This window comes from Castor canadensis, chromosome 11, assembly GCF_047511655.1.
Source record: "Castor canadensis chromosome 11, mCasCan1.hap1v2, whole genome shotgun sequence".
NCBI lineage: Eukaryota > Metazoa > Chordata > Mammalia > Rodentia > Castoridae > Castor > Castor canadensis.
In genome coordinates this window covers 97,716,262-97,788,350 of record NC_133396.1, presented here as the reverse complement: position 1 = coordinate 97,788,350, position 72,089 = coordinate 97,716,262, and positions in this window count along the sequence as shown.

The following is a 72,089-nucleotide window of genomic DNA, read 5'->3' as shown; positions in this document are numbered from 1 at the left end:
ACAAATGGTTTTGTAGTACAAACACAGCTGGAGACGTTTTATTTAAATTAACTGAAAGGGCAGCTTTTAAAAGCAAAGCCCATCTTGAGATTCATAAAACTGCACCCATTGCAAAAGCCTTGGCCAGCAAGCACAGTAAAACATTCAGGACAGCTGGGGTCAAAGAGTCTTTCACAAATATATTAAGGAAGAAAGGAATACTAGAGAGAGAACAGTCTGCTAATAAATCAGAAAAGGGATGAAAATCATGATGGCTCAAAAATGACGGACTTACTGAACTGACATATGGTCAGAAAAATAGATGTTAGCAACAAAGCTAAGGGAAAATAGTCTGGGTTATTAGAAAGCAATGGACATTTTGTACATATAAAGTAGCTATTGATGGAAAGCACTGTTAAAGAATATTTGAAAAATCTGAGGCATAAATCAGCAGTCTGGGAGGCAATGTCTCTCAGTTCAAGCCAAAGATGATCTGGTCCTTTACCATGCCAATGGAACTAACTGCAATTCTTACTAAAACAAAGAGGGAATATCTGTACCTGTCATCAAAAGAGCTAGGGACCTCCAGACATAAAGCAATCACGAAGAAAAGAGAGAAGGAGTCAGGACATGAAAAACAATTTTTGGATGAAACTATAAAAGATTGAGATAGTGGAAATAAGGTATATCTAACATGTTTTAGAAAGAACTTCCAAGTTAATTAGACTCTCAATAGAGGGAAAAAAAGCTAATAATTTTATACTATGCACTTCTCCATCAGTTCCTTTTTGCTTGAAGTTAAGTACCTTGGAAATGCATTTACTATTTACAAATCATATACCAGGTTTATGAACAATCTTGACCAAAATCCTTATTGAAGCCAGAGATACAAACCAGCCTTCATAAGCAAATTACATACGAATGCATTTGATAGAAAGTAACAGAAATCCTGACTCAAACTGGGCTCAAACTTATATAAATAAAATTACCCCAAAGAGGACTAGCTAAAAGATCTTGATATAGAGTTCCTGTATTGGGCCAAGACCCATTTATCTCTTTGATGAACATTACCTGTTGTGTGCTACATTCTAAGCTTCACTTCATCAAGGATCCAAAAGAGTTTTAAAAGCTCAAACAAATGGTTATTTCTTCATTTACATCAGAAGAAGAGAGAAAATCCTTTTGTCTATCATTCCAGAAAAAGTCTTGAAGCTCACCTGATTGGACAAGCTTAGGTCACATAACCAGTACAGAAAGTATCACTCTGGCTAGGTCATGAGAGAAGGATGGTGCAGTGTACCTATGGCATAGCCTAGATCATGCATTTACATAGCCAGAGGCCAAGTCAGCCTCCCCAGAACCATATAGAACTGGATCTTAAAATCAAATAGAAACTTTTTGGATGAGATGAGGGTCATAACCTGGAGACAACTTCCATATAGCCAAAAATTTGCTGAAAGGTAAAATGGACAAATTTGTATCAAGAAACCAAGAAGCTAAGACACAAAAAGTCAAGGATAGCTTGACTCCTTTTGATCCCAACCCTTAATGCCCAACTGCCAGTCTTTGTCTATCCAAATGTTCTCTTTATAAGCAGAGTAGATATGGGCCAGCCTAGTTGTTCAATTTTAGTTGAGTCCATTTTCCATTGAAGTAGATCCAAATTACAGGATTTATACCAGATGCAACTGGATGGGGAAATAAATATGGTAAAGAACTTGGGAGTCATGGCAAAGATCATTGGTAGTGAACAGGATTTCAAATATGGAGAGATGTAGTCTCAACAAAAAATTTCTTGGTAGCTGAAGCAGAGTAGAAGTGAAAAATGGAGTCTAATATCCTGAGAAGAGTAGTTACAGTCCACCTAAACAATGCATTCACTATGAGCTTATTGAACCTCACAGATAAACTACAAAAATTTGTAATGTTCAGAACAACTTCTCTGGAACCTTCTTTAGATATTTCCAATATGTTTTCACATTAGTCCTGTCTTCATTGAACAAAAAGCCAACCTCCAATGGTTCTATAAGTTATCTCAGCATTTGGCTTTTGGTTTGTCCTATGTTTTAAAGGCAAAAATCACCTGATAGCCACAGGGCTGTGGGTGATGTAAGAGTGTATCAGTGGTTGTAGTTATGGAGATGTCTGATTGACATTAATGTATGGCCAGAAAGAGTGCTAGACCACTTTTCAGTATTGATTCTTGATCCATGTATCAAGAGAAGACAATCCAGCAAGTGTTTTCCCCAGAAAGCCTACTTCTATTAAATGTGAGGGGATCATTGGTATGACCAAAAGCCTAAGCAAAGTAAATAGTATGCTCAGTGATAATTTTATTGATTACTTATATTCCCTACTGCCCATTGTTTCAGTTTGCCTTTTACTTGTGGGAGTAAAGAGAAAAACATCGTAAGAATGATTGCAATGCAACACTCCCATTACTGGCATTTTTAATTCTCAGTTTATGTCCCTTGCATCTTATTGTTCAGTTATACATTTTCTTGTGGAGAATTTTCCTTATGAGGTTATGTTAAAGTTTCACTGTATGCAAATATGTAGATACATATGGTATATTTATTATTTTAAATTCCACTGGGAGTCTGCTGATTGTCTGCTTGTCCCCTCTCCTTTTTTCACCTTTCTCTTCATCTGTTGCATGCTTTTTTCTTCCTCCCTCCAGTATGTTTATGCATTCAGAGAAGACTCTTCTGGGAAAATAATGGAAGGGAAAAGCTTGTGATTTATCATTACACTATAATGGGTGCCCTGCTTCCGCCAAAGGAGGTCAACCTCTCTTAGAGATACCACAGACCCTCCTTATTAACGTTCTGTTCCCACTAATGGCTTGGGGTAGGGCAGCCAGGTCTTACAAGGAAGGCATTTAAGGAGAGCACTTTGTTTAATGGAAGCTGGGGGTTTTTTCGGGGACACACATAGCACCAAGCTCTCAGGAGAGTGACACGTTCACAGATAAAGAACTCCTTCTCCCCACCCCTGAAAAAAGAATAGGCTTTTAAAAAATACCAGTGTGCCCTTTTCCCTCAATCTTCTATTCAGTTTCTCTCATGTCTTTCTGATTCTTATTCTGAAATACCTCGACAATTACTGCTCCTTTCCATTTTCACTGGCCCTCCTTACTTCAGGCCTGTCATCATCACTCTTTTACTTCCTTAATAGAATTCTTTCTTGGGTCTACCCTATTGCCAGTTCTCTCCTTGAGTCACTGGTTTCACCACATTGCTGCTGTGTTTAATCTCTTTGCACTTACAAAATAAAGTTCAAATTCATTAGCAGGGGTCTTTTCCAGTCTTGTTTTAGTCCCCTCATCCCTAAGCCACAGCTGCACTAAACCGCCTGCTGCTTCTTGAACTTGGAGCCCTGAGATCAGAACATAACTGGAAAATGTGAAGCAGGAAATTCTGGAAGACTTCAGATTTAATTGTGCACAAAAGCAAAGGGAATAGCAGCTTGCCCCTTTTCAATGATGTTTTTTAGTGATGTGGAGACATTTGCTACCTTAGTGCATATTTGTCTTTATATTTTTACCTTTGTCACAGTACTCCACCTGTGGTGAGTTTTTATTTTTATCCATGAAGTGAATATGAAATGAATGAAATTCAGAGAAAATACGAGGTAAAGTTTAAAAAAGAATTAGGTTATGGAGTTATAATTTCAAAGCATGGGGATAAGAAATAAGTAGCGATTTTTAAATTTCATCTCCTATGTAATGATGAGCCACAGAGAAGAATGTTGTTGCCATTATCCACTTAACACATGTAAGTTCTTCCCAATTACTCTCTTAAAAATATGTGATGCTGAAAACTTTACACATAGGCATGCTTGTGATGTGCTATGATTTATTATCACTTTCTAAAAGAGGGTAAAGAGTTAGAGGCTTACCAAGGCCACAAGCTAACTGTGACAATGTTTATAGACAGGAGATAGAGTCACTATTTTTCAAACATTCCCCCCATATTAACCTAAAATGTCAATTGAGTAAGCTATGTTGCTGGCTTCATTGATTGCTAAGCAGACGAACAGCATTCATGCTTTTGCTTTCAAACTTGTGTTTATTATCACAAGTCTATTTATTATCACTGGTCTATTACTTAATGAAATAGATGTGGACCAGCTGAATAGCTTTTCAAATAGTTCTAAAGTAGGTCTGTATAATGGAAGACTGAATGTCCTGTAAGCACCCATCATGTGCAGATTAGCTAAATAAATAATGCTACTAATGTACAACAGAATATAATGCAACTATTAAAAAGAATGAAGCAATAAGTAGATCTATATATCCTCACATAGAACTATATCCAAGCTACATTTTAGATCTAAAAAATCAAGCTGCAGAATAATACTTACTGATGACTTTTTTTTTTTTTTTGAGGCAGAGTGTTGTTGTATAGTCCAGGCTGGCCTTGAAGTCACAGTCCTCCTGCCTCTACCTCCTGAGTGCTGAGAGGTCTGTGCATCTACACTTGGCCTCTTATGACAACTTTTATGTAAACTTTTGTAATTTCTTTTATAATCTCCCTTACCCCCTAAAAAATCTAGAAAGCTAGATAAACTGTGTTAATGTCTTTATATACGGCAAATAGGTCTGGGTAGAAATGCATTGCTACTTTGAGAAGATCATTTTATATGTGTTTTTTAACAAGAAAACATTTATTTTTAGTAAATATATCAATTTAAAAAATCAGGAGTCCAACAACGAAATTGATTTTAATCTTACAAGATGTGAAAAAATATTTGCATGTGGTTAGCAAACAGTATATGGTTAGTCTTGACTGTTAACTTGGTGGGATTGAGACGTGTCTAGGAGATTAGTAAGGCACATGACTGGGTGTGTTTGTGTGGTGTTTCCAGAGACAACTAACTAAGCAAGGAAGACCTGTCCTGAATGTGAGTAACACCAACCTATAGGCCAGAGAACCTGGATGAAAAACAGAGGGAAAAGGAGAAAGCTGGAGGGCAGGCATTTTCTTTACCTTTGCTTCCTGATTACCATGAGTTGAGAAACTTTCCTCCATCATTCCCTTCTGCTCTGATGCCCCACCTCATTGCAGGCCCAGATACACAGAGCCAAGTGACCAAAGGTTGAAAGCTCTAAAACTATGAGCCAAAATAAATCTTTCAAACCCTTAATGTGTTTTCTCAGGTGTTTTGTCACAGCAATGAAAAAACTAACACAAACAGTGACAGTGTACATAACTAGAGAGGGTATTTTGTCATAATTTCAGTCAAAGACTCTAAGGAAAGGTTGGAGTTGTAACTCAAGTGGTAAAGCAACTGCCTAGCAAGTGCCAAGCCCTGAGTTCAAACCCTAGTACCACCACAAAAAAAAAAAAAAGAATATAAGGAAGAGTGATTGATCCATCCATTCAGCCATTCATCCATCCATTATGTTATCCATTTGCTTATCTGTCTATCTATCTATCATCTACCTATCATCTATCTTAGTCAACTTGAGATGCTATAATAAAAATACCATAGACTAGATTAAATAAACAACCAAACAAACCCACTTAGCTCTGAAGGCTGAGGTTGAGACTTGGTCTGGTGAGAGCTCTTTTCCAGGTTTTCAGATGGTCACCTTGTTATATCCTTATATGGTTAAGAAAGAAAGTGAGCCCTCGATGCTAGTCCCATTATGTGGATCCACCCTCATGACCTCACCTAAACCTAATTGCCAGCCAATTAGATTCACACTATTACATTGGGAATGAAGATTTTGAATTACGAATGTGTGGAAGGCACAACTTTCAGTCCATAATTCTATAATCTACCTTGTTCTCTCTCTCCTCTCTGCTACCCCCGCCCTTCCATTTATGTGCTTACACTTAAGAATTAGCTTTTGCAGTGCGATTTGAACGTGGCAGCAACACAGGATTTTTATTATTCATTTTTCTGTATTCCATTTCTAATCCTACCTGCTTCTTTTCCACACTTTTCTACCTTCTCTAGGACATCTCCATTGGTCTTTTTTTCTACCCTCTCCTCTAAGACATCTCCATCAGTGGCTATATGGAAACTGGACTTGCTGCTTCTGAGAGGAGAAGATTCTGCGGCAATTCTTGCTGCTGTAGGAGTACATGACACACTACTTCTGTGCAGAGCTCCTCCCCTGACAGGGATGCACAGAAACCAGAGTCCCACTTCAGTGTTTTTCATGGCCAGGAGGAAATGTAATCCTGTTTTTTGGAAAATGATGCAACTGGGTGAATTATAAGGCCTAGTTCAACTCTAGTGTTTCTGATTCTAAGTAATGCTGTGGTTAAAGGTGAAATGTTAGTGAAGGAAAGATGCATGTTTCTCCTAATATGGAGAGAATTTGACCATGAAAATACCTTTTTGTTACTGAAAATGTTGAAAGAAATTGAGTTGCAGCCTGTCCTGCTTAGTCAATACTGATGAGTATGAGTCTTAATACTTAACAAAACTTTCCTAGACTCACACAGGGCTTCATGTGACTTTATCATTTTTTTTCTTTCTTTTTTAATTGTTTTTTTGAAACAGGACTTCATTTTATAGTTTAGAATGGTCCCAAATTCCCAGTTCTTCTGCTTCCAAGTGTTGGAGTTACAAGCATGTACCTCCATGCCCTGCTGCCCCTATCTAATTTTTTTCTGTCCCCTATATGACAGGGAAATATCTTTGCCTAACTGCTCAGTAAGGAGTTCAACATTTTTGCTAGAAAAATATGTTTCAAGGCACAAAGTTGTATTCTAACATACTTTTGATAATACAAAAAGAAATTAATTTTAACAGAATCTATTGATGTGAAATGATAAATACATAATGTATTTCCTTTCTTGACTTAATATGGATTTGAATTCCATGTAGTATGGCTCACAGAGTGTGAAGATTGGATTCATCTATTACTTTTCAATCAGTTATCTTATCATTGAGTAGAACACAATTAATTGTATGCTATTAAGTAATATATTCAATCATTGTAGTTGCCAGAAAACAGTAAACTATTCAATTCTTCTTTGCATGTAATTAATAATTGTACACAGCAGAAAATAATTTGACATTATTAAGCAATTATCATTTAATTATTTCAGTTAGCAAAATCCATTAAATGACATTCAATTTTCCTATAATTACATTATTCAGTAAATTATATTTAATCCACTCTTAAAACCAAGATAATTTTTTAAATAACATTTTTCACATAATTTTAAGAAAATTTTGTAGTACAATAAGTCAAAGATAATTTTTTAAAGATGAGAACTTCAAAAAAAGGAAAAATTCTAGCTGGGCATGATGGTACATGTCTATAATCCCAGCACTTGGGAGTTTCAAGTGGGAGGATTGGATTTGAGGTCAGCCTCTGCTACATAGTGAAAAATTGTCTCAAACAAGTGCAGGGCAAACTTGAGTATATTATAAAACTGATAGGTCATGTCAGTTTTCATTTTGGGATCTCAAAAATTCTTTGAAAAAATAACTGTATTTTCTTTAAGATAGCAGTTTTTGTACTTTTAAAAGTTTTTAATTTCACCCAATTTCAATTAAGATTTTTTAATTTTGATTTCTTCCTTTTATGCCACCACAGAACTTGTCTTGTATAATAGATCTTAGCACTGAATAGTACTCAAGGTAGTAGTATATTATATTATGTACTTCTGCTCTATGGTTTTTCATGTCCCTTCTCCCATCAAAATGCTAACTTCCTCAAGAGCAGAGAACAATGTGTGTGGGATATCCGTGTGTGTGTTGTTTGTGTGTGTTGTGTGTGTTGTGTCGTGTGTTGTACTGTATGTGTTTTGTGTGTTATGCTGTGCTGTGTGTGTTGTGTTGTGTGTTGCGTGCGTTGTTTCATTGTGTGCATGTTGTGTGTGTGTATTGTTTGTGTGTGTTGTGTTGTGTGGTGCATTGTGTGTGTGTTGTGTTATGTGTGTGCTGTGTTGTGTGTTGTGTGTGTTGTATGTGTGTGTATTGTTTGTGTGTGTTGTGTGTGTGCATATTTGTTTTTGTTCTCCATCTATTTGACAGATTGAAACTGACTTTCAAGGAAACAAATAAACTGGTTGATGGCTAGCATGGAGTGTTAACCAAAGCTTATGAAGGTCTTTCTGAAAAGATTATGAAATTCAAACAATTTTAATATTCCAATGATAAGGTTTCTAAAATCAACCGAAATATCCTATTTTCTGGATTCGTTGTACAGTCAGATCCCCGTATCTGAAATCTGTTTTAGGTACTAACACCAAAGTAATTGGAAATTCAAAGTAGTCAATACTGTTCTTTTAGCCCATTGAGAAGCCTGCTGTTATCCAGAACAGGAACATAGCAAAGACTTGGTATTTGTTGGGTGGATATAAATCACATTTCAAACAAAAGCAGAAAGAGGTTGAGACATAGCAAATGCAGGGAAGTTACTACACCCAGGTGTGGTATGATGCAGTCTCATCTCAGCCACTTATTGGCTACTGTCCCACTCAGAACATACTTGATGGTAATGGGAGTTGGGGTGGAGATGGGATTTGGAAAAGCAGAGTAGGCTATCCAAAATCTATCCACCTCTTACATTACATTTCCTGGGGCCTGCTCTCCTAAAACTCAGTTTGTCACAACTAATACACTCAGCTCTGTTCCTGGCTTGGAAACACTGGCCCATCACCTCAGATTTCACAACTTTTCTAGCTTTTCCCAACTCTCTGCCCACCTCATTTTGATGATGTCAGGTACAGAACTTTCCCACAGCTGTGCAGATGTGAAGAGTGCCAGGGGTCCTGCCTGTTGCAATCTGAAAAGTTTTTTTCTTTTCCAATACATGTGTTGACTTGTCAACATTGGTGGGGTGGGTTTGCTTCCTACTTTTCATTCAGTGGTGAGGAGCCAAAAAGTGAGTTGTTAGCTGGAGACTGGTTTCTCTTGCCATTTCTGACTGCTGGATGATATTATGGTTGCAAGTACAGTCAAAACTTAGTGATTCCTTTTTAAAAAAAGAAGCAAAGCTCTCTATTCCACTTAATTTTCCTTTCAAGCTTGAAAGGAAAGAAGGCTTCAACCATTTACATTTTAAATTCAAAATTTGTATTTAAAGCACTTAACAGGGTCCTTTGCATGTTGACAGCTTCCTTTTTAACTTCTCCCAGACTGGGGTCTGTAATGTGTTGTGTCTTAATTTGCAGAATATGTGCACTGGCATAATGTTTAATTAGGCTTCAATGTCAACTTTAAATCTAACACCATCAGCACCTAATGAAATAGCAGAAGCACTTGGCTTGTGCACAGCAGATCTCTTGTAAGAAATCTACTTCCTCTGAGTGAATCACTTAAAAATAAATAAATAATAAATAAAGACAATGAGAAGAATGTGAACTTAATTTCAGAGATGAGGTGTTCCTATAGGCATAGGTGTGAGACAGAAGAAAATAGAGTGGAAGTGATTATTAAGGGAAATCAGATGACTCTGACCCTATATAAGTAGCAGAATTTGAACAGATGGGTGTAAATTAAATTTATGCATGAAATATTATTTTCTCATTGACTAGCATTATGGTTTCGGGTAGCCTTCATTTTTACTTTTACTTTTATTTGAATTCACGGACTGTGATGAGAACAAATGGGCACACAAGAGGTGAAAATACAATCTTTGTCTTCGAGAAGGCTGCAACCTTGCAGATGTGGTAAGACAGGAAGAAAGCAATAAAACCAGGCAAGTTATTATCAGGTGACCTTGGGAAAGTTACTTAGCATTATTAACCTCATTTTTCTTTACAGTAAAGTGATAACACCAGTATCAACTCTAAGGTGTCAGGCAGATAAAATAAATAGCATATACAAAATATTGTATTTAATTCAGTACCTAGCACATAACAAATATATATTATGTTTTTGATATTAGCCTGATTTGCCTACTTCTAATTGTTTAGGAGAGTAAAAATTGATGAAACCAGTGTTTATTATTTCCCTATCTCTGCTGAATAAATTGCCACAGACTTAGTGACTTAAAGCAATACAAAGTTATCTCATCATTCTGGAGGTCAGAAGTCCAAAATGAGTTTTACTGGTCTAAAGCCAAATGTTGGCATTTGAGGGGGGGTTCCATTTTCTTCTTGAGTTTCCAGACTATGGAAGTTGTCTGTAGTCTTTGCCTCCTCTCATTCCAATTTCTTGCATCTGTTGTCATTAAATCTGCTACTCCTATATAAAGACACTTTGGCTTTATTATTGAGGGTCTTCTGGATGATCTAGATTAATCTACCTATCTTCAGATCCTTAGAGTACTCAAACCTGAAAGTCCCTTTACCTCATAAGGTGACATTTACAGGCTCTAAGGATTAGTCTCTGAATAATTTTGGAGGCCATAACTCATTTATTATATAGTTTTTGAGGAAGATTAATCTAGATGTACATAATTCTTTCAATTCCTCTTCACTTATGGAACCTGAAACCTACCTATCATATAATATCTTATGTAAACTACTAAATGCCTTGGTCTATTTAGAGTCTTAGTTGCTTAAAGATAAAGTTCATTTACATTTAGAGATACTACTGGAGTAAGTGGAGGCTCATAGGCACCATTGTGAAGTGGTGAGCAGGAATGCATTTGACACAAAATGGTTCTGGTTTTACATGATCCAAATGATATCAGTATCCCTTAGAAAGATCCAATAGAACTCCACAGGACTCTTGCAGTTGCTCCGGCAACTCAGTGTGTGTTCAATGAATATGAAGTTCCCTAGTCTTCCTTATTTTTGGTCTTTGTCCAAAGTGACTGATATTCCTTTTCCTTGAAAGTTGTCCCTTTTTAGAGGAATTATACGTTTTTTTCTGATAGTGGTACTAGACACTGAACTCAGGGCCTAATCCTGACAAGATAGACAAGTACTCTATCACTTGACCTATGCTCACAGTCTTTTTGCTTTTAGTTTGTTTCTCAAGTAGGGTCTTGTGCTTTTCCAAGGTGGCCTTGGTCTATGATCCTCACATCTCCATCTCCTGAGTAACTGAGACCAAAGGCATGAAGCAGCATACCCAGCTCGTTTTTGAGATAGGGTCTTAGTAACTTTTGCTAGGGCTGGCCTCAAACTGCATTCCTTGTGTCTCTGCCTCTCAAGTAGCTGGGATTACAGGTGTGTACCACCACACCTGGCAGGAAATTATACATTCTTATGCAAGAGTGACTTTTTTTGATAGAATTAGCTTTTCCCACCTGTTTCATAAGATACTCTCCTTATATCACCAGAGAAGGATCATTGTTGAACTTCACATCTCAAATACAATTTATTGATCTGTATTTTATGAATAGACTGCTGAACTATAAATTTCCTCAAACTTTTGGGTGAGAGAGGGACTCTCACCTTAGCTGATGCTTGCAACAACCTAATATTAAGATCCCACTTTAGGTGGGTGTCATGGCTCATGCTTGTACTCTTCACTAGTTGGGAGTCTGAAACCAGGAAGACTATGATTTAAGGCCAACCTGGGCAAATAGTTCTTGAGATCCCAGTTACAGAATAACTAGAGCAAAATGAACTAAAGTCATGCCTCAATCGAGCTCTTGCATTCAAGAGTGAAGCCTTGAGTTCAAACACCAGTACCACTCAAAAACAAAACAAAACAAAAAAAAGATCCCACTTTAAAGGAAAAGAAGTTCAGAGAAGTTAAGTGATTATGCTGCACACATAGAATGAGAACTTGATTCCAGGATGTTTTCTTTCTTGCCTATACTTTATATACTTGACTTATTTAGGAACTCAAAAGCCATTTTGTCATGCAGGCAGTGAAGATTTAACTATTTTTTTCCCAGGAGACAAAGAATCATGATATTTCAATGTGTACCATTTAAATATGCTGGCAGGAAACTAAAAAATCAATTTAAAATTGGGGAAAGTGTTGAGTACTGACTAATGGGCTTCCATCAGTCAGTGTGCAGCTGGGATATCACTAAAAAATTAAAGGTATAAGTATTCAGCTGATAAAATTACAATTTCTTTCCCTTAGGAATCTCTGCAACAAAAGTCAAGACTGAGCCACCTTCTCCTGGCTATTTTTGTGAATCTTGTTCTTGGTGATTGTTCACACACACACACACACACACACACACACACACAACTTCTATTCAGTTTCTGCCAGGTTCTTAGCTCCTTTATTCACTGTGCTACAGTGCTCACCCTAGATGTTCAGCCCATCTGCTCAGGGAATGATGCCTTCACCACAGTTATCTAATCATATTACAGCAGACATCAAATATAGCATGAATGACAAGGGTGAGGCTGCTCAAAGTAAAGGGAAACAGGAGGATTCAACACGAAGTCTAGTGCCAAATATGTGTTCTAAGTGTAAAAGATACATTTCTGTCTCTGGGAAGCAATGGAATGATTATTTTAAAAAATGAAATGAGCTGCTCTTTCATACTGGTTTGACTGAGAAAACCCTTGGTTGTGAACGAACTGTCCAGGCTGATCAAGGGTTTGGGGGATCCCTATGCATTTGCAATAGCCTCCTGGATGCAGCACAGTGTGGTTGAGAGCCAGTGACTCACTTGTCTATCTCATCCATGCAGTCTAGCATTTATAAATTTAATTTGACTATCTTTAGAAAAGACATGCCCCTTTCTGCTTACCTATTACAAACCAGCCCCTCCCCACAGTTAGGTTGCCTTCCTGAAACCCAATATGCATGTTTGCAACTGTGCACTCCATCTATACTGTATCTTCTGTCGCCCTGTTATTTTACAGCCTTTAAGCTTTACTTGCTTCTGTAATCATTGTGTTTTCTCACAGTGGAGACCAGGGTTAAAGTCACTCTCCACTTTCTCAGCTTCAAGATGTTTGTGCAGGATCCAGCATATAAGTTGAAGGACTCATACAAAATGAAAGCACCAAGCTTCTAATTAAAAATTGTTAAGAAATTCAAGATGACAGAAATAGAGCATCAAACAAAGTTCTAGGTCCTTCTGAGGATGACATCTGTCCAGGCTAGAAACCCATGAATATGACCCTGATGCTATGTTCTAGATTCTCCAGAATAACAAGGCTTCTCCACTGCATAGTCATTCTGGCTGAAATGGAGTTATCTATAGAGTGGGAGAAAATTGGAGATCTTATTTTTATATTCTATATACCCAGAGGCTGGCCCACTTTGGTAAGATAAGATCTTCTTAGCAGGAAAAGTAAAGAGCATCAGTCATTTTTATCTCAATGATTTCTGTCAAACCTCTGGCTCTTCAAAATCAAAATCCAAACTATAGCATCACTATCTTTAGGACAAAGGCCATTATTTTTTTATTGTCACTTTACTATGAGGCAACATAAAACATCCTAACTTCCATGAATCTTATATTTTACAATTTTATAATAATTGGGAGTTTTAAAAAGCCAGAAAGCAATGTTATAAAAGGGCAGTCAGCATAGCAAAAGAGCTCAATAGCGTCTCATGTGAAAATTCCTAGAGTAACCAGAAGTCCTTTTCCTGGAAAAGAGAGGAAGGGATTGCCAGTTAAAGCTAGAAAATGGATAACAAATTTTTATCTCTGCTCCCTTTTGAAACTTCACTACAATTATGTATGGTAATTTTTAAATAAGATATAAACCCATAAACTGAAAAGAAGAGAGAACATAGATTAAGGATATAGGAAAAATTTTGGAAAAGAGTAAGCAGATGGACTACTTGTAACCCACTTAGCAGAGCAAAAATATCCAAACCCAAACCTTCAGTACAGGGGAAAATAAAGAGCCACTTAGTTCTAACTGAGAACCTTTGAAAGGGTTGGAAATCAGAGGCACTCTCCACCCCAATGGTGGAGATCTGAAGGAATTGACATGCAAAAGTTGTTTGAAGATGTACTTGAAGTCCAGTCAGTCCCTGTATCCTCCTCCATACTTCTCCTACTGGAGATCAGTTCCTCCTCATCCTGGTAGGGTATAAGCAGCTTTACTCTGAAGAAAATGAAACAGAGAGGCTCTAGGCAAGGAAATGGAAGGAATATTAGAGAAAGGAGTTTGGGGTCTACCTTGAAAAGAGACTGCAGGCCACCACTCTCAGGAAACAGACAAAAACTGGTTTTGGGTGATCTTGCAATGAAATTTGTGGTCCCTGCCTAATCACCATACAGTGAATTCCAACAGGCAACAGCCCTCCCTAGGCACATAGAGCTTCTAACTGGCTTTCTGATAACTCTGTTGTAAGTGAACTGCTAAAGATCAACTAACGCTTTCTCAAAAAAAAAAATCTAACATTAAAGGCATAATCCCAATCAACAAATATGAGAAAAGGTTCATAAGAAACAGATAACCACAGGAGAAAAAATCTTTAACAGCCCAATTGTCATCAATATTCTCAGAGAGATAAGATTTTGCATGAATAAACTTTGAACAGGATGACATTTTAAAAAAAGATGTAAAACAAGAGAGAGCTCAAAAAATTAAAAATATAATAGCAAAAATAGAAAATCCAATGGAAAACTTGGAAGATTAAATTGAGAAAATTTTTAGTGAGCTCTAATTCCAAATCTCTTACATGCCAATTTCTTACAGAAGTCTAGATTTGAGTTTTTTCATCCTGTTTTCTTCCAGTAACAGTTGAGAATTTTTGCTTGGGATTTCAGCATTTGTCTACATGTCTCTTTATCACTTTCCAGTTTTTCCTTAGTTTCCTTTAATAAATATCAGGACCTCAGTCTTCACCTCATTTCTCTTTAAAATGCGTGGAACACAGGGGAAGGGGGAGCAGGTCCACATGTAAGAGCTACTGTGTCTTCAGTCTCTCTCAACTGGCATTGGTTCTTATTGTCTTTCACATCTGCTATGTCCCTCACTCAGCTTATCAGTCCTACTTAAAAAAAAAAAACCTCAAAACAAAACAAACAAACAAACAAAAAAGAACACCTCCCTACCTGGACACACTGTATGTCTCTTATCAATGTAAATAGCATAATAAACCAACTGGCTCTGAATCCAAATATAGTCTTAGTCATATTCAATGAATGTTAAAGTCCTGCAAGAACAAAGATATTTGTCTTGTGCACATTTATCTAGAAAGTGTGTGATTCATTGCATATACATGAAATGAATGTATGAATGCTATATTGAAAAACATTCTAGTTAGAAGAAAAAATCATTTTCCAAATGCAGGTATTGGTCCCTTACTCATTGGGCACCTACCATTATTTCCATAGTAAATAGCATGACATGTCACCAGTGGCAAAGTAGACACGATCACTAACATGGACACTGAAACCATATTAGCAGTAGTCAGCTACAGAGTGACAGCCACACGATTTAGCATAAGGGTTGACCATATTTATCATCCAAACAAGCACACTTTTGTGGGTATAAGGGAGTGATAAAAATAATTGTCAGGTATTGACTGATCTAAAATAAGCATAAACCATGAATGTGCCAGGCAACCGGGACATATGGTCACCTTAGTTAGGTTACTTTATCATGATTATTTTTAGATCAACATCAAATTATACATTTTGGTACCAGGATGCACTTAAATTATAATCTAGGTTATTGTAAAGGCTTTTGGCAGCATTTAAAAAAGGAAAATTAGATAAGAAGTCTTCTCTAAGGATTAATTACCCTGTGATAAGAAAATATAAAAAATTGTAAGCTCAGGAGGAATATACTTAACCAGGATATGGTTGTAACAATAACATTTTCCTTAAAGAGTCTCATGCTTTGTATAAATAAATCCATGTCTGTGTCTAGGTGTCGGCCTCAGGTCAGGACCTGGTCTCTTCCCCCGGCCTTGATTCTCCATTATATATTTTTTCTTTTCTCATGACCTTTTATCTTCTTTTAAAGGAGCAGTGTGTTGTCCCCCATTAAGCCCACTTCCTTCTTAAAGTGGAGACCAAGAGACCGCAGGAGGCCAGCACCTTCTAAGAGGCTGGGTGAGGGGCTGCCAGGTGATGAATGGATGCATGTGGAGGAAGGTAATAAACCAGCACCCCAGTCATGTAATCTTCCATTAAAATGAAATGCATACCAGGCAGGCGGCGTTTCTGCAGCTTGTACCCTCTCCCATGGAAGATCATGAATAAAAGAGAGAAGTGTACTGCTGACAGATGCCAGCATGCATAAAGGACACTTCCTATAAAGGCAAAGCTCCGGCTAACAGATGGACTAAAGATGTGAGATGCAGAAAGATTTACCAATCTAAATAATTCAAGGGAATGTCGTATGGCAAGCTAGCGCTTTTCGGAGGGAGCCAGCAGAAGGTGCAGATGGAAAGGCAGGCCAACCCTTTCCCATAAACCCATTAAGAACAGTACTTGTCTGAGCGACAGTATGTCGCAGAAGGCCCAGGGAGAGGCCAGCAAATGAGAAATTTGCTCCTAGACTTTGTCCCACAAGGTCAAGAGCGTATTTAATAGTGAAGGTTGCAGCATTTAATGAGAATGAAAAAAGGGTGTTATATGTTTCATTGCTAATCTTCCTGCCCTCTTCAAAAGTCTCCCATTCCCTAGCTTTTTGTCTTGTGAGAATTAAAATCATGGAAAGTGAAGCCATCCAAAGACCTTGAGAGAAATCTAACAAGGTTCAATCTTTTTAAGTCTTAGTTGCACATAAATTCAAGGCCCAAAAGTCAAATTACATATGGCAACACTGCTTTCTGTAAGTGTTTCTTAGAAACACGTAACTATATCCTCACCCCCAAGCCCTATGGACACTTGTCTGTGTCTGCTCATGGAATATTCAGTCCTAAATTGTAGCACATTGCTAGGTTTATCTTCATGTACTTAACCTGTCTTCTAGAACACGTTATTTATAAAAACTGGAGGGAAAAAAAAGTCCCTCCTTCACCCACTGCGGCTTGCTCTGTGTAAATATTTCTTGCTAAGAAAACTCAAGTTAAAAGGCTCCTACCTTAGGTGCCTCACCCCTGCAAAGCAATGCAGAAATGTTAGCAACTGAGGCTGGAGGACCTATGTCAGGCCACATGGCAGAGTGCATGCTGATGCTGCAGATTGCAACAGAATTGCTGGCCCAGCCCATCTCTGGGCTATTCCAGGCAAATCAAAGCCATCATTCCTTCACTGTAAAACAAACCATTTAGCAAAGTAATCTCCAAGCTCTCTTTCAGCTCCAGTACTTAGCTATATTGGGATAAAGTAGAAGGCTTCCAGGTAAATATTTCAGACATTCAGACAATGTCTGCATGATAGCTCACAAACTTTTCTCTAATTTCCATTGCTGTATCATCCAAGCATGTTCACTAGCATGTTCCAAGGTCAGAAACCTAAAGACCATGCAGTAAAAAAGATATACATATGTATGTATGCATATAATTTATTTTAAGTTAATTTAAAGCATAAGACTTATTTGACTATGCTTTTGGTTTGGATTTTATTGCATCTCTCCTTACATGAAATGAAAGAGCAAGTATATACTTGTTATCCCAGCACTTGAAAGGGTAACGCAGGAGGATTGTGAGTTCAAGGTCAGCCTGGGTTACATAAGCAAGACCCAGTCTCAAAACAAACCAAAAAAGACGTGGAAATGAAAGCAATATTAAAATAGAAGATTTTGTTTTGTTTAAATTCTTTATTGTGAATTAAAAGTTGGTAATCCTATGTATGCTCCATCTACCTAGCAACATAAAAATATTTTCTTTTTTGTTGTTGTTTAAACTTTCTTATTCTTGAAATGCTAAAAAGTTATATTGTAAGCCCAGAAAAAAGAAAAGGCTTCCCTTCTTTCCAGCAAAGCAGCAGTGATGCTCCCAGTTGCAAACCTTCAAGAAAATAAAAACAAAGCAAAACAAAACAGCCTTTGGTTTTATGAGTTTGTGTGTCTATAGCTTGCCAATTACCGAAAATCATGTTCTTGGAATGCCACACAAAAACCAAATTATTTTAAGTAAGGTCCCAGTTTTCTAGTTCCCTAAATTATTAATTCAAAAGCTTTATTTTTTTTCTAATTGATTTTCACCTGGCAAGAGCTGCACATATTCCTCTCCCCTCAACTCCAACTCTTTTATATTTGATTCAGCTAATAACAACAGTAATGATAATAAAGGCTCAAGGAAAACATATCAGAAATGAAGTTCTGAAATATATTCTTCTGTAGATATTGAGTCAATTTTAAATCGGTTTTCGTCTAATTTATTAGTAAGTCATCAACTCTTTTAGATCATATCAAAATCAGTTGTTAGCTTACTTCTTAACTTCTATACCAAAGTTTATTCCTTGAGTTCTTTCTCTGTTAATATAAAAGTGTGTGTGCAAATGTATGCATTTGCAGCAATGATCTGTAAAGATTTTTTCCCCTTTTTTTCATGTTTTTTAAAAAATATTTTCTGAACTTGACCAGTGTAAAGTATACCATGGGGAGAAAAGATGCAAATTTCAGAGATTTTGAGGTAAGAGCTATAAGCAGTGTCTCTGTTTCATTGGCATTGGGGATGGCACAAATAAGTTCGTCCATCTCTGGAGTGATGTTTCACCTGATTGGTGACCAGCAATGCAGTGTTTCACAATGCTGGTATCAGTTCATATACACTTGCTTAACACGTTCCACAAAAGAAGTTCTTGCTTGTAACAATGTTCTCTGGTCAATTTTTTAAGCATTCTGACAGTTTAGTATTGCAGAAGGCTTTTATTCCAACATTATCAAATCCTTTACCAGCTCTCATTACCTAGTGTCTTAGTAATGCAGGAATGGCACATATCAATCTCAGTTCAGTTGTTAGAGGTGAGAACTGAGTACACTGTTCATTTTTTTTCTATCAAAGTACTCCCTGTTTGAGGTCATGAGGGCAGCTCCATTTAATAAATTACTGGAATTAGAACTCTGAGTGGTCTTGACTTCCAGGCTCTGCATGTACTAAGGACAATGCAGGGTTTTTGTTATTTGGCTTTTCTACTGGCAGCAACACCCAGCATTAGGAAAGGTACTAGGAAAGAGATGCTGTGTGCAATTAAAATAGTTACATGAGTTAAAGCTTGACCCTGATCCACAGAGGTCCCCTACATTTCAGTTATTTTAAGAATCTCACCAGGATTGCATTAGACCTCATGAATCAAATGAGAAAACCATGAAGAGCAAAAGCGCCAGCTATCTCTTATAGGAATGCAGCTGGTACTGCCTTAACAGCAACACTTTTTTTCTTAAGGTTCTTTTGTGAAGGTTTTGACAAATTATAAATTTCCTCTCCCAGTTTTCCATGTGAAGTGTTTCCAATCATGATTTGAAAACTATACTTGCAAAGATTGGTTACTTTAAAATATGCTTATAAAATTAAACAACAGTAATAAAATATTTATGGATGCCAATATTGTTTTATTTTCAAGGACACTGTTAAAAAGAAATATAAATTCTTCTCAGGAAACTAAGGCAAAATAGAGACATTTTAAGTGTGGGAGACAGATATGGGTGTGCCATGGTCTGAGACTGGAGGGGGCAAAAAGCATGAAACCCTGCAAAATAGAACTGGAGGCATGGTTCAAGTGTAGGGGGAATCTTTAGCAAACTGAAGGCCCTAATTCAAACCACAGTACTACCAAAAAAAAAAAAAAAAAAGACATTTTGAGATGATCTCTCCTTTTTAATGTTATCCAAAAGTTCCTCACCCAATAACCTGTTTGGCAGGGCTACTAATGGATCAGGGCAATCCACATACAACCAGATTTTTAGTGATTACACTTAAGTACAAATGGATAACCCAGAGTCATTAAACATGAGAAGCTCTTGACCTGAAGGGTAGAGATGAATAATTACTAACAGGAAGAAATACAAAGAAAATAACAACTTGGTGGAAAACAGAAATCAGAGAATTGAAGAAAAATTCTCTAATATCCAAATACATATTGATTGAATGAATGGAACAAGGACAGAATCCTATGTATCAGAACTTTCAAAGAGTAAGCAGTCACCCCCCAAAAAATAACAAAAAGAAGAAAAATGATAAAGGAATGAAAATCCAAAATAAATATTAGAAGTTGATAATCAATGCAAAAGGTCAAAGAAAACCAGAAAATAGAGAAGGTATTATTCAGCAAAATACTAACATATGTCTCCAAAGCCAAGGAGCTGAGTCTTTAAGTTAAAGACTGCAGTGTGGGAAACAGAGCTCCACCAAAGTTCACCAACGTTAGGCTGAGAACACTAGGAAAGATCTAGACATCTTAGAGAGAAAAAGTAGGTCTTTCACAAATCACTGGGAGTCAGGGTAGCATTTTCCCTAATGGAAATATTAAGAATCAGAAGCTAATGTAAGAGCCAGGCGATAAAACAGAAATGCCTTTCTATTTTCACCTAGAATTCTTACTCAGTTGAACTAATCATACAGGAAGAGAAAGACACTTGGAAACAGCAAGTTCTAAACCTTTTTTTTCTGTGAGCACTTTCTTGGGATTGGGGATACTCTACTCTCCCTCAAGAAGGAAAACATGAAAGAAGTGGGAACCCAAGAAAATGGGGATCAAAAGCGAGGTAGGAGCAATCGTGTCAGAGTGATGCCAACAGGACAGGTCTGAAGAGCCACCCGTGGGAGCCCAGGGGGCATGGTCAGATAGGAACAGCTCTAAACCAACAGCCAAACGAGGTAGAACAAATGAAAACAGATAGGTTACCTCTGTGTTTGATCGTTTTGAGGGTAGTTTAAGAAATCGGTCAGAAAGTTTCACTGCATTTGTTATAATGTGAAAACTGAAAAAATAGAACAATGATTATTAATTTGGGGGAAACAAAATATTGTAGAAGGAAGACTTGCAATCATAATGTAATCTGTTGGTAATAGTCACTACATAATCATCACCACAAACATGACCTAGAGAATTCACTAAAACTTTGTGAAATGTTGATGTTGAGAAGGTGAAGAACAGCAGATATGAATGGGAATGTGTATGTAGAGGAGAAAGAACTCATTTTCACTTTACATACTAGAAAGTCAAAAAATCCTGTCTAAAAATGAAAAGCTAAGAAATATCAGTGTAAGCACATTATAATACAGCATGGAAATTAGTTACAAAAGGAATTGCTGAAAAGATTAAAAATCACTGCTTCTTGACAGTGGGCATTAGAGAAGAATGGGGACAGTTGGGCAGGATACTGTTTTCTTACAGGAGGTTTCATAGGTATGTTTGTCCATTTAAATTATGAATATATGTTTTATGCATGAGTATTTCAGCACAAATACAGTAGTAAAATCCACTGTGATATAAAGTGCAAATAAATAAATTTGTAGCAAACAAAAAACTAAGAAATAAGAAAATCTTACTTTTCCAGTCTGTTGGAATAGAAACAGAGTGATTCACTTTGTAATTTTCAGTAAAAGGCCATGGTGAATAATGAATGCATGACCATAAAAACTTAAGTGTGTCAATATGTTTTACTACACACAAATATTACACACACACACACAAACAAATGCACCTAAATATGAATAAAGGAAGTGGGGAACTAAAAATGGCAAGTGCCTCAGATATATATCTGAGAAAATATATACATATATTCATATATTCATTCACACATCAAGCGTATACTTTGTTCTTGACACTGTGGTACATGCTAGAGATTCTGAGGAAAAAATACTTCCCACAACATCTTGATAGAAAGAAAAAATAAAAAAGGAAAGGAAGGTATTTGGTGTATAAATTCATTATCAAGGCTAGCTGAGGAGCTGTGGTCTTCAGTCTACTTTTCTAGAGCATACATTTCAAAGGAATGTTGTCTCTGGAAACAAATCATAGTGTCTCTGCCTTGGTGGTCAGGGAAGAGGATTGGGAAAGCCTAAATCAATGTTTACTAGAACTAATTTTTTTTTAATGATTTGATGGAACTTTTTTCCCCCTCGCAATTTGCTGATGTAGGAGGAACCCAGCTTGGGAGCTGTTAATAGGAGAAGTTGAGCTGCTTATGTAACTAACATAATCAGCACTGTCTCTTTAAGTTCAGATTGCGTGTCCTCCCAAATTCTATTTAAACAATTCTCCCATCTTTCCTAAGTCCAATGTCTAAAAGTTTGTCCTGACAGAGAGCAAGCAAGTATCTGAAAGCCTTTCCCTTGGAGATCTCAGTTGTTAGGCAACCTTAGTCTGAATGAGCCCTTCGTCAAATGTGGGTTGACCTTCCTAGGCTCCAAGTAACCTCAGTCTGTGTTCCATAATTCTAATGTATGTGTTAAAGACACTGGATTCCTTTGCTGTCATGACAGTGGATGGCGCATATTCAAGATCTGCTTCCCAAAATAAGATTCTGCTCAATTACAGTAAGTCTACATCAGATTTTGTGCAAATAAATTTTTGCTGTATTAAATTTTGACTTTTAATGAGAATTATTAAAATTTACTGCACCTGGATGTGGTTGGAACATGATGGGAGGCTACGGACTATAATGTATAATAAAGATTTCTCTATACTCAATGTGCCATGAGCAAAAATCATTTCTGTACCTCCCAAAAATCGATATTCTCCTCTAGAAATTTATTTTGTGAGGGTAGGGTGGGGAGAAAGGTAAAGAGGCAGGAAACAAAGCAAAACAGTGTTATAGGCACTATTGTGTACTTGTAAGTCAATGTCAATTACTCAGTGCAATTCTACAGCTGTGCATGTGAAGATATTTCCATTAACAAAGCTTTGATGAAATTACCAAGTTCTGTGAAATTCTGCTATGCCTCCATTCCCACCTATTCTCAGATTAACCCACCATGATCACGTAGTAGAGAGCAAGACACTGGTATGAAGGGCTGTAGTATACCACAGTAAGTTCTGATGAAGAAGGCAGAGATGGATACAGCCATGCCCAGTCTAAGAACTTCACTCAGGGAAGTTCCTGGGTAATATATGAATACTTTATAAGAATGAGGGTCATGGTGGGTAGTTGACAGCAAAGAAGATAGAAATTGTGTCTTGCTTTAAGCTTTCTTCTGTCAAGGTTCTCTTGAATAAAGAGCACAAATCCACAGCAGCAGGAACAAAATGGCAAACCATACCTTCTCCTCACAACCACTTTGTCACTGTGCAAACCTCAATATCATGTAGAATATTTAAATACAACATTATTAAGTACTGGCAGTTCCTTTGCTCCAGTCATACTTTCCCTTAAAACAAAAACCACTAGGGAAATTATCTGCAAAAAGCTATGTTAATAAAGCACTCAGGTACAAATTTATACTAAAACAAAAAAAACAAAAAAAACTCAAGAGATGCAAAGCCTGACTCCTGATCATGAACAAGCAACCACATTTCTCATATTCTATATAGAGCTCTTTTAACAGCTTAATGAGTAATCTAAAAACTTATGTATAGGGTAAGTGAATTGATGTTACTGGAAAAATGTTAAGCTTTGATATTTCCGAAGATTTTCAGGCTTCCATCAATTAGCTAAATGTGACAGCTCAGCTTTTTGGGACCATGTGTATTACAGCAATCACTGATCTACAGGCTTTTAGATGGTATTTTCTCATCAAAGGTAAATGTCCTTCCTTCTCTTTTCCCAGCTTATTTTTGAGATAGATTCTCACAAGTATTTATACATGCTAGGTTCTCCCTGTAAGAGACCACCGGGCTAGCTTTTCATTGTGTGGGTTGGAAGGACACATAGAGTTGCTTGATATGAGTTCATAATAAGTCAGTTCCTTCAATAGCCTGTGACTGTTGGATCAGTGTCTAAAAAGGCAGCTTTGGGTTTGGAGCCATTTGTTTCAAGGGGCTAATAACATTTACAAAGGCCATTCTACAGAGAAGACAGCACATGAAGATCTTTCATGTTATTGAGGATCAAGTCATTCAAAAACTTTTACAATTGTTACCACATGCATGGAAACTTACCTCTTTGTATGGTGGAAAAAATATGGAATATTAGCAGTAAAGGGACTACCTTAAAAATCCAAGTTGAGTCATGTGTTCATGTTGGTTCATTCTAATTTTAATTTTAACAACTGTTTTTAATATCACTGGATTTATAATGTAATTTTAGTGAAATCAAATATAAATAGCCCAATATTTATATGTATAATTAATGACATTCAATTGCAATCACAATTACTAATTCATCTCTGGCTGCTAAGAGGACACCTACTGGTGGGCAGTCACATTGCAATTTGGGCAGGAGTAGGTCTTTCAATCTTGCTAATTTGTTTGGAAAAAATGGTTTGTCTTGCTTGTTTTTGTTTTGTTTTTATTTTTCTCAGAACTTGAAAATCTTACTCAAGTAATACCTCCAAGAAAGTAAGCTGACTCTATTCTCATATGGACCACCATATTGGACATGATGGAGTAAAACTGAAAACTCCAACAAAAGGTTAATAGGGAGATACTCCTTAGGTACTAGAGAGGGAGGACAGGGAAGAGTGGTCTCTACCAATTGATGTGTGTGGTGAAAAGATTTTGGAGGTCTAGAAGACATTGTTAATTTAGAGCTTTGTCCTAGATGATTTTCTTAATTATCTTTTCTGATATTTGGCCAATTTTGGTAGTAGCATTTCCTTTCTCTAAGAGTAATCCCAAATTTTCCAAAGCTATAAGTGCTGGGCCACAGACTGACATGCATTTACAAATGCAAAAGGAGCCATGAGTTTAGGAGCTGAGGCGATTACTCATGGCAATGGTTCTCAAGGTATGATTTCCCAGACCATCAGTTTCAGAAGCACCTGGGAACAGATTAGAAATGGATACTCTTAGATCCCATCCTAGACATCTTGGGACGAGAAACAGCAACCTGCCTTTTTACAATTTCTCTGGTAATTCTGATGTATACTCATGTTAAAACCTACTGACTTAGAGTAACACAGCTAGGACGTACGAAGCCTGAATAACATAAGAATATTGGACCCCAGAATTCTTGCTCTAGGTAATCAATACTCCAGGAGTAGTAAGTATATCATTTTTCAAAGGAAAATTACAAATAACACACTTTCCTAACATCCAAATGATTAAAGGGGAAACATAAAGTTAAACAGTAGATTAAAACATTATTCTAAAGTTAAACAGTAGATTAACAAGATATAGCAAATACAGAGAAAATAGTCTCCCTCCAGACTACTTCCATAAAGAGGGAATTACTCAAAGCCTTCAGAACATGAGACATCTGGACATACAAACCTTGTTCCTACTTCTTTGGTTTTACATAAAATTTTGTATGTGTGGCTTTCTAGAGTTTCATTCATATTTTTCACCTCAGTCATCTGAAGGTTACTTTCATTGCTCTTGTACATAGTGGTGTGATGAGAAAAGCTTCAATTTCATTGAATGTTTTTAAATGTTGCCTCCTGTATCTTCAGTGACCCATGTTTCCTATCCCTCTCTTCAGGTAGCAGAGCTGGTATATAAATAAGACAAAAGGTGAGTGGTGGCCAAAAAGGAAAAGAGAAAGAGAGAATCAATGTCAATAAAGATGAGCTGAGGAGAAAAGAAAAGAATTGTGAAAGTGAGAAAATGAGAGAGGGAAATTAGAAGAGAAAAGGGAGAGAGCAAATTCAATAGAGAGAAGCAAGGAGTGAGGGGCCCTAGGACAGTCTAGGGAGGGCAGAAGGGACAGGAACACCCAGCAGCTGTTTGGAATAGATTGCATGCACCATCCATTCCGCGTGGACTTTTTCCTGTGTTCGTCAGAGTCTGCTGTGTGGTGATTAATCATTCATGTCAGAATCCTTAATCCTATTCAATGGAAAACAAATGCCATGGCACCCAGCCCTTTGCTTCTCCCATGCACTTCACATGCTTGCTTGGGCGAGGCCGTCTGGGACCAAGATGGTTTTCTGGGGACCCCCCCATGCAAATTCTGGGCAGCTCCACATGTTGGAGATGCCCTGTGATCTCAAGGGCCTTGCCTTTTACGGAAAAGGAAAAGAAAAAAATCACTACCAATAAAGGTCAAGTTGTGCTAGTTAAGCAAACAATCAACATTCATTTAATTCTCTTTTAAAGAGAAATGTAGCCTGGGTTATTTATAAAGCTCCTTTCTCCACAGACCACATTGTAGCTTACTCTACTTATTCCAGCAGCTCTCCTAACATCCCTTGATGGCAGGGATTAGCTCTGCTGTCTTATTTTGCAAATTCTTTCTAAGGTTGTGCAATCTTTTCTCCTATTCCGTTCACTCTTCTAGTTTCATTTTCCTTGTCACTTTTTCTCTTCATCTCTGTGTGGTTGACAATGGAAGAAACAGTTTAAAATATAATTTGCCCTAAACTGCATTAAGAAAGATTGCCTTGAAAATTGTCATTTGCCCTAGGAAAACACTGAGATTGTCTAGCAGGGAGTGGGAGGTAGCATTTATGCTCCAGAGTCAGAAAGGCTAATCTTCAACCCCCAGTTCTCTACCTGGGGAATGGTATAAACTGTTTTGCTTCTATGCAAAGGCAGGAATGCTGGGGGTTCTAAATGAAACGATGCATGAAAGCAGCATGACATGTAGTAGATGCTCTGAAGATGTTGGCTTTTTATCTAGCAAGTCAAAGATCTAAGACTTTTTACTATTGCTTTTTTCACCCTTTTGAGGGAGAACCTGCACAGGTAGAGTTGTTCTCTAGGTAAGAGCATTGCTTTTTAGCATTCACTGCAAAGCAAAGTTTCTATTTGCTTTGTAAATAGAACCATTTGCAGATGTAAGAACTAGAAGATGTTGCTATTTCCCAACCCACCCAATCTCTGATTGAACAGGAAATAAGGGTAAAGCATGCCATCAAAATTTTACTTTTTCTCACAATACTACTATGTTTTGAACATAGATACATTGTTTTGACAAAAGTTCTCCCTTTTTGGTTTTGGTGTGCTCCTCTGCTGGTGTGTTAGGTATGTGTGCAGACTGTGTGTTGGTGTGTTGTACAGCATTGTGTGCTCATGGCAAAAAGCCACAACTTGGCTCTAGTTTGTTCAGAGGGCTGGAGGTATTAAAGTGGGAGAGCACCTGCTTAGTAAGCATGAGGCCCTGAGTTCAAGCCTCAAAAAGAGCTACTGTAAAACACATTTATTTATTGAAGACCTATGACAAGTTGGGTTGTGTATGGGCTTTACATTACTAGAGTTATTTGGCATTCTCTTTAACAGCATCCTTATGTGTTAAGTATGAACATCATTATTTTTTCAGAGAAGAAAGAAAGACTTGGGAAGTTACATGGCTTTCTCAAGATTACACAGCTAGCAAGGCACACAGTGAAATTAATAAACCATATTACTCCTAGTCTCCATTGAAAAAAATAGGGAAAAGTTGATGATCCCTCAGTATCTGTGGGAAACTGGTTCCAAGACCCTCCATAGTTAACAACACTCATGGATGCTCAAGTCCCTTACATTAAGTAGAGTAGTATTTGCATAAAACCTACAAGCATCCTCTTGTATACTTTAAATCATCTCTAGATTACTTGTAATATGAAATACAAGGTAAATGCTGTGTAAATAGGTGTTATACTAAATCATAAGAGAATAATAATAAGGAAAATGGTCTGTACATGTTTAGGATAGGCCCTTTTTTTCCTGAATATTTTCCATCCAGAGTTTGTCTAATCAGAAGATTCAACAAACAGAGAAAGCTGAGTGTATATAGGAAGGTTTAGAAGAACCAGTTATAATAATGAAGAGAATAAAATAAGAAAGAGAAACAGGAAAAAAGCTAAAAATCTGAGCCATTTTAGCACTCATTCTTTAAAGTACTTTATTATATCTCAGTTTCATAAGATTACAGGGGTGTTTAGTGATAAATTGAGAAAGAAAGAGAAAATGAGGGCTGGTACTTATGTCAGTGCCTGGGGTATAGTAGGTACTCAATAAATATTCAGTAGATGGATGTATAGATGCAAAACAGCTGAGCATCCTGTGGTCCTTAAGAGGATGATTCTCTTCTGGGAATAAAGAGGATCCATAACATCTAGGTTTGGGATTGTATCTGAGAAGTCAAGAATGGGATTATAAAGGACTGAATGAGTATTTGCCAGGGGGGTGGTAAAATTTCAACTTTTTTTTAAATTAGGAAGATATTTATTTTCTCACTTCCCTCCTCATCTGCCAGGACAAATGTGAAACCACAGATAAACACTGGCTTTAATTAATGCTCAGATAAAATATGTTCTATTAAAAAATCAATAAATATTTAATGATGAAGAATGCAAAATCCAGATAATTTGTAAAGTTAAATGATATAAATCCCTTTGTGCATAAGACTCAGGATTTGGGGAACCTATATTTTTGGGAAACTAGAATAGAACAACTCTAAATATTAGATCAAAATAAGATGAAGAAAAAGAGCAAATATAAACACTAGCAATAAATCCACAACCAACCAACTGGTAGTGATAAATTATACTCAACCTTCTAGGGAAGGGAGTTCATAATCTTAATTTTAATGTTATTCTTTCTCTAAAATGAAGTACTGCAAGAAGAGTCACTCCATGAAACATAAAGACATCAAATGGAAACTAAAAGGTTTTCCTTTAGAGAATGTCAATAAATATGTTCCAAGAGGGGAGAGGACTTAGCCTAAAGGTGGTCCAGAGTTGGAATTCAAGAAACGTGAGTTGAGGGATGAGAGTGCTGGAGAGATGTGTCAAAGGAAAAAATTCAGCTGTACAGGAAGAATAATTTCAGGAGTTCCACTGTTCAACCTGGTAACTACAGTTATTAACAATACATTGATTTCTTGAAAATTGCTAAGAGTAAGTTTAAAGAGTTCTTATTGCTTAAAAAAGATAAATATGTGTTATAAAGCATTTGTTAATTAGTTTTGTCATTACACAATATATACACATTTCAAATCAACATATATAATAAAATAATTTTTTTTCACAGAAGAGAAATGTGAGTTGAGTTAGTAAGAAAAAGAGGCAACTGAGGTATGTCAGAGAGAGCTCTAGAAGGTGGCAGGGAACAGTCATGCTTTTACATATTTCCACAGGCCCTCTGAGGATGCCAATAAGGACAATTACAGTGTTTTCCCATCGGATAGCTTTTGGTTCCCTAGTTCAGAGATAATTCTGAGATGGATAGGATATGGATCACAAAGTGGGGATGAAAATATTCTGAGTCCTGTGAAAACCCTATAGAAGTAGACTTTTATCAGCAAGACTTCTACTGGCACAGGACTGCCAGCTAGGTTAATCAGCAGAAAAATAGGTTCTATGTGACTGTTCCCAGGTATGCCTCTTACTGTTGGTCATCAAGAATTCTGAGCGAGGTTAGCCAGGCTCATAAGATAAAAAATCACATGTTCTCCCACATATGTGGACTTTAGATCTAGGGCAAATGCAGCAATGTGGTTGGACTTGGATCACATGACAAAGGGAGAGCACATATGGGAGATAAAGGAATAGGTAGAAAAACCCCAAACATGAAAGTATTTGATATCCCCACTCCAGAGGAACTAATACAGAAACCTTAAAGCAACAGAGATTAACATGAGAAGGGGATCAGGAACCAGTGTAAAGATCAGTTAGAGATGAATCAACATGGGTTGTAACACATGTGTACACGAGAGCAGTGCTAGGAATCTTTCTGTATAGCTATCTTTAACTAGCAAAAATGCTTTGTCTTTCTTATTATGCTTATGTCTCCTCTTCAACAAAATTAGAGATAAGGGCAGAACAGATTCTGCCTGGAAATGAAGGGGGTAGGGGAAGAGAGGATGGGGGAGGGGGGCAGGGGGAGAAATGACCAAACAATGTATGCACATGTGAATAAATGAATAATTTTTTTAAAATTTCCTTATCAATCCAGAGGACACTCAGGACAGCCCTATGTGCTGGTGTAGCAAAGGTGAGTCAAACATCAGGTGCTCCTTGGATTAAATGATTCCCACAGCCCCATCCACTCTTACTTCTAATAGTGCTTGCTATTCACTAGGCTAGAAGATAATTCACAGAGAATTCTGTGGTATGATTGTTAATTCTTCACTTTTGTTTAACATTAGAAGTTAAGATATTTAAGCAAAGTCTTTAGTATGGTTTTCAGGGGTTATTTGTAGCTCAACAGGAATAACAAAATGGCATGCTTGTTTGTTTGCCAGTGCAAGGTGAATTTTACTCCTCTCCTCCGTCCCACCCTCAGCAGCCTACCAGGAGTCTAGACAGTGAATTTATTCCTCTCAGGACTGCAGTTTATCATTACTTGGTGCTCTCTAAATCCATTTTTAATTCACTCCTGTGTCTTGGAGGGCGTGGTTACATGCCTCAAATGTCCTCCCACAGAAGAATGAACAAAAACAACATGCACAGCTCTGATGGTGCAGGGATGCTTGGTAGTGATCATCAGGCATCTTTGGGGGGGCAAAAAATTTGGAAACTAAAAGGTAAGAAAATATAAACCATTTAGATTTCTCTCTTGTATTCCTGAAAGAGTTTAATCTCAAAACACAGAAGCAGCAGATTTTCATCTCAATTTTCTCACAGGAGATCGACTCTTATCTGGATATCTAAATTCTAGGAACACTTAAGAATGGCAAATTAAGGCTTAGGAAATGTGTGGACTAGCAAAGTAGAAAAGAGGTTATCATTCAATTTTGGCATTTACTTCAGCCCATCATCCCCCTTGTGTTTTTGTTTTTAGGCAGGACTGATGAAAATTACAGTGTCCTGTTTTTTACTGGTTTCTGTGTGGACACCAGAATGAAAAATGGATACATATTCTCTGAAACTATTTTTTTGCTCAGTGTTCACCTTGTGAGAAACAAATATTTGTTATTCACTGTGTCTGTCTCCAGGTTATTTATAATTTAATAACAGCATTTATTTCATAGTGACTCCAAAGTCATTTGTTGAGCATCTACTATGTTCTAGGAATTTTGCTGTGGATAAAATGGCAAATATGTAGTCCTTGTATTTATAAAACTAACAGACTAATGAGAATTAGAGATAAGTAAAGAGTATTATAAATGTCCTTATCAGGGTGAATCACAAGGGAGAAAACATTTGGCCTAAGCCTACAAGATCACTGGAGACAAAACAGATCACTGTTACAAAAGTGTCATCTAACCTAAAAAGCAGGGAAGAAGAATGGAAAAAGAAGGAGCCAGCAGTAATTTAGGGGAGGAAAGTGGAAAGGGAGGACAATGGAGTGTTGTACACATAGGGATACTATGAAAGAACTCCTTGAAGATACAGATAACATTTAGATTGGTCAGATCACAGAGTGTGAGGGGAGAATGGCAAGATGTGAAACTGGGTAAGTACTGAAGTCAGAAATCATGGAGCAACTCTTTGTGTCATATTAAGAAGTGTGTGCTTCAAATGACAAATTTTGGCTAGGGTGGGGAGAAAGGAACCCTCATACACTGCTGGTGGAAATGTAAATTAGTACACAGACTGTGGGAAACAGTATGAAGACTCCACAAAAAACTAAAAACAGAACTACACATGATCCAGCAATTCCACTCCTAGGGATACACAAAGGATTGTAAGTTGAGTTATAATAAAGGAATCTGCACACCCATGTTTATTGTAGTATTCACAATAGCAAAGTTATGGAAACAGCCAAGATGCCCCACTATGGATGAATAGATTAAGAAAATGTGGTATTTATCTACAATGGAATTTTATTCAACCATAAAGAAGAATAAAATTTTGTCGCTTGCAGGTAAGTGGATGGAACTGGAGAATATCATTTTAAGTGAAGTTAGCCAAGTTCAGAAGGCCAAAACCTGCATGTTTTCTCTCATATGTGGAATATAGAGCTAATACAAATATAGCAATATTATGAAAAACAGATCACAATAAGGGGAGGTCACATACAAGAGAGGGAGGGTAAAAGAAGGAAGTTAAGATGAATATGGTTGATGTACTTCTTATACAAGAATGAATATAGACTTTTTAAACCTGTTGAAATCACCATTTGAAGGGGACTAAGGCAGAAAGAAGAAAAATAGAGATGAACCAATTTGGGTTCACCATAGCTATACAGGAAACTCCCTATATAGCTATCTTAAACAGAAAAAAAATGTCATTTTTTTTCTTCTTCAAAATTAGAGAATAGGAGGACAAAACAGTTCCTTGTCTGGGAGGGTTGGTACCAGTGGAAGGTGGAAGGATGTGGATAAAGGGTGTAGGATGGTAAATATAGTGAGTGCAAATACTGTGTACATATGTATATAAATGGAAAATGATACCTGTTGAAACTATTCCAGGAATCAGGGAGCATAAAGAAGAATGATGGGGTGAATTCAAGTAACAATATATTGATATAAGAACTTTTGTACATGTCACAGTATACCTGCAGCACAAGAAGAACAACAATCAAAGAGTGTACTTCATCCCAGTAGCTTCTTGGATCTACAGAGGTTTAAGCAGGCAAGTGATAATGACTTTATTTGCATTTCAGAGGAGATTATCTCCCTACAACATTAATATGGGATTGAAGGACTATAAAATGGAAGAGTTAGGAAGCTCTTGAAACAATCTGGATGAAACACCAGGGCTAGGAGGTGATAATGGTGAAGGAGAAAAGTGACCATATCCTAAAACTTACTTAAGAGATAGAATTGAAAAACATGGATGGTTGATAGAGCTAGTCACTGAGATGGGGACATGAGGAAGCAGATTTGCAGTGAGAAGAAGGAGAAGATGATGGAATAGGAAACACAAAAGAAACATATAGTGCAATGTAGATGTGATAAACATTGAAAATAACCCCCCTCTGAGAAAAATCCAGGAGGATAGAAAGGTGAAATATTTACATCAAGTCTGGGCAAATTATGAGTGAATTTGTGAAGAAGGGGGCATCAGAACTAAGCTTTGATGGATAACTAGAAGCTGAAAAGAATATCTTAAGGTACTGAAATAAGACAAACTGGTGATGTTATTGTGTTTCTGCTGTTATCTTAAAATAATGGACAAATTGTGGCTAGAATTTTCAGGATTGTTCATACCTCCCACCTATCTATTCTGAATATAGATGCCATTTATAATTTCTTACAAATTAAACTGTTTCATGTCACTACTCTACTCAGTACCCTCCAAAGTTTCCCATTCCCTGAAGAATACAGTGTAAATTCTTAGCCTGCCTTACTTTACCTGCCATTTCTTACCTGTCTTTTGGCATCGTGGTCTCTTCTTGCTTTTCCTGCTCTGTTTGGCTTCCTACAGGAGTCCAGGTGTGATCTCAGCTCATGGCCTTAGTACATGTTCTCCATCTCTTTAGAATGCTCCCTACACTTATGACTTACTCTCTAACTTTAAGACTATGCTCAACTCTCACTGAGCTGTTATTCCTATACAAATGCCTGTCATTTAGAGTCTCATCTCTCTGAAAGCCTCTGAAACCCTTTCCTGATTTATTTTTCTCCATGTTCTTTATGGCTTTTTAATATGCTGCATAATTTATGTATTTTATTTATTGTTCACCTCCACAAATTAGGATGTAAACTTTCTGAAAGCAGGATGTTTTTATTTTTTAAGATTTGTTTACTGTGCTTATATAATGTCTGACATATAGCAAGTCTCCAATAAGTACTTGTTGAATAAAAATATGTGTAAACATGCAACATGTTTTATATATGCAACAACATCAATCACTCTGTATTTTCATTTAAAAATATTTTCTTCTTCTCTGGGGAAGAAATACTGAAAACATGCGGCTAATAATTGTAAGGCAATGACCTATACTTTAGCTACACAATGGAATTACCTGAGGAGCTGTTTAAAAAAATACAGATATTTGGATCCCACTGCCTGAGATTCCAACTAGGCTGGAATCTAACCTAGACATGAGGTTTTTTTCCAAGCATTTTTCTGCCCTCCCAGCATTGGTACTGTTGAAAGGCACTGCTGGGGGAAGGGGAGAGCAGAATAGGAAACTAGGCGGAAAGGCAGGGTCTGAAATTAGAGGTCTTTACAATCAGGTTAAACAGCTTGATGATAATTGCACAACAAATCTGTTTAAAAGTCAGTGCAACATTTTTCTCTTCTAATCATCCCTTCCTTCTCTTACACAGAGATAGACACTTTTTATATGTTCAATTTTCAACATATTAAGCCAGTGGTAAAATTCACACATTCAGAATCTCTGAATGATCTTTTGTCCCTTCTCACTCAGTATCCAAACAGCTACCTGGGCCTACTAGTTCCCTCTCCACTATGGGCTCATTAATCATTATTTTGTATTTTCCCAATTTTACCATCCCAATCCTCTTGCCTGAATTATTTCAAAAGCCTTTTAGTGAGTATCCCCCTCTAAGGTCTACTCACTCCCTCACTCCACCACTACCCATTCCCACTTCTATGTTCCTCTCTAAAACATCACTTCCATCATGTCAATTTCCTGATCAGAATTTTTCCCTTAGCAGGATATTCATATCTTCTCTAATCTACCTATAATCGACCCTTCCAGGTATTATTCCACTAATTACTCTTTAAAACAGTCACCTTCAGTTAAACTGGGTGTACTCATTACTCATTTATGGCATGCTCATTCTTCCTCTGCACTTTTGACATGTTTCTCATGTCTAAGATTGTCTCCACTCTCTTCTCTTGTTAAATCCCAACCCATTTATTAAAGCCAACTCACCTCTTCTATATAGCCTACCCTAATCATCCCAAAGTATAATCTTCCCATGAACTCCCAGCAATTATTGTTTATACCACTCATTTTGTACTTAAGGTTAAATCCCTCTGTGAAATTTCTCTAAATTTATGCTGCAATTTGATGTCTCATTTTCCCAAATAGCTTATAAGCTGTCAGCACAAGGATAAAACACTGTTCCTATAAAGTTCCTTGAACATAATAAGTGTTCAAATTTATTATTTAAGGGAATGAATTAATGCATGAATAATGATCTGGTCTTAACATATCACAGTGCCTACTGATAGAAAGACCAATCCCCATCTTCCTATCCATGCAAGTATTCCCTATGGCCATCATTTTTGGAGGGTTTCTCTGTTATCTGGGTGTATTACTAAAGTGCCTGATTGTGACAATTAGGTGTTCACAAGAAATGCAGAGGACACTGAAGAAGAGTCCATTACTTTTTCTTTAAATTTGAAGACTAGTTGAAGTGTGAATTGGAGTACCTCATCCCTATCTCTCTACTCTTCTTTTTTTTAATCTCTCAAAATACCTTCTTTTTGCTTCTCCCCTTTTTCTTGTTGTTATCTACTAAACATCTCTGCCCTTTTCATACTCACTTCCTCAAGGTCTGCTTTTTTCCCTCTCTCAACCTCTAGCACAGGTTTTCCCTAATGGAATAAGTAGGAAGCGTGGGGGCCTTAGCTCCTGTGGGGGATATAAGGTGGGAGATGGATGAATAAAAGAGTCCTTTCTCAGAGCAGCCTTCTGATGAAGCTGTACTGTGACCAGCCTGTCTATGGTACAAATGTGGTGTGTCATGCTCGAGGAGTATCTGTCTCCTTTCTTGGCCTTATGAAAATCTCATCCAATTATCTTAGTTTTACAGGAGTTAGAATGTTAGAAGTGGTGAGATTAGGGGCAGTTTGTACCCCCAGGGAAAAGAGGAAGGGGGCAGATACAGAAAAAAAAAAAAAACTGTCCCCATTATTTGAAGAAAGTGTCCTGACTTAACACTAACCACCATCTTGTGTACCATGTATAAAGCTCAACACTTACTTCTTAGTTGGCTCAAAATGAAGTATTTCTCAGGAAGGACATCATAGCTTTTTCCAAATTGTGATTCCTTATTAATCCTAGAAATCATGCAGAACAACCTGCTGTGTAAACATGTGCCACGAATTATGAATTAGTCAGGAAAACATAAGCCAGATATCAAAAAGAGATTGTGAATGTAGTTTCTAAGGCTTCAAATGGTGGGCAGAATGTAGAAGCTGAATGGAAGGGGAAAAAAGACCCCAAATGTATGGCCTTACAAAAACAGAATGACCTCTCTGGATTAAGGAACTTTTTTTGTGCTGGGGTACATGTCATCCTAGCTGTGTACCCCACATGCTGAAGTTGTCCCAAAACAGGCTTAATTATTGGAAAGCAGAGGGAGCCTAGGTCTTGACTTTAGAAGATCCAGTCTCTAGTCCAAGCCAGAATTAGCTTCCTTCTTCCTCTTTAAACCAAGAGAGTTGGAATGACCTGTCCACAGCTGACATTCTACCATTGTGACCACCAGATGGCAAGTAACATCAAGAAGTGATTATAATCACATCACAAAAAACAAGGTATCTCTGAAAATTATCTATTTCATTCTTCTGAGCTCCAGAGAAGTAGGGTCATATGCATCATTTCCGGTTTCCACTAAGCATATCATAACACTTAGCATACCGTAGGTATACATACATGTAATAATATTCAAATTAAATTGATTTTTTTCAAAAGATAGGTTCCTTTTCATAATGATCAAGAGATTATTTGGAGTTAGTCTGATATTTTTAGTTCCCTCACCTCCTGAACTATTCCGTCACATGTTAAGCTTATCCTTGTGCCTTGCACATAAGGCAGCTTCTGACTTTGAGTCTGCTCCTGTGCTCAGCTGAAGATCGCTCTGGGGTACTTGCAGCAGTTTCTGTTCCCTGGCCTTCCTGGGGATATAGGTGGCAAGGCCATCATCTCCACACTCTACCTTGGTATGATCCATGTATCAAGGAAGCCTGAGGATCCCTAGCATACCCCCAAAACCCTACCTATCTGCCCCTTCACATCAGACTCCATGGCCACAGGAATAGCTATTGCCAAAAGCACTGGACTTGGAAACAGAAAACTTCTTATCAACCTTGGCTTGGTCAGCAGTAAGTAGTCCTGGTAACTTTGAGCAGGTGACTAACTCTCAAAATGAGCCACAGGAAAAAAAGGAGGCAAAAAACTTGAAAATGCTTTATAGGATGAACACTATATGTGTTTGCCTCTTATCCTCATTCTCTACATATTTTATTCTGCTACCTTTTATTTGACAGCACAATACTTCTCTATAAGGTGAAATGACTCTGGTCCTGTCAGTAATTTAAGCTGCATGTCCTTGGGCAAATATTCGATCTTTCTGAAGGGCACCGTCTTTGTTTTTAAGTGAGAAGTTACCATTTTCCAGACTGCGACACTTTCTGAGAAGATCAAAAGTGATCTTTTAAGTAAAAATGCTTTGTCACTTAAACAAAAAAGTTCCATAAATGTCTGATGTAGCTGCTATTATTGCTTATTTATTTACCTTGTAACCCTTCCCACATCTTCTGTGTCTGAACTAAACTCCTGCATTGGTAAACACAGTTCTCCTTTGTGAGGAACTTTTAGTAATACACAAAAATTTTCACAAATAAGTGAAGGAATCAATTACAAACTGCGAAAAAAAAATTTCTAAAACAATTCATGTTTGAGAAATGAACTTTATTTACCAAGTGTTACATTATGTATTTCTATTACTAGCTCTTGTTTCCAGAGTGCTCTACCTGTGTCATCGTCTGAGTCTCACTAAAAACCAGGGAGTAGGTAGGGTGGCTATGGACAACTCTGCACCCAAACAACCAGGTCTGAGAAGACAGATAGCCTAGTGTAAGGAGTGCTGGCTTTGAAGTCTAACACATTCACATTTAAAGCCTGTCTCACTTGCCATGTGGGCTTGGGCAGACAGCTTCTCTGGATTTTGGGGGATTTTGTTTCTGTAGCTAATCATGGAGAAAAAAAGAATACCTATTTCTTAGATTTCTCAGAAAATAGAAAGAAATAAGAAAATAGATGCAAAGTGCTTATCACAGTGCTTTGCACATGGTAAATGCTTAACAACTATAATTATTTTTATTAAGAAGAGCCTGAGCATTTGGTTCACAATGCGTTTTTCTATTCAGTGAGACTTTTAACTTTTTACAATATAAGAATTCTCGCCTCATACATTAGCCTAAATTTCTCACGTACATTGAAACTGGACTTTTTTACATCAAGAAAGAATTGACTATTTTGAATGACTATACAACCTGCCAGCCAAGAGTTCAGCCTTAGCTGTATAGCTACCTTTGTCTGGAAATGCATAGTGTAATTATTTGAACATTCCCTTTGTGATTTTCTTTTATTATTTTATGAAAATGAGTGAGAAACAGAAAAATGAATGTGTTCAGACTGCAGGAAACACAGATACCATAAATTTACTGTAGTTGAGACAAAGATGGCAGTCCCTAGGTATTCTAGAATTGGTGAATCTTTGTTGAGTCTTTAAGAAGATCAACTGGGCATGTACTTACAAAGGAAAAGAATAAAACACTATAAATACACCTCTTACAATTATATCTCACTGGTAAATTAATTTAAGGAACTGTTTTCAAGTACTTTACTTTGACGGAACAAGACCTTATAAACCTTAAGTCAATTGTTAAATATCAGAACTCTATGTAAGAAGAGTTAGAAATTTAGTATCTAAGGAAACTGTTTCTAGACAAGACTGATGTGCAAAAACTACTGGCAGTAATAATGTCCCTCCCTTAAAGTCTGTCTCTCCTAGTCTTTAGTAAAATACAGAGAAAATCTAAAATGGCAAGTTAGCTTTTCTTTAAGAAGGCAATATAGGCATTATGACCTGGTGCTAAAGAGAGGAACTTGATATGGTGACAGTGCTGCACTATTGCCAGTGTATTTACAGAGCATCTCCAAGGATTGACATGATCCTTCTCTGCTATACTCAAAAAAGCCATGTACTGTTGGCTAGTGTCTGCCCTAACAATAGAAAGGACTTGATATCTATTTTGAGGCTCTGCATGGTTTACTTAGACCTTTGTGCATTTCTGGCTGACTAAATAAAACAGTAGATTTTAATAATAGTTTTTATTTCATTTTTGAATAAAAATATTTAAGGTGGGTCACTGGGGAAGCCTGAAACTCAGGCCATGTTCCTTTAAACAAAATGAGATTTCTTAGTAAAGAGGTTCCCAGTGTCCCCTGCAGAAATATATGTGATTTCAGAAAAGGATTGATTCAAATAAAAATGTGTTTGTATAAGAAAAATTATTTTCTGCTGAGAAAACACATAGTTTGGGGTAAATTTATAGTTGTGGCCAGGTCATTAATATCTGGTTGTCAAAAAGTATTGGTTTGAACAAAAATATGTTGTAATAAAAATGCATTGTTTTGAAAAAATTTATTGGCCCCATGAAAACCTATTCGATTCAGAAAGATATGTTGATTTCAATGAAAAATCTATTTGTTTTAAGGGAGATAGTGCTGGGCTCTCAGCTTTTCTGTGGAAAATCTCAGAGACATTGATGTTCAGTTAGAAAGATGAAACATGGACAAAATTAGCGAAAAGACTGTGGAGAGCATAAGGCTCATTTAATCAATAATGCTTAACACAGACATAACCAGCTTCAATCTTCAGAGCACATTGATGAACATAAGCCAATGGATCCTTCCAAACAGCCTAAAGAGGGGTAGGACTGGCCATGACTATTGAGAATGGACACTCAGTAAAAGAAAAGTAACAGAAGATGGAAAAAGATGGAAGTTCAACCTACACTGGGGACCCTGAGTAAACCACAACTCTAAATATGAAGCCTCTTTATTCAGTGACTTTGGCCTGTTATCTGGTATTTCTCCCTCTTTTCCACCTAAGGCAGATCAGGGTATAGTTCCAAAACCATGTTTCCTCATCATATTCCCTTTGAATAATAATATATCTACTTTTGAAAGAGAGAGGTAAGAACATGACACCGGGGTTGGGTTTCTTCGGTGTGGGAAAAGTGATCTGCATGTTCTAACTAAAACAAAAGTCTGCCCCTGAAAAAGATGGTTAAAAACCCTGTCTAAAAGCAGTTCCAATATCATCGGCAGTTGACTTAAAGCAGGTCTTGACCCTTTTATAAAGGGCCAGATAATAAATATTTTAGGCTTTGCTGTATCACATATTCTCTGTCACAACTACTCAGCTTTGCCACTGCAGCATGAAAGTAGTCAGAGACAAAAAGTAAATTATTAAGTTTGGTTGTGTTCCAATAAAACTTGTTTTGCTTTGTCTTTCTTACAAAAACAGGCACGGATTGACTATGGCCTACAGGCCAAAGTATGCTTGAAGAATTGCTTTCACTACACAGCTTGTTCAAGTAATGACATAGAAATATAACATTAAGAAAACTAGTAGCATGCAGGGAGTAGGTAAACTAAGAAAAATCCCAGAGTCAGATTCCAAGAGATGCTGATTGAATCCAAAGAGGAGAGTGTTTTGAAGGAAGAAGATCCTACATGGTATTCACCATCGCTTCAGGGGATCAAATGTAATTCAGAGCCCATTCTCCTTACTTCATACTAAGTAAAAATTTATGTTGTAGCAGTATTTTTCAAAGTTAAATAGCAGGAATTGTGTTTTAGGTGTGAGTTTTCCCTCTGTAAAGCTTCACAAATAAACGTGCATGAAGAATATGTTCCTTATTCTAGCAGAGAGCAGCTGCTGAGTGTTGTGGTGGGGAGCAGGAGAAGCAGGGCTCTTGCCCAAGTCCTATGGCCACATCTCTTTTGCTTTAAAGTAAGTGCTTTGGTCCAATAGACTTTATTTCAGAATTCCATGATCTTAGAAGCCTTTTGATAATGGTGCTGACTGGGACCCTGCAGGCAGAATAAGCATGTCCATAGTCAGAATCTGCATTGACTTGAGTCTAGATAAATTGCATTAGTCACTTCTCTGGTGAAGGGATAAGAGGAAATCAGCTTGCTACCAAGTGACTAGGTAAAGGACTCTATCTGAAGGACTCAGCAAAATTTCTGTTGGACAATGACCAATATCAGTATCTATCTCAGCTTTGTAATTAGAGAAAACAAGCAAAACCATGTTTTGGACCATGCATCACCACTCCCTTTCATCATAGCTCTTCCTCCCATGTATCTATGAGGCTACTGCTGGCATGGTTAATAGTAGAAGCTGGCTGGGACCAATTACCTGAGTCTTCCTGCCCACTTAATATTTAGTGTATCTTCTATGGTGAATGCTCCGTAGTAAGTATTCACAGGTAATTCAAAGCTTTCCACCATATTTTCCATGAATTCTATACGGTACCTTTTATCACCCTGGATTCCTTTAGTATGATAGGCTGTGTGCCCATGCTGCAAGAACACTTGAATTGCAGACTGCATCTGCTTGAGTGTTTTTTTCTGAGTTATTGAGTTTTTTATTCTCTTCCTCTGGTTGAAGGAAATTTCAGAGGCTTCCAAATGGTCTTCCCCACAATTAAAGCTCCAATATCATAGCAAAATTATCAATTATGAGGGTTTTGATAAGTACCATGCATATTTATTCTTATTGTACATTTAGTAAAAAAGAAAAGAGGAATGACAAATTCTAGGTCTGTAGATGCACTTTAATTCAGGCCTGGGCCAAGACTACACTTATGACCTTCTCCTATTGCCTTATTCTAAAAAGAGGGAACATAGTAATGCTTCAGGTCCCAAACTATCACTATCATCTTGAACCCAACATCTATTGGTCCTCAAAATGCTTGAATAATTCTCAGTGTATTCTTATGGTAGCACCATTGGAAGGACTTAAGGGAATTATTACTATATACACTTGTCATGATGTTGCAGGTACTTCTTCCTGAGAGCTTTGCCTATCTTTCAAAAAGTAAATTCTTGGTGTAAAAATTTTCTTAGATCTAGAAACCAGGCAAGAGACTATAACTGTCTTGGAGCAGCTGAACCCAAATATCTGACTATCCATCTTTATACCATTTGGTTTTATAAATTAAACAATATTCTTGCTGGTTATTCATTTATCTTGCCTGTAGGAAAGTTGCATCTGGCTCTCAACTGTTACCCTGCCATTTCTCATGATAATTTCACCTACTTTGCTTTTGATAGCTGAGAACCATCCATGTCTTTCACTACTTTGGAATTTTGCCATCTTTTTTTCTATAAGGCAGCTCTGTTCTGAAATGATATCCTCTTCAGCTGTGGCCAGTAAAGGACACCTTCTCAATGATGTTGATGTTTCTCTCATAAGCACAGTCTTCTATTCTGTAGATGAGCTGAGTCTTCAAGAATAGGTAGAAATAAGACACATAAAGATCATTGAGTGGGAACATTCTAGTAATGAACATTCTGAGCACACTGGAGAGAAGCAAAAACAAAGCTAAATTGGGGGATTTCATAGATCCCATACGATATAGTATACATGAAGGAGAATGTGAGGTCAAGGTAGATCTTGGGGGATAAGGATAAATCTGGGCTTATGAATGAGGACTTGTTCTGTTAGTAGTAGCAAAAAGAAAAGAAAGCCAAGAGGATTGCACAAAGAGTGAAGGACAAAAACCATTCCTCATTGCCTCTAATAGATGATCTGAAAACCAGAGCAAATGGAAGCTGGGAAGCAGGGAGGAGAAGGTGGCAGTAGCTCAAGCACTACTGACATGTGTAAGGTAAAAGTTTAATGTGCCTTGAGCACACAGAGCTGCCAGCCTTGTGACAAGCAAATGAGCTGGTTCCACTCCAGCAGGTAACCATATTATCTGCCAGCCATGGGTGATGCGGCTTTACCAGCAGTAACTCAGGCAAAGCTCTGATAATTTTCTCTAGGCACCAAGTCTTTTTGTTTTTGTCACAAAAGATTTTCACATGAACTATTGGCACAAAAGTAACTGATGAGAGATGTGGACATTTTGCTTCCAAAATTCCTGGTCAGATTGTGAGAAAGAATGAAACTGAGTTTACCAAAAATTTTTTTACTTTTGTTTCTATTTTTTTCTCCTTCCTATCCTATATTTGATCCTTATGAATATTTGTAACACATCAAAAAGGCAGCTTTTGAGAACAAGAATAAGGTCTAGAAATATAAATTGCATATGTGGAGGGTAAGGAGTTGGTAAGGAAATTAAGCTCTTATCAAATGTAATGATTTTTTTTTGTTATCTTTGCCAATGGCCTATCATCTAGGACCTTAGAAAATAGATTCACAGTCTCTTTAGAGAATTTATGCATTCTCACAGTTGTCTAAGATCTTCATACTACTTTGGGCATCCCACTTAGTCTTAGCCACTAAAGACTTAGCTAGTTTATTTCCCATTTCCTACAAGCATTCATTTTAGCTTTTTAAATTTCTTACTCTTTGTCCAGATCCACAGAGCTTCATGGGTTCAGAAGTTACAAAACTCCTGAATTAGAAGTAAAGAATGATTAGATTTGGAGTGTTTGTGTATATTTGTGTGTGTGCAAAAAGGGGAAGGAGTCTTCAGAACTTCCAGAAGTGCAGAGAGAGAGGACCATGATTAAAAGGACTGAGATACTTAAAAGAGAACAATAGATGTAGGAAGAAGTGAAATACCAGAGGAGTTTACCTGAGTAATCTCTGTAATGGGGCTTCACAAATATAGTAAGTAGGTAGAAACATGGTACTCCATGGGTAGATATTGGTTTTCAAGAATAGAAGAAGGGTCTTGTGTGTATATGCATTTTTTGTGACATCACTATGCTCACTATTTTTGCAATATCTGACTGAACAACTCCTTTAGAAAACATTTGGAGAGTGAATGAATGAGTAAAATTCTAATGCTTTGAACAAATAACAGATCCCACATTTCCTATTAGAAATAATAATCTGATCTCAAGACTAGTGTTGTTTGTCTTTTATGAATTCTCTCTAGCACACTTGCATTTCAAAAGCAGAGTAGTTGGATATGTATCTTTTCCTCACCCATCACAAGACTCATGCCTGAGACCTTTATAACAAAAGACAGATTAGCAAGAGAAAGGCATAAATATTTATTTGTTTTACATAACACAGGACACTGCAGAAATGAAGACACAAAGAAAAAAGGGAAACGTATTTTTTTATGTGCAGTTGAGCAGAAGTATGACTGGAGGACAGAAGGGTATGATCTGATGGTAATAAACTAGGAAGAACTTAGCAAGGCCTGCTTGTACAGGTGCTTCTTGGCATCCTATGAGCCATTCCTTCTCTATGGGTATAGGGCAGGACATCTGTCACATAAAGAGCTTTAGAGGGAGAGGGAAAGGGCCAAACAGTGACTTTCCTTGGTTGTTTGCATGTTTCTTGGAGGAAAAGTGAGAGTGGGATTTCTGCTCCTGCTCTTCTCTCAGTTTCCAAGGTGCTATAGTTTGTGGTTGCCTCTGCTGTACCTATCAAACCTGACCCCTGGGATTACTGGTAGTGACACTTTACATGACCCTGGCCTACATTATCTTGTGTCTGAAACTAAAGAGGGTTTTCAGAAAGAGAAAAGACAACTTTGATGCTGATTTGAATGTCAAATAATTTTTTTACCCAATTTTCTTCAACCATTTTTCTTAATAAAATTTTCTGTGACTAATGATGCATAAATCCCTAAGAGTCAATTCTGGGATGAAGGAAAGAAGATTCTTCAAACATCTGATTCAGAGTTACAAATAACCTCTCTTAGAAAAAGAGAAAGTTATGGCTGTACTTTGGGCATCTTATCCCAAAAGAAGAGCCTTATGCTTATCTTTGGAGCAGGCTTGGAAATGGAAAAACCAAGTGTACATTCTGTCTCTTCCCATACTAAGCCATTAGGTGTTAGGTGGGTTATTTGACCTTTCAATTTCTAGCCTCATTTTCTGCAGGACAAGGATATTGAGACCTTTTTTATAGGGTAATTAGAAGGCTCATAATATAATACTAATTATATTAATATTGAGTATCCCTAATGTGAAATTCTGAAATATGAAACCCAAAATGCTCCAAAATCCAGAACTTTTTGAGTGCCAACGTAATGTCTTAAGTGAAAAATTCCACATCTGACTTCATGTGACAGGTCATAGTCAAAACACAGGTGCACTAAAAATACAGCATAAAATTACCCTCAGGCTATGTGTACAAGGTATACATAAAATATAAATGAATTTTATGTTTAGACTTGGATCCAATCCCCAAGATAGCATATCATGCATATGCAAATATTTCTAAATCCCAAAAGTTCAAAATTTGAAATACATCTGGCCCAAGCATTTTGAATAAGAGGTACTCATCTTGTATACATAAATGCACCTAGAGAAGAATAGACTTTATTTTATTCTCTTCTCTTTGTATAGATGAGTTTCAGAACTGAGGATCTTGGTCAGTCAAGATTTAATCCGAGAAACAGAAATGATTCTACATACTTCAAACAAAGGGGATTTAATGGAGGAAATTGCTTATATAAGGGATGAAAGAGTTGAGAAGTCAAAAGCAGGAAATCACTGTCATCCCTAGCAATAGAGTCTTATCTCCAGGAAAGAGTATTATCAGATCTCAGAATCCAGGGTCACTAGAATTGGAACTGTGTATGCCTGCATGGTAGAAGCTAAGCTCACACAGAAGGTATTTTGTAGTAGATGTACATGGTAACCACAAATAGAGATGACATAAGAAATAGAGAGAGAAGAGACAGGATACACCAAGAGATCCCCTTTCCCTCACCCTCCAATCTTCCACCTATCACGTGTACAGTCAAATCTACCTTAAAGTCAAAGGCAATGACTTTAGGCATTAGAGTTTCCTGAAATTCAGACAAGAACAAGAAAAGGACAAAGAATGGATCTGAGTAAAAGAAAAAATATGTACATCAATTTAGTGTCCAAATACCTCATGATTTATTTCTAGATGATGAAGGTCTTTCTTTTTTCTTCATTCCTCTTCAGCACAAACAGCTATCCATTTTCTCCCAAGTGGTGTTCTTGTTGTGCATTTTCACTGCAGTGGGCCCCTGATAGTTTCATAAGATGACTAGTCTCATGTGATCCTGCTTGAAGATTCTGGAAGAAGTCAAGTAACAGGTAGCATCCAAAGTTCCCTCTTCAAGTAGAGAATCTGAACTTCCAGGAGTGACAGGGTTCACAAAATTCTTGTACATACTTAAAAATGAATAGTCCAGTTGTTATGCTATCCCTTTAATTCCAAGTTTTAAACTTTTGTGAACTAAAATGAATTTCATTTATTTTTACTGCCTTAGTTTATGTAATAGGTACATATTATCTGGAGTTGAGTTAAATCTACTGTGGTAAATCAAATATCAGATGCAGTAAAAATATTTATAATTTCTAGGAATTTCACATAAAAGTATTTTTAATTGTTTTGTCAGTCTAAGAATCTTCTTATTATGAAAATAATCATTTCCTAGTAAATCTGTGTTATCAGTTCTGATTTTTCATATATTTGCTTTCTTTTAAGTAGGTGATAATTTTTTGATCAACTTCTGAAATTATTTTATAAACCACTGTGCTAAAAGCCACAAGAGAGGAAGCAAAAAAATATTGAAAGAGCACAGACAAGGAGAAAGAAGGAGGAATGAACTCTAGTTAGAAATATATGATATAGGTTCATAAAGGAAGTGGCATTTGGCTAACACTTTAAGAACTAGCAGCTTTTTCGCAAACAAAATAATCAAAAGCTGCATTGATGAGAATACAAGATGTGTTGAATAAATAATATTATAATATTTGACTGGAAATTACAGGATTTCAGGAAAATATGGCTTACATATTGGATCTGTTCAGATCATGAAGCATCTTGAATGTTGAGACATTTGCACTTTAATTGGCAGTAGAGAATCATTAAAGGTGTTTTTGCTTTGACTTCAGAGTGATATGACTAGAATTCAACAAACTGAAGCTTGTTTCTATGCTTAAGAACTTTTTTGTAGAATTAGCTTCTTTTTATAGAATGCTTACAATGAACCATTTATATAAGAGGTCATAGCACAAAAGCGATATCTATAAAGAAAACTTATAGTCTCTGATTTCTAATTTAATTATGCAATTTCAGTTGGTTTTATGATAATTAAATTTGCTATATATTTTACCTATTTCTAGAGAATTAGAAATGAGAAAATTTCAAGATAAAGCCGAAATTACCCCAAGCCTACCATCTACCAATATATCAATGAAGGTATAGAATAAGTGCTTTCAAATAAAATTGAAATGAATCCTACAATGACAAGCCTAAATGTTATTCATAAAGTCCTTAATTTCTCTAGAATGTTAAGTCACATATGTTCACCTACAGAGTTGCATATATAATTTGAACAAAACACTTAAAAACAATCAATTTAAACTAAAATTCCAATTTGTGTCATTCCCATATGGTTATGTTTTCACCTAATCCGAGAACTATTTCTCTATATCTAGTACAAAACCTAAAACCAAAGTTAATAAATAAGAACAGAAAATGAAAAACTGTAGCGTACAACCCAACTTACATTGGGTTCTATTAGAATAGAAGGACTGTTGTTATGACTGTATAGAACTTTAGAGAGGAAATGGGCCTTTTGAATCACCGATGTCTCTTCCTACGTCTGGGGAAATTGAGAATACAGATGTGAAATGGCTGATTTAGGATCACACAAATAATTCAACTTAGATCCACGCTTACTTAATTTTATTCGAGTTAGGTTCCAGTAATTGGGTTACCAAAATATTTATTAATGTCATGACATTGGTCCTCCCAGTTCTCATTTGAAGAGCTCAGATAAGTTGGGAAAAACAGGGAAAGAGAAAGGGAAGGATTTTAACTGCTTTTACAGGAAGATGAAATCTATTGGTCATTTAAAGATCAAACCCAGAAACTAAATCTCCTTGACTTTTCTTGGAATTTATAGTGTGTGTAGTTGTATGTGGTTGACTCATGAGTTAAACCTCTCACAGTCTGAAGAGAGTATGTTCAAATAAAGCAAACAGCTCCAAGCAAATGCCAAGCCCGGTGAAGACGTCACAGTCTCGGTCTCAGCCCAAATCCAGTGGTAGCAGATACATAATGCATGACCAACAAGATTTTTTCTTGCTTTTCTAGCTTGGCTGTTGCACAAGCACAAACCCCAGTGGAACCAAGTAATCAAATACAGATTTGGAGTCATTACATCTTCAAGGGGAAAGTTTTTCAAACATTTGGTTTGAGTGGTGCTCACAAGCTGGAGAAGCAACTTGAGAAAAATCAATTAGAAATAGGAAGTTGGCTGGAATAATGTGAGAATTATTATAAATTTTAATTATGACCTTGAATTTTACTCCTGCTATTTTGCAAATAGAAGAGTTTACAAAGAGAATTTTCCTTCTGCTCCTTCCTTGGATCTCTCTTAACAAGCAATACTGGAAGAGACAGCATGAACCTGGCTCTGTCATTACTTCCTAGTTATATAAACTATGGAAAAGTTAACTTCTTAACCTCTTAACTTTTGAGAATCTCAAATCCTTTGTCTGCAAAATGGAAATAATAAATATTGTGGTGTTCTCATAAGAACTGAATAAGATTTTACTGAAAAATCTTATTATTATTATTACATTCTAAGGCAGAGGCTTTTAAATGAAGATGTCTGTGTTTCCCCCTCCCCCAGCTCACTGAAGTACATTATAAGGATAACATTTTTTTTTGCATTGTTCTTTTTTTTGAAGAATGGGTCTGTAAGTATGGATATGCAGAATAGTTTCAAGAGAAAGTCAACTAAAACTAGCTTAAAAACACAACTTCCATAAAAGAAAATATAGAAGGGCAAGAGTGTAGAGACAATTTATAATTGAGGTGTCAAAGATGAAGTTGGCTAGATTTATAGTTTTAATCTCTCTCTCTTTCTCTTTGTCTCTCTCTATGTCTCTGAGATGGCAATCCTTTATTACCAATTTATAAAGTTATTTAGAAAGACTATGACTGGTCTGCATATGATCCATGCTCACTCCTTGAACCAGTCACTGTTTTGGTGATATTATTAGCCTTGGCTGGGCCATTGCTTTTCCTTGTATTCCACTAGGGCCATATGAAATCAGGGAGAAGATAACGAAAGGAATGGATAACAGGCAGACAAATCAAAGGATTTCTGCTACAATAACTTTTATCAAGTTATCACAGGAACCCATCATTAAAAAACATTGTGAATCTGAGTTCAAGAAAATCACTGAGAAATGCACCTTATTAGAGCTACAGAATTAAAGAACCTGAAAGTTGAAAAGATCTCTGACAGCACAGTATGCTTTTGTTATTTTAAAAAGGGGATACAGAGACAAAGAAGGCAGAGTAACTTGATAAATAGTTTCATGAGAATTACAGTCAGATTTTCAAACATGATTCCTAGTACCTCTTTATGGCCTGCCTTTCACCCTGATTAGAAATTACAAAGGCAAATATTTGGATAACATAGTACCTGCAAAATATATAATATAGGTCTAAGAATATGGGAGAAATAAAAATGCATATTATTTTTTCTTTTTCTTCCTCCTGGTTTATTATAAATAAATAAATTGTAAGAGTTTTCAATCAATAAAGTTCAAATTTTGGTGGAGGTTTATTCATTCAATCAGTTTTTTCCTTCTTCTGTTTTGTCAGATTTTCAGAGATAATTTGTGGTTATGTAGGTTCCCTCTAGCACATTAAGTAAATTTTCCATGTTGTCTTTACTTAATCTCTCTCAAATCTAAAACTTATACCATAAGAAATATGAAAGGACTAGAGGAATGGAATGGTATAAGGTGAAAGGTAAAAACAGCTCATGCCTATACTGCTAGCTACCTTGGAGGCTGAGATGGGGATGGGGGAATCATGGTTGGGGGACAGCACAGGCAAATAGTTCTTGAGATTCCTATCTCCAAAACAACCAGAGCCCAATGGGCTAGAGGCATGGCTCAAGAGGTACAGCCCCTGATTTGCAAGAGTGAAACACTGGTTCAAACCCCAGTTACTCCCCCCCTCAAAAAAAATATAATCCAGGCCACATCTAAGTGAAAAATCCTAAGCATTGACCATAAAAGATGCATTTGTTTGGCATTTGTCTTTTATGCATACGTGCCGGATAATGTGAGACTAGGCTGGATTTAAAGCACAAGGGCAGACAAAGATGCATGCTAGCCATGTCTGAGCCAGTGTTAAAAGACACTGTAGAAGTAAACAGTCCATGAGATGAACTTCAAGGTTCTTGATTTATTATAATAGATAAACTTATTAGAGTGGAAACTCCTAAAACAAGACAACCCACTCTTGAATCCACTAATGCTATGAACTGAAATCTTGGTATTTCTTAACTTCCAGATAATTTTTTAATCTAATTTTAGACTTCCTACTTTACTTATAAAAGCCTGGGAGCTTTTCAGACTTTAATGAGTTAATACAACTTCCCAAAGCAGAAGTTATCTTCAGCAGCTTCCATCTCTCAGCTTGTAATATTAACAACAATATTGTCAGATGCCAAAGAAGGAGGCATGTGGTGTTTGGCTCATGGGCCAGCCAGCAGGGACTTGTTGAAATCCAGCTCCATTTTGTAAGCCAAATGAAAAACCACACGGCAGCCTCAGTCAGGATTAGGAGAGAAACTGCTGAGCTATCACCTGAAATCCACCCTCCCACACATTTTATTTAAAACAATCACCACATATTTGCTGTGGACTTTTCTTTCATTATAGTCCAACCCTGATATTTAATCAGTCTCTGCTCTTTACTGTTTGAACAAGTTGATGCTAAACCTCTCAAAAAAAGAAGGTCCCAGAAATGTCATCACTCCCATATTATTCCCTCTCTCTGAACACATTCATAATGCATTATGGTTTCAATAGAAAGGTTGCTTATGATTAAAATTAATAAAGAATTAAAGCTGTATTTGTGGTGATGGCCTCCTTTAATTTGGCTTTTATCGGTTGAACCAGAAAATTGGAAGTTGGGGGATGAAGAATGAACTGTGAATTAGAAATATTTATTACATTCATTAATCATTACATAAGAAAAGATTTTAGAGTCAATCTCTCTTTTAACTATCACCTCAGACTGAGATAGCATCATATTTACTAAAGGAGTGGTTTTATCTACTTTATTAACAGTAGTTAGTAAAAGAAAATTAAGTCTCGAAGAAAAGTACCAGTTGGAGTATTGCATCTTTCAGGTGGTCAGTAACTTCCAAACACTTTATTCTTTGGTTATTTATTCACCCTTCCTAAGCTAACATATCTCATCAATTTAGTGTAGCATCACTTCTAAAGGGGTCCTTACTCTTATCTCCAATAGGTTGCAAAAGTATGAAAAATAACTATGAAAAGAAAAGGGAAGGGCATCTGTGTATTTGCATTTATATTATGTATGGCTATAAATTATACACACATACCATATATTACAATCAATCATGGAATGGATACTAGCTCCATACTATACTATACTATACTAGCTGAATACCACTTCTCCCTGTATAAATGTGAAAATGTTCTAAATTCCATCTGAAAGCTAGTTGTGTGGTTATCAACAGTGTAGGTCATCTCTGAAAGACAGAAACTACTAAAACTATCTCAAGAAGAAATAAACAATCTGGGTTAACCTATAATAAATGAAAAGACTGAATTAGGAAATAAAAAATATGAAGAAAAGCCTAGGCTCAGATTTTAACACTGAATTCTTCTAAACATTTAAAGAATTAATGCTAATGTTTCACAAACTCCTCCAAAAGTAGGAGGAATATCTTTCATTTTTTATGAGACTATTATTACTGTGATAACAAAAGCAAAAATATCACAAAAAGACAATCACAAATCAACATCTTGTATGAATATTGATAGAAAAATGTGAAAGACTAGATGATTTTTCCCTTCATATCAGGAATAAGACAAGGATGTTTGCATTCAACAATTCTATTTAACATTGCACTGGAGGTTCTAGCCAGGATAATTAGAAAGAAGAAAGAAATAAAAGGCTACCAAATTTCAAAGGAAGAAAAATAACTACTGCTATTTGCAGATGACAAGATCTTATATGTAGCAATCCTTAAGGAATCCACTTTAAAAAAAAACTGTGCTAATTAATTTAAGAGTTCAGCAAGGTTGCAGAACACAGATCAATATACAAAATCAGTTTAATTTCTCCATACTCACAATGAACAATTTGAAAAGAAAATTAAGAAATTAATGCAATTTATAATACCATCATAAAGAACAAGATATTTAGGAATAAATGTAATAAAAAAGTATAAAACTTACACTGTGAAAATAAAAAAACATTCTTGAAAGAAATTACAGATCTACATAATTGAAAAAAATCCCATGTTTGTGGATTATAAAACTTAGCATTAACACAACAATACTACCTAAATTCATCTACAGATATAATACAATCTCTACTAGATTCCCAGATGACTTCTTTGTAGAAATTGCCAAAATGATTATAAAATTCATATCAAATTGGAAGGAACCCAGCATAGTTAAAACAATTTAGAAAAAAATAAAATAAAGCAGTAGGATTTACACTTACCGATTTCAAGTTATTACAAAGTGTAATCAAGACAATGTAGTAGTGACAGAAGGACAGATATACAGAACAATAGGAGAATTAAGACTGATAATTGAGAACTGATCAATAATGAAATTGATATTCCAGAAATGAACCTATACACCCACCATCAGCTGATCAGAGACAAGTGTTCTAAGGTCACCCAATGGAGAAAGAATAATCTACAAATGGTACTGGAATAACTAGGTAGCCACAAGCAAAACAGTGAAGTTAGATCTTTGGCTCACAGCATTCACATAAAAGATGAAGCTATGAAAGTCTTATAAGAAAACAAAAAAGCAGAGCTTCATGACTTTGAGTTTGGCAAACAATAGCAATGAAATAAATAAAACTTTAAAAAAATTTGTTTTTGATGGTAGACACATGATTATGAATAAAAAAAATCCAGATATGGAAGTAATATATCTAGCAAATAATATATCTTAACAGGAAATTGTAACCAAAACATGAAGAATTTTTACAACTTAATAATGCAAATAACCAAACAAAAATGGGCAAGATCACAGGTAGATGTTTCTTAGAGAAAATTACAAATGACCAATAAACACATGACAAGATGCTCAACATCATTAATCATCAGGGAAATGCAAATCATAATCACCATGAAATACCACTTCATATGCTCTGGGGACTGAAATAAAAAACTCAGATAATATCTTGTGCTGACAATGATGTGGAGAAATTGGAACCATTGTACACTACTGGAAAAACATAAAATACTACAGACACTTTGGATAATAGTCTGACAGTTCCTCGCATAATTGAAATGGAGTAATCATTTAACCCAGCAATCCAAATCTTATGTATGTACTCTAGACAAATAAGAGCATATGTTTACATAAAATATTGTACATGAGTTTTTATAGAAGTATTATTTACAATAGCTCAACAAGGGAAATATCCAAATGTCCATCAACTGATGAGCAGATAAACAGGATGTGATATGTCCATATAATGAAATAACATTTTGCCAAAAAAAATTAAGTACTTGTTATAAATGCTTCAACTTGGACGAGCCTTGAAAATACTGGCCTAAGTAAGAGAAATCACTTACAAAATAGCACATGTTGTGTGATTCTATTCATTTGAAATGTTCAGGATAGTGAAATTTATAGAGGCAGAAAGTAGATTATGACTGATATGGGGACAGTTGAGATGGGGAGCCTGGTAATAGCTAAGGCACACAGAGTTTCTTTGGGGAGGGTGAGAAAAACATTCTAAAACTGACTGCTACAGTTGTGCATATCTGTAAAGATGCTAAAAACATCTAATTTTACATATTAAGTACATAATCATAATGTATATGAACTGTATCTCAATATCTACTTTATAAAATTTCTGTGATGATTCAGTGAGCTAGTTCAAGAATATTAAATGGAATAGTGTTTAATACATGTAATGACAAAAGTTTCATCATCACTGTTATTCTACACAAAGCATTGTAATTGTTTGTTTATAATATTTTAAGCTCGTTGAAGCTAGGTTAAGTGCATGTCATTTTTGAGTATCCATTTCACCTACCAAAATATCTTGTTTATTATAAGCCTCTAAAAGTGATGAACATGAATGGATAATTCATAAATGCATTTAAGTTTACTAGCTCCCAATGACCAACGGTGGCAATGAAAATTCGTTAAAGCACAGATTGTAGCCTAAAATATCATTCTCACTAAAAGAAACCAAAATGTCTTAGACCAATAGCTAATTTTAGGTCTTGGCAGAAATGTTTCATGTGAGTTTGGAACATTTTGAAACATAACAGTGTAAGCAAGATATCAAAAATTAAGATTCTAGGATATGTCAGAAGAATTCAGGAGCTAACTTGAAGAGGATCTCACTGGCCAAAGACCAGCAATTTGAGCTTCAGTAGAAATAACAACTACAATGTGTCAAAAACAGATTGCATATCTTTAAATATATTAGTTCAATATGACATTGTCACTTTCAAATCAGACAAGAAGTAATCAATTAATTATGTTGAAAATCAGAAAATAAAGGAAAAGGATGAGCATTTATTCTATAGTTTCTGTATAAACTTCCTCAGTTCTATCATTGGATAGCCAAATAGATGAGGGAAAAATGTCTCTTCATAAAGATATTCTAACTGAGAAATAGAAAAAAATGACAGAATTAGGAAGTACTATGTCCAATGATGTAGAATGTATATAAACAAATATATATTAAACATAAATGGCTGCTGAGCTCAAAATTTATTGCTTCCTTTGAATTTTCCAAATATCATAATATTGTTAAATAGTTAAACCTTACTTTCATTGGGTTTCTGGATTCAGCTCTCAATTTACAGGGAGTATCAAGGAGAGAGGACCATACCAAACTTCTCTAAATGTGTATGGTCAGAAAATTTGGACTCTGGGATACTCTGTGGACCACAGTCTATGTTCTACAACAGAAAAAGTACAAGAAATGAAAAGGACAGAGAAGGAACCCATAGAAAAAGATTCTAAAGATATCAGACTTTTAAAAATCTAAAATTTATTATGTACAACAACACAGATTTTAGTGATCAAAGCTTAAAAAGAAAATAGTTCTTATGATAGGAAAAATGGAGATGTGCTTGAGATGTGGAACCATGGGAAAATCTCCTGGGATTGTTGAAAGATTTCTATTTCTTTTCAAATTTTATTTATTTTTATTTTTGGTGGTGCTGGTGATCACACATGCTAAGCAAGCACTCTACTACCAACCTTTAACCCAGCTCCCAGATTTCTGTTTTGATCTGAATGTGTTGACCTACAATAATTCACAAGTATATTATTGATTTGTATGCTTTTCTGTATTTATGTTCCATAGTTTCATTTCAAAATAAAAAATTTTTAAAGTAGGTTGGTACATTATGAAAAAGGTTTAGCATACCTGGCTAATTTGAGGTGCATTTAAGGTACATTTATTAGGTCATAGGCATCTAGTGAAAGTTTTTGAGCAGAGAGTGACATGATCATAAAGACACATTAGAAAATTAATCCCATAATAATTTGTGGAATAGATTAGGAGACCAAACCTGAGAAGACATTTAGCAGATTAAGAAATAGCTTCTGAAAGAGTTGATTAAAATACAACCTAAAGCAGCAATAGAAAGTAACGATGTGAGAGGATTTGTGGATGTGAAATGAGTCTTGTCCACTGATTGCATGCAGTGTTTTAGGGGAAAATGAATACTCACGAATGACCAAGACATTTTCCTGAAAGAATTAAAAGATTTTGCAGTAACATAAAAAGAAAGCATAAGTCAAGAAGAAGAGATTTTTATAAGGATTCACAAGCATTAGAGCATGACTGAGATGTAGCCATCAGAGTCAGTCCAATCTGCATCTTAGACTAGTTCTTCAACCTTCTTGCTGGGTGACCATGGGCACTCAGCCTTTCAAAAACACAATACAATACACTCATTTGTAAAATGGGAACAACAGCAGAACTTATTTCAAAGGTGGTTGTGCGGATTAAACTCCATAACCATTAAAAGGAGAGTGCCTGGCATGCAATGACAGTAGCAACAGCGAATATGGTGGTGGTATTTTTCAGACAGTTGGAATCGCATGTCTAGATGTCAAAAGAAAGGTCTGGAATGGCATTCTTTCATACGTAATTCCATCTTCCAATATTTGAAAGTGTAGCAAATTAGATTTTTATGAAAAAGAGGCAGTAAAACTTGTAGGATCTTATAAAGGTTAGCCAAATGATTTATGGTAACTTCTATGTACATATACAGTACTGGAAGTAGCATTACAAAGACCTGGCTGATTCAAATTATTAGAAAGATGTTTATTTCCCTTGTCTTAGTCCACATTTTTATCTTTGTATTTCATTATAAGCACTCATTTGGAGAAGTCAAAAGCCTCAAAGGGCAACCCGAACTTCCCATAACTTCCTTCCCATATGTTCGCCTTCAACAAGTTCAAGAACCAGCTCCACTGTCTCTGAAATCCTCCTGCTAACCAAAACCTAACTGGTTATCAGTTAGATAAAATCTAGTGCAGCATATTTCTCATTATTCACTGTCTTTGTGGTTCTAATGGAAGTGGTTCACTGATATACAGGAGACAAAGAGGGTTACAGATCCTCTCGATTATTGAGGCTCTTTTTCACTCTATCTTTTGAATGTCCACATTTAAGGTAAGGACAGAATGGACTGGTTTAGCCCGAGGGGCATGTTAAAGAATGTGAGTAAAGTACTCAGTTGGACAATGTTCACAGATTTTAACCTGAAACAGTTGCACTTAATATAACACTGGTTAAGATAACTAACCGGCAGAATAAAGTCATGAGTGTCGAACAGCGTCAATGAACCAATAGAGTTTTTCACTCTTAGCATGGTTGTTACCTTGAGTTTAAAACATTTGAGGAAACAGTCTTCATTTTATTTATTTACTTATTTATTTACATTTTTTATTTATTTTGGTACTGGAGATTAAAAAAGGGCCTCACACTCAATAGGCAAATACTCTCCCACTTGAGCCATCCTCCCACTCCTTTTGTTTTTGGTTTGTGTTTCAGATAGGGTCTCATGGTAACTTTGACTGGGTTGGTCTTGAACACATCCTTCTATCTCCACCTCCTGCCTCTTCAGTAACTGGGGTTACAGGCATGCACCACCACTCCCGAAAAAACATTCTTCATTTTATTTACTTGAATTCTTTCTTTTTAATAGTAGCAAATCATATTTTTCTGTTTTATTTTTTCCTATATTGTTGCGAATTCTTTAAGAAAGATTTATTAAACTATACAGAGTCACTCTTAGTCAAATAGAAGAATTCAAATTTTCTTCCTAGCAAACTGTCTACTTCCAGGCTAAATCATAAGGTAAATCTCCAAAGAGTTGTTCTTTTCTTAGAAACTTCTAGCTGCCCCTGATTACTTATTTCTTATTACCAGTGACTGCATCATTATTCTGGCTCAAATTGCTGTGCACTTCACTTATCACAGAGACCAATTTTTAAATAACTGTAATATGAGAACTCTGTCTTCAACTTTGACAAAATATCTTTAATAGGCAATGCTTCCAAAGAAAAGCACTTTTAAAAATGGAAAAAATACAATATGCATGTGTGTAGAAGCATCAGAGAGTTTCTGGGACAGTCAGGACTTAAGCTACCAAACTCTTCAGAGGAATAGCTCATTGAGGTGAGGCCAATGTGGCATGACTTGCTTGGAGTATGCTAGCTAATTAGCTGTAGGTAGCAAGATACCAAAGAGCTAGAGATGACACCAAGCAGAAATCCTGAGAAAACAATGGTTTGACACATCTTTTGTCTATCTTCTGGGGCTTGTATCACCAATGTCAAGCTCAGGCTTTCTGATGCATCAAGGACTGAAGATGCTGGGATTCCAGAAGGAAGGTGGCACAGACATCAGATCCTGATGAACACTCTCAATCTAAGAAACTAACAAAAAGCAGCTGAAAACTAGAATTGAAACTTCAGCGATCTTATGGCAGTGATTAAAAAAGGTAGCATTCATTGGTTGCCAATTTTGAAGGTTGTAAGAAACATTCAGTGGGGGCCTCAAGGGAACTACATCCCAGGAATGGAGAGGATACAAAAGTAAACTGAAGCTTACAAAAACTAAAATGTAACCTAAGTCCAAACAAAAATTAGCTAAAAAAATAGTACTATGTCTGGTAAAAATGCACTTAAAATTAAAATATTTGATAACAATAGCAAAAAAGTGGGAGAGGTTGAATGGAATTAATATGTTTAGCCTACTAACAGGTCATGGAAAATTTAGACTTGAATTGGACTATAATACATCAAGCGTACATAAGGTAACCTAGTGGGTAACTTCTAAAGTAATATAGCTGCCTAGTAGAGGAAGCAATAGAAAAAAATTAAAAACTCATTAATTACTTAAAAGGCAAGAAAAAAGAAACAAAAAACCCCCAAGATCATACAAATTTTAAGATAGTAGATATATATCCAAATATGGACAAAATGTTCTATTTAAAAGATAAAAATAATAGAGAGAGTAATTTAATAATACAGAATTATTAATGTAAAGAATGATTAATGTAAAGAAAATCAAAAAGTAGAAATCCTGGAACAAAGAATAGATGGTTAAAAAATACTCAAATGACAAGACAGTAACTACATAATTATAAATGTACTAAACCATTCATTTGTAAAACAAAGATTTCTGTTATGAAATGAATAAAACTAATTTACCTGTAAGAATCACACCTAAAATATAAATTTGTTGTTCATAATTATAAAGCAAAATTAATAGACTTCAATATTGTAGGCAAAATCACAATTGTAGAATGAGTCGTTAACCTGCTTTCAGTAATTAATAGGACAAACATACAAAGTATATAGAACAATTTGGAAAGATTAGTAAGTTTGACCTATTAGGCATAGAAGGGACAGTGTATACAACAAGTACAAGATGAACATTCTTTTCAAGTTGAAAATAAAAGTTACTACAATATGCCATATATACATACTCACACACACACATATATGTAATATAGTGAAACATAAAACAAATTTCAGCATATTTCAGAAGAGTAAACTCATTTAGAATGTTATGTGATCTTAGTAAAATAAAGACATATACCACAACTTCTAAAAATGTCAACTAAGCAATGCCTAAGAAAACTATATAGTTTAAAATGAAAATACTGATAAAATAAAAAAGACTGAACATCAACAGCCAATTTTTCACTTCAAGAAGTTATAAATAAAATATCAACTTAATCCAAAGGATGTAGGAAAAATGAAAACAAGAGATGAAGGCAGGATTAATTGAATTAAAATAAAGGACCTATAAAACACAAACAAAGTCAAAACTTTTTTTTAAAAAATAAAATAAAATATTTTTATATTAACAAAATGGAAAATAATCAAAGCAAAACAAATATAAAGAATATTAATATCAGAAGTGCAAACAGAAAAACTGAAAATCCTACACACATGAAAAGATAAAAGGAGATATTATAAAAAGTTAAATAGAAATTCTTACTTAAAAACACAATATATTAGGCCTGACAAAAGAAAGAATAGACAACCAAAAATTCCTATAGTTATTAAAAATGTGAATATGTAATTTAAACCTTCCTAAATAAGACTTTCAGGCTCAAATGACTTCAACTGTGAATTCTTCCAAATATTTAAGTAATAAAAATGTTGATCTTATTTTTATATTTTGAGAATATTTTTTCCACAAAATACCAAGGCTCCCCAAATCCATGCAAGAAGAAAAATATTCTCCAGAATGAAAAAGGTGGAAAACCCTCCCTAATTTTAAAGACAACATCAGCACAACCTCATTACCACCACCCAACAAGGCTGGGTGTGGGGTTGCACTCCTGTCATGCCAAGCTACTTGGGAGGCTGAAATCAAGAAGATGGCAGTAGGGGCAACCCAGTCAAAAAAGTTGGTGAGACCGCATCTCAATGGAAAAAAGCTGAGGGTGAGGGTGGTGGCATGCACCTGTTACCACAGCTAAGGCAAGAAGTGTAAAATGGGAAGACTGTAGTCTAAGCTGGCTTGGGTCACAAGTGAGACCCTATCTTCAAAATAACAAGAGGAAAAAAGTGTTGAAAGGGTAGTTCAAGTGGTAGAGTGCCTGTCTCACAAGCACAAGGCCCTAGGTTCAAATCCTAGTACCACCAAACAAACAAACATAAACAAAAAAACAAACCCAACAACAACCTTTATAAGAAAGGAAAATTTGACTGGAGGCATGGCTCAATGGAGGCACTGCTGTGCAACCACAAAGCCCTGAGTTCAAATTCCAGTCCCATCAAAAAAAGAGGAAAATTTACACCCTTTTCACTCATAATTATATATATGGGAGAAGAAAAATAAAACATGAGAAATAAAGTGTCTACCAATACTACTTTTATTCATTTTGTCCTGCACTCCTAAAAAAGTACATGAACAAAAGAAATAAAGAAAATTGATAAATAATTGGAATGGAAGGAACAAAATCATTTTTAATGGAAGTCAAGTTATTTGTTGTAAATCCAAAATAATCTCAACCAAACTAACTGAGTTTAGCAAGGTCACTAAATATAATTTTAATAGACAAAGATCAATTATAATTCAATATATCAACCCAAAATCACAAAATGAAGTTAAAATAATACCATTTGACTGGACATGGTAGTGCCTTTACTTCCAGTCACTTGAGAAGTGAAGATAGAAGAATCATGATTTGAGGCCAGCAGGGACAAGAAAGTTAGTGAGACGCTATCTCATCAAGCAAGTAGTGAGTGTTCATGCATGCCTAAAATCCTAGCTACACAGGAAGCAGAGGGAGGAGGATTGTGGTCCAAGACTGGCCTTGAGCAAAAGCTCAAGACCCAACCTGAAAAATAAATGAGAGTGGAAAGGGATGGGTCAAGTGGTAAAGTGCTCACTTATCTGCCAAGGTCCTGCGTTCAAACCCCAGTATTGCCAATATATATATACACACACACACACACACATATATATGTAAATATACATATGAAATTTGCAATATGCCTGTATATATTTACAATGTACATATGTATATGAAATTTACAATAACTTTAGAAAACACCAAAGCATAGAAATCTATGTAAGAAAATATGCACAACTACACAAAAAATTAATGCATTTTTGACAGTCATCAAAAAATATGTAAATAAGTTGAGGGAAATATTGTGTTTATGGTTTAGAAGATTCAATGTTGCAAAGATGCTACTGTGCACAGTCCAGTGTCAATCAAAATTCCAGGAAGTTTTTAGCAGAATGGCAAATAAAAATACTAAAACCAAGAATAATCAGATAATCCTGATAAAGAATAAAAAGTTTGGAGAACTTGCTTTGTCTGATATCCACACCAAGAAAGTTAATGTGTTTAAAACACTGATGACAAGCAACAAAAGCATTATCCACACAAAAAGAATATCTAGAAAAACAATCACACTTCTTTTTTTATTGTGGTACTGGAGTTTGAACTCAGGGCCTACACCTTGAGCTCTTTTTTGTGATGGACTTTTTTGAGATAGGGTCTTGCAAACTATTTGCTTGGGCTGGCCTCAAAGCACAATCCTCCTGATCAATGCCTCCTGAGTAGCTAGAATTACAGGCGTGATCCACTGGCACCCAGCAAGAATCACACTTCTACAGCCACTTCCCATTTTGTGAAAATGATACTCCAGTGCAGTGGAAAAGGAGAAAAGTTCAAAAAGTTGTGCTAATTCAATTCAACAAAATTTTTTAGTAAAATAGATTTGATTGCATCTCTCACCTCTCAATATACACAAAATTAGATTAACTCTAAATCTAAGAACCAAGGAGAAAAAAACAGAACTACTTGAGGATAGCATAGGAAGATACTAGAATTCATAAATATTTTCTCTAAAAAGGCAAAAATAACAAAATCATAAAGGAAAATACTGATAATTGGATTATGTTAAGATCTGATGTACACAAAAGATACCACAGCCCAGACTAATATTATGAAGACACTCCTCTGTTTTCCTCTAAGGGTTTTGCAATTCAGATCTATATTAACTCTTTAGTCCATTTTGAATTTATTTATTTGGGATAAGATGAGGATCCAATTTTATTCTTTTTTGGGGGGCAGTACTGGGGTTTGAACTCAGGGCCTCACATTTACTAGGCAGGCACTCTACCACTTGAGCCACACCCCCAGCCTCTTTTTGCTTTAATTGTTTTTTGAATAGGGTCTCACATTTTAGCCCATCCAGCCTCAGACTGAAAACCTCCTATTTATTCCTTGCTGGGATCACAGGCACCCACCTCCACACCTGGCCCAATTTTATTCTTTTGCATGTGGATATCCAATTTCTAAGAATTACTGATTAAAGAAAGTATCCTTTCCCTGTTGTGTGTTATTGGCACACTCATTGAAGACCAGTTAAGCACGTGTTCTCAGGTCTGTTTCTGGGATTTCTATTTTGTTCCATTGGTCATATTTCTGTTTTTATGCCACTAGCATACTGTTTTAATTGCTGTTTTGGGATATGACAACAAAAGCACAAATAATAAAAAACAAAGAGCAAGCAGCACAACACCAAACTACAAACTTTTGTAGAACAAAAGAAACAAACAGAGTATAAGCTTGCAGGACTGGAGAAACCATGTGTCTAATAAGAAATTAATATACAAATTATAAGGTACTGTTATAGCTCAACAGAAAAAAATACAAAGAATACAATTTTAAAAAAGCCAAAAGAGTTGAATAGCCATTTCTCTAAAGAAGATACACAGATAACCAAAAGACATGTGAGACATTCAAAATCACTAATCACTAGGGAAATGCAAATCAAAATTGCAGCAAGCTATTGCTTCACACTGATTGGATGACTCATAAAATATATACATGTTTATATATCTGTATATAGATGTATAACAAATATTGTTGAGGACATGAAGGAACCAAACCCTTCTATACTGTTGGTGAGGAAGTATATTAGTACAGCCACTATGGCAAACTTGGAGGTTCCCAAAGAAATTAAAAATACAACTATTATATGATCAAGTAATCCCACTTATTGGTATATAGAAAACATAATTGGGAAAAATTATTGTACTGATGGAACATCTGCTTTTTAAAATATATTGCAGCATTGTTGGTAATATTTAAGATATGAAAAGATAATTCATCTTTGCTTTTATATTAAATTCCTATGTATTCTAAAAAAGGATAAGGAAAAAATATAAATGTCCATTGAAAAGCTAAAGAAAATGTGTCATTCACATACAATGGAATATTATTCAGCCTTAAAATAAGAAGTACTAATGTGAAATAAACCAGTCACAGAAAGACAAATGCTACATGATCCCACTTATGTGGAATATCTCAAATATTCAAATCCAAAAATGGAGCAGGATGCGGGTTGCTAGGGGCTGGATGGAGAGGGAAATGTGGAGTTGTTGGGTGAATACAAAGTTTTAGTAATAATATAACTAAGTTCTAAAGATCAGCTGCAGAACATTGTGCTTGTAGCTAATTGTACTATGCATTTAAAAATTTGTTAAAGAGTGGATCTTACATTGAATGTTCTTACTATGGTTTAACACACACACACACACACACACACACACACACACACACACACACACACACCAGGAAGAGAGTGAATAAGAAATCTTCCTAATTAAAGAAGATATTTGCAGTGCATATATTCAAAATAAGACTCTCTGTATAGGGGACTTGTACAAATTGATAGAGCAAATACAAAAAATTTCCAATAGAGGAAATCCAAGGGATTAATGAAATATAGAAAGGTGCTCAATTCCATTAGACATCAGAAAAATGCAAACTAAAATCACCATGAATTGAATGCACTCACCAAAATGGCTTAGCTTTCAAAAACAAAAACAAAGACCTGACAATATTGTAGTTGATGGAAAAACAAAGCAAATAGAAATTACCTTCACTGATAGTAAGGGTACAAATTAGCTCAATCACTTCGGAAAAGCATAAGGCAGCATTAATAAAACCACAGACACCTGGTTTCCAAGATGGCAGCTACAGGGAGGAAGCAGAAAGCGAGCCTCTTATAGTGAAATCTTGGAGAGACACACTTTGCAGGCAAAATCACTGTGAAGAGGCAAAACATTGACTCCTCCACACCTCCAGCCGGCGCAGAGAATCTCCACTTCACGTTAAACGTGAAGATGCCCAGATGGCTTGGGAAGATGCAGACAAGAGAGAACAACTGAATTATACCTGCATGCTGAAAAACTTACTGAAACTGTATTGCATTTGAACTTGGGACACTTGGTGGGGGTTTTTTTGGGTGTGTGTGTAGTTTTGTTCTACTTTATGCATCCCCTTTGATTAGACAACTACAGAACAACATCTGAGGCACCATCTCAAGGACTGGAGACTGAGACAGACACCCAAATTATTAAGACTGAAATTTCATTGCATTTGAACTTGGAGGTTTTTTGGTTTTTTGGTTTTTTAAAAATTTTCTATTTTTCATTTCATTTTATTTTTATATATACATATTTCTTTCATTTACTTATTTTTTATTTTTATTCTTATCTTTTTTTAATTTTTTATTTTCAATCGTCTCTCTGTCTCTCTAATGCCTGTTCAGCTTACTGTCGATTAGTATACTAACACTCCCTGTTTATACCTTTGAAACTTTCTTGTCTGATTCCTTGTTCTGTTTTCTCCTTCTTGTCTGTTTATTTGTTTTGCCCTTTTCTTTAACTTCTTGCTTTCCATCTCTGCCCACCCTTCCATTCTAAATATTACCATTGTTATTATTACAAGCTAGACAATACTTAATTGCACACAGTACAGGGACAGTAACAACACCAAAGACAATAACGGGAAGACAGAAAAAACAGGGAAACCAGTTTCCCCACAGCAAAAAATTAGTACAGGAACCAGAGGGGAATGAAGAAAACAGATACTCAGATCCAGACTCCAAGAAAATGAAGATAAACTATGCCAAAGAACCCAATGAAGCCCACAAAAAAAATTTAAAAGAAGACATACTACAGGTACTCAATGAGATTTTATATTTTTTTGGATAGGGTCAACCAAAATGTACAGGAGACACTCAAGAAATTCCAAGACAACAAAAATAGAGAATTTGAAAAAGCAAAAGAAGAAATAAAGGAAACCATAGAAGCACTGTATAAACACCAAACTGAAACAGAGAACACGATAAATAAAGAGATAAATGAACTCAGGACAAAAATAGACAACATTTAAGAAGAAACCACCCAGGATATGAAAAACCTCAGAAAAAAGAATGAAACAGAACTGCAAAACAAAATGGAAGGCCAATCCAGCAGAATAGAACAAACAGAAGACAGAATCTCAGAACTTGAAGATGAAATGGTAATTAAAGGAAATACCAAAGAACTATTAATTAAACAACTCAAGACCTGTGAAAAGAAAATGCAAGAACTCACCGACTCCATCAAAAGACCAAACTTGAGAATCATGGGCATCGAAGAAGGAGAAGAGGTACAAGCGAAGGGAATGCATAATATATTCAACAAAATAATAACGGAAAATTTCCCAAATGTAGAGAAAGATATTCCCATACAGATGCAAGAGGCCTACAGGACACCAAACAGACCAGATCAAAATAGAACTGCCCCATGACATATCATCATTAAAACAATAAGTTCAGAAACTAGGGAAAGAATATTGAAGGCTGTAAGAGAGAAAAAACAAGTAACATACAAAGGTAAACCCATCAAAATCACAGCAGACTTCTCAACAGAAACATTAAAAGCAAGAAGAGCGTGGGGTGAGATCTTCCAGGCACTGAATGAAAATAACTTCAACCCCAGGATACTTTACCCAGCAAAACTATCATTCAAAATAGATGGAGCAATAAAAGTCTTCCATGATAAGCAGAAACTAAAACAATATGTGACCACAAAGCCACCACTACAAAAGATTCTTCAAGGGATTCTGCACGCAGAAAGTGAAACCCAACTTAACCATGAAAAGACAGGCAGCACCAAACCACAGGAAAAGAAAAAGCAAGACAGTAGAGAGTAACCTCAACTTAGGTACACACAATCAAACCTTCAAACAACTAAGACAACTAAATGACAGGAATCACCACGTACCTATCAGTACTAACAATTAATGTTAATGGAATTAATTCACCCATCAAAAGGCACCACTTGACGAAATGGATTAAAAGGAAAGATCCAACAATTTGTTGCTTACAGGAGACCCATATCACTGACAGAAATAAGCATAAGCTTAGGATGAAAGGCTGGAAGAAGATTTACCAAAAACAGGCAGGAGTAGCAATACTTATCTCTGACAAAGTAGACTTTAAAACTACATTGATCAAATGAGATAAAGAAGGACATTCCATACTAATAAAAGGGGAAATAGACCAAAAGGAAATAATAATCATCAACCTGTATGCACACAATGTCAATGCACCCAAATTCATCAAACATACCCTGAAAGAAATAAAAGCATATATTAATGCCATCACAGTGGTTGTGGGAGACTTTAACATCCCATTATCATCAATAGATAGGTCATCCAAACAAAAAATCAATAAAGAAATCCAAGATCTAAAATATACAATAGATCAAATGGACCTACTTGATGTCTACAGAACATTTCATCCAACTTCTACACAATATACATTCTTCTCAGCAGCCCATGGAACCTTCTCCAAAATAGATCATATCCTAGGGCACAAAGCAAGTCTCAGCAAAAATAAGAAAATAGAAATTACACTGTGCATACTATCTGATCACAATGCAATAAAAGTAGAACTCAACAACAATAGTAAAGACAAAAACATGAAAACAGCTGGAAACTAAATAACTCATTACTTAATGAACAATGGATCATCCATGAAATAAAAGAGGAAATTAAAAAGTTCCTGGAAGTAATGAAAATGAAAACACAACCTACCAGAACCTATTGCACACAGCTAAGGCAGTCCTGAGAGGAAAGTTTATAGCCATGAGTGCATATATTAAAAAGACTGAAAGATCCCAAATCAATGACCTAATGATACATCTCAAACTCCTAGAAAAACAAGAACAAGCAAATCCCAAAACAAACAGAAGGAGAGAAATGATAAAAATAAGAGCTGAAATCAATGAACTAGAAACCAAAAAAACCATACAAAGAATTAATGAAACAAAAAGTTGGTTCTTCAATAAAATAAACAAGATTGATAGACTCCTGGCAAACCTGACTAAAATGAGGAGAGAAAAAACCCAAATTAGTAGAACCAGGAATGCAAAAGGGAAGATAACAACAAACACCATGGAAGTCCAGGAAATCATCAGAGACTACTTCAAGAACCTATATTCAAATAAATTTGAAAATCTTAAAGAATGGACAGATTTCTAGATACATATGATCATCCAAAACTGAACCAAGAGGAAATTAATCACCTGAATAGATCTATAACACAAAATGAAATTGAAGCAGCAATCAAGAGTCTCCCCAAAAAGAAAAGTCCAGGACCTGATAGATTCTCTGTTGAATTCTATCAGATCTTTAAAGAAGAACTGATACCAACCCTCCTTAAACTGTTCCATGAAATAGAAAGGGAAGGAAAACTGCCAAACACATTTTATGAAGCCAGTATTACACTTATCCCAAAACCAGGCAAAGACACCTCCAAAAAGGAGAACCACAGGCCAATCTCCTTAATGAACATTGACACAAAAATCCTCAACAAAATAATGGCAAACTGAATTCAACAACACATCAAAAAGATTATTCACCACGACCAAGTAGGCTTCATCCCAGGGATGCAGGGGTGATTCAACATATGAAAATCAATAAACGTAATAAACTGCATTAACAGAAGCAAAGAAAAAAACCACTTGATCATCTCAATAGATGCAGAAAAAGCCTTTGATAAGATCCAACACCATTTCATGATAAAAGCTCTAAGAAAACTAGGAATAGAAGGAAAGTACCTCAACATTATAAAAGCTATATATGACAAACCTACAGCCAGCATTATACTTAACAGAGAAAAACTGAAACCATTCCCTCTAAAATCAGGAACCAGACAAGGATGCCCACTCTCTCCACTCCTATTCAACATAGTACTGGAATTCCTAGCCAGAGCAATTAGGCAAGAAGAAGGAATAAAAGGAATACAAATAGGTAAAGAAACTGTCAAAATATCCCTATTTGCAGATGACATGATCCTATACCTTAAAGACCCAAAAAACTCTACTCAGAAGCTTCTAGACATCATCAATAGCTATAGCAAGGTAGCAGGATATAAAATCAACATAGAAAAATCACTAGCATTTCTATACACTAACAATGAGCAAACTGAAAAAGAATGTATGAAAACAATTCCATTTACAATAGCCTCAAAAAAAATCAAATACCTAGGTGTAAACCTAACAAAAGATGTGAAAGACCTCCACAAGGAAAACTACACGCTTCTGAAGAAAGAGATTGAGGAAGACTATAGAAAGTGGAGAGATCTCCCATGCTCATGGATTGGTAGAATCAATATAGTAAAAATGTCTATACTCCCAAAAGTAATCTACATGTTTAATGCAATTCCCATCAAAATTCCAATGACATTCATGAAAGAGATTGAGAAATCTACCGTGAAATTTATATTGGAAACACAAGAGGCCATGAATAGCCAAGGCAATACTCAGTCAAAAGAACAATGATGGAGGTATCACGATACCTGACTTCAAACTATATTACAAAACAATAACAATAAAAACAGCATGGTACTGGCACAAAAACAGACATGAAGACCAGTGGAACAGAATAGAGGACCCAGATATGAAGCCACACAACTATAACCAACTTGTCTTTGACAAAGGAGCTAAAAATATGTGATGGAGAAATAGCAGCCTCTTCATCAAAAACTGCTGGGAAAACTGGTTAGCAGTCTGCAAAAAACTGAAACTAGATCCATGTATATCACCCTATACCAATATTAACTCAAAATGGATCAAGTATCTTAATATCAAACCACAACTCTAAAGTTGATACAGGAAAGAGTAGGAACTACTCTGGAGTTAGTAGGTATAGGTAAGAACTTTCTCAACGAAACCCCAGCAGCACAGCAACTAAGAGATAACATAGATAAATGGGACCTCATAGAACTAAAAAGCTTCTGTTCATCCAAAGAAATGGTCTCTAAACTGAAGAGAACACTCACAGAGTGGGAGAAAATATTTGCCAACTACACATCAGACAAAGGACTGATAACCAGAATATTTAGGGAACTTAATAAACTAAATTCTCCCCAAACTAATGAACCAATAAAGAAATGGGCAAGTGAACTAAACAGAACTTTCTCAAAAGAAGAAATTCAAATGGCCAAAAAACACATGAAAAAATGCTCACCATCTCTAGCAATAAAGGAAATGCAAATTCAAGCCACACTAAGATTCCACCTCACCCCTCTTAGAATAGCCATCATCAGCAACACCACCAACAACAGGTGTTGGCGAGGTTGCGGGGAAAAAGGATCCCTCTTACACTGCTGGTAGGAATGTAAACTAGTATAACCACTCTGGAAAAAAATTTGGAGGCTACTTAAAAAGCTAGACATTGATCTACCATTTGATCCAGCAATACCACTCTTGGGGATATACCCAAAAGACTGTGACACAGGTTACTCCAGAGGCACCTGCACACCCATGTTTATTGCAGCATTATTCACAATAGCCAAGTTATGGAAACAGCCAAGATGCCCCACCACTGACGAATGGACTAAGAAAATGTGGTATCTATACACAATGGAATTTTATGCAGCCAGGAAGAAGAACGAAATGTTATCATTCACTGGTAAATGCATGGAATTGGAGAACATCATTCTGAGTGTGGTTAGCCTGGCCCAAAAGACCAAAAATCGTGTGTTCTCCCTCATATGTGGACATTAGATCAAGGGCAAACACAACAATGGGATGGACTTTGAGCACATGATAAAAGTGAGAGCACACAAGGGAGGGGTGAGGATAGGTAAGACACCTAAAAAATTAGCTAGCATTTGTTGCCCTTAATGCAGAGAAACTAAAGCAGATAGCTTAAAAGCAACTGAGGCCAATAGGAAAAGGGGACCAGGAACTAGAGAAAAGGTTAGATCAAAAGGAATTAACCTAGAAGGTAACGCCCACGCACAGGAAATTAATGTGAGTCAACTCCCTGTTTAGCTATCCTTATCTCAACCAGCAAAAACCCTTGTTCCTTCCTATTATTGCTTATACTCTCTCTACAACAAAATTAGAAATAAGGGCAAAATAGTTTCTGCTGGGTATTGAGCCCGGGGTGTTGGGGGAGAGGGAGTGGGCAGAGTGGGTGGTAAGGGAGGAGGTGGGGGCAAGGGGGAGAAATGACCCGAGCCTTGTATGCACATATGAATAAAAAAAACCACAGACAATAACTGCAAAGCAGTAAATTCATTTTAAGTTATACGCTAAGCAAAAGTGCGTATTTATGTTCACTCAAAACACATAGGAAAAGATAGCCCAAATCCCTGTCAATATAGAAAGGATAGGGTAATAGTGGTATGTCTTTACAATGACACATTAAATACTAATGAAAGAACAGACTCAATGTTGCTAGACATAAGAAGGATGAACCTTCACACCAACAAGGAGCAGAAGATTCTGGCCATAACAGGCACTACACGGTGTACTCCACTTAGCAGTTACAAATCAGGTAGAAGTAAGCCTGGTGACAGATGTCAGACTCTCAGAGAATGCTAATAGGGTGCTCTTTCTTCATTTGGAAGTGGGGTTACAAGAGTGTGTTCGTAAAACTTCATCTAGTTGTTCATTTGTGTTTTGTATACTTTTCAGAATATATGCTGTACTTTATTAAATGTTTAATTTCAAATACTAAATTTATTATTATAAAAGTTATCATATAAAGGGGCTTATAACACATGTGGAATCATACATAAGCTCAGTGAGTTTCACTGAGATTCTTCTAGTATATCTTTTGTTTTCAAAACTATAGATTTTTTTCCTTGTGTTTTCTCACTTAATTGTTTCCCTGGAGAATTTTCCTGTGCAATAAATACTAAAATACAGCTTCTAAGAATGACCTAACATTCCCTTCTCTAGTTGCAACTGACTCACTTCACGGATCCCATATTGTAAGACATTTAAGTTTTCATTGTTTTAAACCCTTCTCTACATGTTCTATTACAAAAATTTGTATTTAAATGGAATCTTCAGAAAATGGCAAATTGATGATCCAATAAAATGCACAAAATTAACTCCTACATGTGCAGAGAACTTAACATTATTCTCTCACAAGCATTGGTATTTATTCTATTAAAATGTGGCAAAATGATTTTTAAAATTTTGTCTTACTTTAACTCACATTTCATTGATTTCTAATGTAACTACTTTGTTAAATTATATTTGCATTTATTTTTCTATGAATTAACTCTTTGCCATTCTTCTTCCCTCTTTTTTCCCTTGGGGTATCTATTTTTCTAATTTTTAAAAAAAGTTTATATCATAAAGTTGATATTATGTTTGTAATAGACCCTGAAATTCTTACTACTTGCTGACTGATTTCTTTTTGCAGTAGTGGGAATCATACCCAGGTCCTCATGAATGCTGGGTAAACACTCTACCACTGAACCATAAGAATTTATTTTTAAGATTGTTTATGATGTTTGGGGAGACAGAAAAGCTTTTTTGTTTATCTAGCTGAAATAGTTTCTTCTGAGTTTTCTTTCATTGAATTTGTACTTAGATTAGCCTATGGCCATTTCAAATAAGTACACTATATGTGAAGGTTAACTTTGTGTATCAACTTGACCAGGCTACAGAGTACCCAGATATTTGGCTAGATATTATTCAGGGTGTTTATGGGTGGTATGTTTCTAGTTGAGAAAAAGCATCTGAATCACTGGACGGAGCAAAGCAGTTTGCCCTCCCCAATGTGGTAAGTGGTGCTCATCCAATCTTTCAGATGTCTGATTAGAACAAAATGTGGAGTAACACAAGTTGTCTCCCTGCCTGACTATCTTTAAGCTGGGATAGGGATCTTCTTTTGCTTTGAACTCGGATTCAGAGTGGATCAGAACTTTCACCATGGGCTATTCTAGATACCCAACATGCCAATTGCAGATATTCAGATTTCTCAGCTTCCATGAAAGAGTAAACCATTCCTTATTATAAACAAACAAATATCCTTTTAGTTCTGTTTCTCTGGACAATTCTAATAAATGTAACACATTTTCTTCTATTTTGGTTTTTCTTCTTTTTGTATATCAGACTCTTAAATATACCTGGAGATATTGATGAAAAGAAGAAAGCAAACCTTTTCCCTTATTGTTCTTTGGCCCTGAATAACTGACAGCTCTCATCTCTGTAAGTCTGTTGGAGTGTTCTCTCCTCTGAGCCATCACTAGATATGGAATTTATCATTTTTCCAGTTCTGTAAGAGTCAGACATCATCACTCCACCTACAGTTATAGCTGGTATCCTGATCCTGTTCTCTGAATAATTGGGTTTTCCTTTGGCCTGTCATTTAATATTCAGTGACACCATTTCCACTGGATGGATTCTTACAGTCATGCATGATTACAAATTGGATGACCTCATTATTGATCTCATCTAAATTAGACCTATTCTCAAGATTTATTTGGAATTTTCAGCTCAGCCATACTGCTGAGA